The 72,089-nt window shown below is 33.1% G+C and overlaps 3 pseudogenes; all 3 read right to left on the minus strand.

Annotated features, from left to right (window-relative positions):
• Positions 1–26,110: 26,110 nt before the first annotated feature.
• LOC127128507 (beta-glucosidase 13-like) lies at positions 26,111–31,414 on the minus strand (annotated as a pseudogene).
• Positions 31,415–42,082: 10,668 nt separating this feature from the next.
• On the minus strand, positions 42,083–53,558 carry LOC127128508 (beta-glucosidase 13-like; annotated as a pseudogene).
• A 10,668-nt stretch (positions 53,559–64,226) lies between these two features.
• Positions 64,227–72,089, minus strand: part of LOC127128509 (beta-glucosidase 13-like) — an 11,480-nt pseudogene continuing 3,617 nt past the window's right edge.

Here is a 72,089-nt window from a genome sequence, read left to right on the forward strand (position 1 = left end):
ATATTAATGGTATTAAGATCCAACGACTATAAATTTCTCTAGTGAGCAGTAACATTTTGAGTAATAAAAGATAATTATAAGAAATCATTTAAAATTTATGTTTGAAAATTGAAAAATATTATATAATAATTGAATTATGTGTTATCATGATGTTATTTTTTCCCTAACTATCTAAATTATATAAATACAATATCTATATAATAAGATGATTGAATAACTACATCAAACCATTTTGTACTATTGATGCACAATTATTGATCTCTATTATAAAAAATTTGTTAATGTTTTTTATAGACAAAGACAATAAAATAAATAGACAATTCATACAAAAGCAATATTAGATCATATATAAATAAAACATACATAAATATTTAATATCTAAAACAAATATATCCAATTTTTAAAAAAAGTCAATTGTATCATGATATTTATTTATTATCCATAACATTTTATAAATAAGGAGAGATGACTTACTCAATTGATGCCTTTGTAGCATTTAAATGTGCAGCAACGTAAGCTATTTTGTGTTCGTCCTTCAATGGATTTGGAATTTTAGAAGAAGCAATACCTACCTAAATAAGATTTCATAAAAAGTATATTGATTAATGTCTTTTGTAGTATAAGTTATAACTATTAATTATAATATTGTAAATATGAAAAAATACACCACTAACCATTTTGTGTGATGTAAATTTTTGGATTTTTGTACTTTTCTTTAATGTAGATTAAAAAATTATGTAATCCTTCGGGATAAACATTGTTCCAACCGTATTGATCCAATATATTATAACCATTTAACATTTAACAAGTAAAAATATAATAATTATGTTATTTTTCTAACAAACGTAATTATTTTAAATTCTTAGCATTATTTTCTTACCTTGTAACCAAGGTTTTTTCCTTCTATATTATAAGTTGTGATAATGAAACAATGACAAAAATAATGTAGTTAATATTTGATCATTATAATTTATGGCAATCTTATATATTATCTAAACAAAATTTGATTTGTAGAATTTATGGTGTCAACTTTAATGATCATTTATTAATGTGATTTCTTTATATATGTTTGTGGTGTTAAAGTAAAATTCATTTTAATAAAAAACTTATCTTCTGAAACTGCTAAGGCATCATAATTGTCATACATAATCTTGGTTCTATTTGATTCATGTCTAACAAAACGAGAAGTATAATAATTGATTTGGACAAAGTCAGTGCTTCCTTTTAACATGTATTTCTTCTTTTTAGTGAATCTTGGTAGCCTATTCCCCCACATACTCTTTCGTTATTGTTGGATAATCTCCATAGAACACTAGGTCTAAAATCCTACATATTGGAATATAATGTAGCTATATAATTTTTTTTTGCAAATGTATTAACAATTAAAAGAGGATATGAAAAATTAATGAAACATGACATTAATATAGTGATAAATCACTCAAGGTGTGTTGTTAGTAGGGTTAGTAAAATGCATTAACCAACATGTAGGGGAGAACCTATGATTAAAATATCATCTACATATATCAATGCATAGAGAGTGATACCTTGGTGAGAGTAAATGAAGAGGGAATTGTCAAATTTTCTATGAGTGAAGCCAAAATGAACAAGGTCTGAGTTAACATCTTCTACCAAGCCCTAAGAGCTTGTTTGAATCCATACAACACTTTATGTAGTTTACAAACAAGTGAAGAATGTTTCTTCTTAAAACCAGAGGGTTGAAAGATATACACTTCCTCATTTAAGGAACCATTTGTAGCGGGGTATTCGTTACCATTAGAGATATTGACTAAATCCAAGGTAAATCATAAAAATCGAGTCGCCACCGCACTTCTATTTATCCAAAGGAATGGTTAGAAAGCGAACAAAAACCTAATAGTTTTAACAAAAACTAGTAAAAGAAACAGAGATCTGATAAGGGGGTTGGTTATGCAATGGGAAGGTGTTAGGCACCCAAAACATCCTAGGTACTCCTAGGGAGCCCTTTTCATACTTGTTGTAAAGGTTGTTGTTTTGTGAAAATTTATTTGTGCAAACATGATTGAAGAGATGAGAAGAGAATATACAAGTTATTTACATTTTTGTGTTTGGATGGATAAACCCATTGCCTACGTACCATCTTATAAAAAGATTAGGATCAAAACCTCGTAGTTCGGGTAAAAATCTCAAAACAAGTTGGTGAATTGATTGGTCCAAAAGCCTTAAGGTCTTTTGTTATCAAAGGGAGAAAACTCAACCAAGCCACAAATCCACCATGTGAGGATGGCTTCAAGATGCTAGTGAGGGGTTAACCCTATGATAAGCATGGAAGACTCATTGTCCATCACTAAGGATATAGGTGAGTATTACATCTACCACAAAGATAACTCAAACCTAATAGCTAAAGGTTATAGAAAATTTGATTAAGAAGGTGGCCATTGGAACCACAAAAAAACATTTAAATGGGTTATATTTACCAATTAAAAGTATGTACAAAATGGTCAAAGTTGACTTAAGGATTCAATTCAAAATAAGTATTGTAAAAAAGAAAGTTTGAAAATCAAAAGCATAAGGCTTAGGTTTCTAATGTTTGAAAGCAATAGTTAAATGTTTGCACAAAGAGTTTTGGCTTGGGTTAGAGTGAGAGAAGAAGAAGAAGGGCTAAATCCTAAGCAAAACAAAGAGAGAAAGGATGAAGAATCAAAACCACAATGGAGTCCCTCACTTGAGATCATATTGATGATCCAAGTAGCTCCCATCCTTTGGAATAAGCAATCACAAAGCATAAGCAATCAAACAAGTCTCATAAGAGATCCTCAATGTGTCTTGTATCTTTCACTTTGGATGAACATGGCAATGGTCCTTCAATTAATCTCAAAGAATCACCTAGCACAAAAGCACACACATCAAAAGTTCCATGAAGTAAATCAAGAATGGACAAGAGTGAGTCTAGAGATTTGGTCCTTTTAATCCATCTTCTTCATTAAGGTCCATTTACTCCAACTTTTGCATAAGGAAGGTCCTAGAATCTAAGTCCAATTCTCCATTTCTTTGCATAGGGAAAGTCCTAGAAACTAAGTCCATTTCTTTGCATTTGGTCCACAACAATCAAAACAAAAACACAAGCATAATAATACATACACAATTATGTGCTCAAGTGAGCAAAAGGCAAATGGCATTAACATAAACATGTGCTCAAATGAGCAAAGAGAAAAGCAAATGGATAATATATGCAAGAATAGTAAATTGCATAAAAGTAAAATGCATAAAGTAAATGTTAATTGTCAATAGTTAGTGTTAGTAGTTAGTGTGCCATAAGGCAAATTTAGCGCTATGTTAAGCAATCGTAATTGGACTTATGTAGAAGTCACAACTATCTGAGGTCGGTCAATAATAATGTAGGCAACAAACACAAGTTAGGAGTCTTGATTAGTGAACCAAGTCCGAACAACTTGCCATGCCAAAAAGAAAATGAGAATTGATCTTGTATTGGTTTAAGCCTTTTGCATGATTTAGAAGACAACCTATCCTTAATGCAAAGCCATTCACTTGATCAATTGATCAAGATGAATTAGATTTGAATCAAGGAAGATTAAATCTCCCTAACCAATGCTAACTTATCAACCTTCAACTCATTGATCAAGAAGAAAAGAAGTAGAAGAAGAAGAAGGAGAAGATGGATAAGAGAAATGGAAATGGCAAAATTAAAGTGCATTAAATGAAATACAATGTACCAATCCTCATATGTTGACCAATAACATTGAAAGTCAAGGTCAAACAATCAAAAACAGAAGTGAGATGAAGATTGGGAGTCAAGAAATGAATAAACTATTTTTGGCATTTTTTAATATTTAAAATAAACTTGAATTAAAAATAAAAGGAAGGTCAAACTTCAAAATCACATCAAGTCAACCTTGAAAGGTCCAAGTGATTTATCCCAAGGTCAAACAAAGTTTGACAAAATTTCAGCATTTTTTAAAGTCAGAAACTAATTTTAATCAATTAAAAATGAATAAAAATAACCTAATTGAACTAAAATCTCAAATAAATATCAAATCAATTTAAAAATTGATGAGAATATTTTTCATAGATCTATCATCATTCAAAGAGGTTGAAAAAATATTTTTGTATTTTTTGAATATCAAAAACTATTTAAAATGAATTAAAAATAACCAGAAAAGAGAAAATTCACAAAAAATATCAAATGACAAAATAAAAAATATTAAAAATCAGAAATAGAAACTAGAAATTATTTGGAGACTAATGCAATTGGTCCCATAATTTTTGGATTAAAAATGAGAGAGTTATGATTTTTTGAAATAAAAGGAAATAAAGAAAATAAAATCAGAAAATGGAAAATGCAAAAAAAAGAGGAGCGTTAGATCTGAGCTCATTAATTGAGCTGGCAGATCACACACTCCAGAGATGCGCTCCCACCATGCGCCTTAGTCAACTGAACCACACGCAGCATTAAAACAAGTCATAACATGGGACGGTCCAGATTAGATCTGGAAACAGGATCGTGTGGCCAGGAATTGATCTGGCAATGATGAAGCCACCGGAGCCACCGTCTTCTCCGGTGAGCTTGGATTTTCCGGCCAAATTTGCAGAGATCCAAACCTCAATGAAAATACACGATCTATATACCAAAATGAAGCTGGGGTGATGTACATCACCCCTATAACCTTGAATCACACTCAAGATTCCTATAGTTTGAGAAATCTGAGGTGGAAGATTCTGGATGAAAAATTCAGATCAAGGAAAAACGAAATTGAAGCTACCACTAGCTTGCCTCTCAAGTGAGGACTTCAGAAAACATTTGATCCAAGCAAATAGGTCCATGGATGATGAGATTCGAAGAAAATACCAGTTGAAGTGTAAGCTTGACTTCTAGTAATTGAGCTTGAGTCCTTGCTTGCTTTACCAAAACAGAAGTTCAATGAGATGAATGATGAAGGTTTAGAAGCATTAGATCTAAGAATTCAACCAGATGAAGTTGAATTTTAGATCTAAAAAATTTGAGAAAAATGAAATTGCTTCTTTGGTGAGAGGTTGAGTTTTGATTTCTGCAGCAATTCAGGTTGAATCAGGTCCACGAAATGAATGGAATGAGGTCTCTATTTATAGAGGAAGTGGCAAGGAGAATGTGATCAATCTATGTGCATGGCATGTGGAGCTTCATTGCATGAGCATGCATGATCATGCACAAGGCCCAAAAACAATGCCAAATGAATTCTGAGCATCAGCCAAATGAAATTGGACGTGTGACCTGCAAGGCAATTGCTTATGTACCAAGATTTCAAGTGAATTCCTCATTTGTACCTAAACATTCACCTCTTCGAAAATATCATTTAGAAAATCCAAACATAGACATGTGGGTAATGGTTGGAAAGGTCTTTGTATAAGGAACCAATGTTATGTTGGACAAAAACTCATTTGAAGTGTGGAAATTTATGAAATTTGAGTTTAAAGTGTGATGTACAAAACATGTCAATGCAAGGTTTCTAAAATTGGCCAACTTTTAAGCCCTTCTGTTTTGATGATTCAAGCCTCAAATGAAAACATCTCCAACATCAAAGTTGTATATATTTTCAAGACAATCAAAATGGACTTGCAGTTTGCATCATTTGGAGTTTTGATGAAGAAGTTATGGGCACTTGAGGTTGGACTTTTTTGCCTTTTAATGCATTTGGTCAAAAAGGACCTATAATGTCTTGCATTATAACATGTATTTCCTTTGCGATTTTGAACTTTTGTTCAACATAACATTTGAATTAGACATCTTCAGCTTTCGAATTCATTTGATCCCACCTCAAAATCATAAAAAATGAATGAGTTATGTCCTTGGGAAGTTGACCCAAAATTAGGGTTTTAGTCAAAATGACCTATAATGTTTTGGAATGGATGATGACCTTCCAAGCTTCAAATCAAACTTTGATGAACATGAAAGTTGTTCATATTGTCCTTAAGAACACTTTTGCCTTTGGAATCATCTCCATTTGACTAACACATCAAAAGTTAGGTCTCAGTGCATTTCAAAATAGTCAGATGAATTAACTGATCAACTTCTCAAGTCCATGACTCATATCTTGATGAATTGATGATTGAGGACACTCAAATAAGTTCAAATATGCATGAAATTATGAATTAAAGAACTTCCCTTGGTTGTATTTGACCATGGGCTGAGGTTGCTTCAGGAGCAAGGCATTGTGGTGCACAGATGAATTAGGATTTTCTTGAAGAACAAGACCTCAAGCCTTTTGACTTGCTTTGATCAAAATGATGAATTGAGGTACTAGGGAGGCATATTTGATGGATGAGAGCTTTGGGAACCATTACCATGTTTGCTATCATCTCTTCTTGACCATGTCTTTGTACTAATGATCTCCTTGAAGCTTTGGACCTTGTGATTGCTCAAGCTACAAAACAAAAGGTGTTAGTGACAAATTTTTGTGCTTTTGGTTAGTAAACAAAATGAGAAAAGCAAATGATATACAATTCAAGCATGCTTGGTGATCTTAAACCACCTCACAGAAGGTCCCACCTAAAGGCAAAGGGAACCAAGATGCTAAAGATCCTTGAGGCAATGCCAAATGCAATGTTATGATGCCATGAGGGATCTTAAGGACAAAATTGGGGTCTTACAGATGCCCCTATTTAAGGTCATTCTAGCCGGAGAAGTGAAGGTTAAAGTCTTCGTCTCGACGGGGTAGAATGGGCTTAAATAATAACAAAGAGACGAATTTTGGTCCCTAAGAGACCTCATGATGCAGATGTATGCATGCAAATAGTACAAACTCTGTGGGGATATGTGTCCACAAAGAAGAAAAGAAAATCCGGAGAAATCAACAATCCATAGGAGTAATACACTCACTAGGGAGACAGAGACTCTGGGGGAGTAAAGGGTGAAAACGCGTGAGTAGGTCACGACTCAAAACTTGGGGAACAGAATTCCAAAGGGAAGTAAATCCAATGGAAAGACTCGAGCTGACTCAAAGGTGCATGTGTTGGGGAATATGCCAACACAACAACATTATCCACAATGGATACTTCGGATAAAAATCCGGACTCAGGTGAGGATAATCCACTAAGGGACCTCACTGGGGAAGCAACGGGATGAGGTATTACCGATTACTGGGTAATAAGCTCAAAGAGACGTGTGATCTGAACACCGGTATAAGGGTGAGAGAGCAACATGCTCAGGAAGAATGAATACCTAAGACCGGTATAAGGGTGAGAGATATCAATCAACCAAATCATCTGAGGAAGACCTAAAAGGGTATATTTCGACTCAGGAAAATCTGACTCCACATGGGACAAAAAGTCAAAATAGGGAGCAGAAGGAAGGAACACCAGGGATGCCGGTTATTGGGCATATAATAGGTGACCAACCAAAGCGTGAATTGGGGAATATTCCCAAAAAACTCATCATCCAAAAAGAGGGCAAAAAGCAAACTCGATTAAGGGATGGACATTCGATTCCAAAACAGGGATACGAATCTTACTCGACTGGGGAAGAACAAAAGCTTCGACCAAAGAGTGCATGAGATATATTATCTATTACCGTCAGAACATAGATAATACACTCGCATGGAAGATTATCCACAACCGGTTACTGGGTTAATAAAGGATAAATCGACCGACAAAGAGAAAGGCATCGGGATACCAAAACTAAGTATATAATGATGACCAATCAAGGGGAGCAACAAACATTACTGGCAACCGGTAAATGAAAGAGGGCTCGTTGAGGATAAATTGTCTAATCAGAGCAATTATCCAAGAGAAAGGAATATCATCACCGAATATTAGATAATGATAACCATCAAGGAGGGGATTACATCTACCGGATACTGAATAGAAAACCACGGAAAAGTAACCGTCATCGATTAGGATGAACGAGGAGGTTAACTCTGCAAAGGGGAGAAAACGGGGGATAACTACCGGTATAAGGGTAGAAAATCACAGACTCCGCCGGGGATAAGACGAATGATTACTGATTGCTGAGCAATTATTCATTTATACCACGGGGAAACACAGGAAACAGTTATAAGAGGCCAATTTAGGATCAAATCAAAGAGGCAAACTGAATCAAGACTCGTCCTAGTGAGGATATAACTCAATAGGGAAACCCATCCCAATATATGTGTTGGGAGGAAGCGAAAACAACCATTGTCCACGAGGATATAACTCAGTGGGGAATGCGGAAGGAAAGATAAACACTTTCTGCTTAAGGGGCTGACTCTACATTGAGGTATCAGACACCGACATCTGCTTGGAAATATATTACCAACTAGCAGAGGATAACAAACAAAAGATATATGGCAAGAAATGCAATATGAATATCCAAATGTTCGAAAATTATATGCACACATGCATGTGGTTAATGTATGATGAATGCTGACAAACAGACATTCCTAACACAAACAGGCTTCACAGGAATATAAACATCCGGTACTACATCTCAAGAGAGAAAGCTAGATCACCAGAGAGTATCCAATCTGCCGGGAATCAGAGATACCAGGGAGCAAAAGACCTCCGCAGGGAATGAATCATCAGTCACAGCTGGGGAAAAGAGTTTATCGCACAGGTAGAATCTGCCACATAAGAAACTCTACTGGGGAATCTATCCGAGGGATAAAGGGATTCTGGGGATCAACCACCTAGTACCGTACCCACCAAGGAGATCACATCTGCTGAGGAGGAAAGATCGCTATTCTGCTGAAATGAAGAGTGGTGAACATCTCAACAAGCATACCACTCAGGGCTCCGGAGGAAGAAAATACAGTCATTCCAGGAATATGAACAAATGTCTTACCCTGTTGGAGATCATACCATCCTTGGGAGAGCACTGAGGATCTCCTAAGTATCCTTTTCATCATTGTGAATGTTCACCTCGTTTAAAAAACAAGTTATGAAAAATTCATTTTTCAAAACAATGATATTTTCTCAATTAAAAGCATGCAAAACGTTTGTTGAATAGAAACAAATAAGAGTGCAAATAATTGGATAAAAGGCTCAAATTTATTTGATGGAATGGTAGTCTGCAAATGGCGGGACTCCATAGATCTTTACAAATTTGAAATTGGTGATATATATTGGAAAAGGGCTACATTGAACATAATGACCATTTCTCCACCAATTCTGAATTCGATGTATTTGAAGCTTCGGTTGATGACGAATGAGCAAGAATCTTTGACGGATGACAGTCGTAGAACAAAGTCTTGTCAGGAGGCAGTTACTTGCCAAATCCCTAATTTTTGCCTAGATTGCCCCAGGGTGGGGTACTCAATCTAGCGGGATACAAATATTCATTTTTTCAATGTCTCTAATTTTTGCCTGGATCGCCCTTTCGGGTTTTCAATCCACCGAGACGCTCATTTTTTCCTAAGCCGCCCTTTCGGGTTTTCAACTTAGCGAGCTATACTGTTTTTAGTTCTAGGCGAAGTATTTCTTGACTGCATCTGAATTCACAGGACGAGTGAAATCCTCCCCGTCCATAGTTGTAAGTGTCAAAGCACCGCCTGAAAAGGCTCTCTTAACAACATATGGACCTTCATAGTTTGGAGTCCACTTGCCCCTGGAATCGGGCGCGAAAGACAAGACTTTCTTCAGCACAAGGTCAACTTCTCGGAACACGCGAGGCTTGACCTTCTTATCAAAAGCTTTCTTCATTCTCTGCTGATATAACTGACCGTGGCACATGGAAGTCAATCTCTTCTCTTCTATCAAATTCAGTTGGTCATAACGACTCTGAACCCATTGAGCATCAGTCAACTTGGCCTCCATCAAGACTCTCATTGATGGGATTTCCACCTCTACTGGGAGTACAACCTCCATGCCATAAACAAGAGAGAAATGGGTTGCCCCTGTTGAAGTACGGACAGACGTACGATATCCGTGTAAAGCAAATGATAACATCTCATGCCAATCCTTATACGTGACAACCATCTTCTGGATAATCTTCTTGATATTCTTATTAGCAGCTTCAACAGCCCCATTCATCTTGGGTCTGTAAGGAGAAGAGTTATGATGCGCAATCTTGAACTCACTATGCAACTCTTTCATCATTTTTTTATTCAAGTTAGATCCATTATCAGTAATGATCTTATCTGGCATACCATAACAGCATATGAGTTGATTCTTGATAAACTTCACTACCACCTGCCTGGTCACATTTGCATATGACGCTGCTTCAACCCACTTGGTGAAGTAATCAATTGCTACGAGAATAAATCTGTGTCCATTAGGCGCTTTCGGTTCTATCATGCCAATCATGTCAATTCCCCACATGGAGAAAGGCCATGGTGACGAAATCACATTCAGAAGTGTCGGGGGAATATGAATCTTATCCGCATAAATCTGACACTTGTGGCATTTCTTCACGTATTTGCAGCAGTCAGACTCCATTGTCAGCCAATAGTAGCCTGCTCTCAACATCTTTCTAGCCATGGCATGTCCATTGGAATGAGTACCAAATGAACCCTTATGGACCTCAGTCATTAGCAGGTCTGCTTCGTGTATATCCACGCATCTGAGCAGAACCATGTCAAAATTTCTCTTATAAAGCACTTCGCCATTGAGGTAGAAACTGTCTGACAATCTCCTCAAAGTCTTCCTATCTTTCACAGATGCTCCAGGCGGGTAAACCTGGTTCTGAAGGAAACACTTGATATCATAATACCATGGCTTACCATCTTTCGCTTCTTCTACTGCAAATACATGAGCTGGTCTGTCCAAGCGCATCATAGTGATATTGGGGACTTCATTCCAAAGTTTTACCATAATCATTGAAGCAAGTGTAGCAAGAGCATCTGCCATCCGATTCTCGTCTCGAGGAATATGATGGAAGTCAACCTCAGTAAAGAACATTGAAATCCTCCTCGCATAATCTCTATATGGAATGAGACCAGGTGGATTTGTTTCCCATTCACCCTTAATCTGATTAACAACGAGGGCCGAATCTCCATATACATCAAGATGCTTGATCCTTATATCAATACACTCTTCTAAACCCATAATACAGGCCTCATACTCAGCCATATTATTCGTGCATTTGAAAGTTAGCCTTGCTGTAAAAGGAATATGTGTGCCCTGAGGAGTAATAATCACTGCCCCAATACCATTTCCATACTGATTTACAGCGCCATCAAACACCATACTCCATCTGGAACCAGGCTCTGGCCCTTCATTGAGTGTAGGCTCATCGCAGTCTTTCATTTTCAAATACAAAATCTCCTCATCTGGGAAGTCATACTGAACTGACTGATAATCTTCAATAAGCTGATGTGCCAAGTGGTCAGCCAAGATACTACCTTTAATAGCCTTCTGAGCTCGATACTCAATATCATACTCAGATAACAACATCTGCCAACGGGCAATCCTCCCAGTTAAAGCAGGCTTCTCGAAGATGTACTTGATTGGATCCATTCTGGATATCAACCAAGTCGTATGATTCAACATATACTGGCGTAAGCGCTTAGCAGCCTAAGCCAACGCACAACATGTCTTCTCAAGCATTGAGTATCGAGACTCACAATCAGTGAACTTCTTACTCAGGTAGTAAATAGCATATTCCTTCTTCCCTGATTCGTCTTGCTGACCAAGGACACAACCCATTGAGTCTTCAAGAACAGTCAGATACATGATCAAAGGTTTCCCTTCTATAGGCGGAGATAGAATTGGAGGTTCAGACAGATACTCTTTAATACTGTCAAAAGCTTTCTGGCAATCCTCGGTCCAATCATGAGTCTGATCTTTCCGGAGGAGCTTGAATATCGGCGCACATGTGGCAGTCATGTGGGATATGAATCTGGAAATATAATTCATGCGGCCCAGAAAACCTCGGACTTGCTTTTCAGTTTTGGGCGCAGGCATCTCTTGTATTGCTTTGACCTTTGCAGGATCAACCTCAGTACCTCTTTCACTAACAATAAAGCCCAATAACTTGCCGGAACGGACTCCAAATGTACACTTGTTGGGATTCAGACGAAGCTTGTACTTCCTCAAGCGTTGAAAAAGCTTCAATAAGTGCTCTACATGTTCAACTTCCGTTCTTGACTTAGCAATCATATCATCAACATATACCTCAATCTCCTTGTGCATCATATCATGAAACAAGGTGGTCATAGCTCGTTGATACGTGGCTCCGGCGTTCTTCAAACCGAAGGGCATCACTCGATAACAGAATGTTCCCCAAGGTGTGATGAATATTGTCTTCTCCATATCCTCGGGTGCCATCTTGATCTGGTTATATCCGGAAAATCCATCCATAAATGAGAAGACATTGAATTTAGCTGTATTATCTACCAACATGTCAATGTGTGGTAAAGGAAAATCATCTTTCGGACTAGCTTTATTCAAGTCTCTATAGTCCACACACATCCGGACTTTTCCATCTTTCTTAGGCACGGGCACAATATTGTCCACCCATTGAGGATATGTAGAAGTCACCAGAAACCCCGCATCAATTTGCTTTTGAACTTCTTCTTTGATCTTCAATGCCATATCAGGATGAGTTCTTCTGAGCTTTTGCTTCACAGGAACACACTCAGGCTTCAAAGGTAAGAAATGTTGCACAATATCTGTATCCAGACCAGGCATGTCTTCATATGACCATGCAAAGACATCAACGTATTCTCGTAGCAATTCAATCAACCCCTTCTTAACAGATCCTTCCAGGAGTGCCCCAATCTTTACCTCTCGCACACAATCCTCAGACCCCAAGTTGACTGTTTCCAGATTCTCGAGATGCGGCTGAATGATTTTTTCTTCATGCTCAAGTAGACGGGTAATCTCGTCAGGAATATCTTCAACATCATCTTCCTCTGCCTCAAATACAGGGAACTTAAAATTGGGAGATGGTGTTGGATCATTATGTTCAATGGGTTTGATCAACCTGCATAATGATTTTGGATATGAAAAGCTTTTAGAAATCAAACAAGGCAAATCATTATGCAGATGAAAAGATTGATTTTATTCTATTTTTTTAGGTTTTATGTGATCACCAATTTCATGTAAAAAGCAAAAAGGGAAAATAATTGGAAAAACAAACATTTAACATGCATTTATTGAATGAAAATATCATTGTATTAATGCGCCAACAATGTCATCACTCCTCCTTTTGGCATGGGAGAAGGGTTTTTTAAACAAAATGATCATTACGTTGACTTGTGGATAACTGTAGGAATATCCACAGCGACCCAATTGTTGCAGATCCCTCCAGGGATGATGAAATTGCCAGAATCCTCTGTATCTTCTTCCAAGACAGCAGCAGTTTCTTCATCCTGACCGGTATGGATAAAACCTCCACTCTTGAATAGCCCTTGCGCGTTGAACACCCCAGAGGAATAACCTATGCCAGCCTGAGACTTATTGTCTTCTAGCTCAATCATTTTTCCTAAACCAGCAGTTGCACCACACTCAATGGCCAATTTTGCATCTTTATAGGAGATAAATGAAGGAGTTCTCTTCTCAGTAGGCTCGGCAATAGATAAAGCTTGGAAAGGAGTTCCAACTTCATCCTCAGCATCTATATATGAGAAGGAAGACAAGTGGCTGACCAGGAGAGCCCTTTCTCCCCCTACTACCACCAGCTTCTTATTTTTCACAAATTTCAGTTTCTGGTGTAGGGTGGATGTCACGGCGCCCGCCTCGTGAATCCATGGTTTGCCTAAGAGACAGCTATACGATGGGTGGATATCCATAACCTGGAAGGTAATTTGGAAATCACTTGGTCCGATTTTGACTGGGAGATCGACTTCCCCAATCACCGTTTTGCGAGACCCATCGAAAGCCTTCACAACAACTCCACTCTGCCTCATAGGAGGTCCTTGATATGACAACTTTGAGAGAGTGGATTTCGGTAATACATTTAGTGATGACCCAGTGTCCACCAGCACATTGGACATGGCGTCGTCTTTGTAGTTCATAGATATGTGTAAAGCCAAGTTGTGTTCTCTTCCCTCCTCAGGGAGATCAGAGTCACAGAAACTCAAGTTGTTACAAGCAGTAATGTTTGCAACAATGCTATCGAACTGTTCTATTGTGACATCATGATCTACATATGCCACATCCAATACCTTTTGCAGTGCCTCTCTAGGTGGTTCTGAATTCAAGAGCAAAGATAACATCGATATCTTGGATGGTGTTTGTAGAAGCTGGTCTACAACATTGTACTCGCTTTTCTTGATGAGCCTCAGCATCTCATCACAGTCTTCTTTCACATTGCCGCTTGGGCCAACAGAAGCAGGAGTTATCAGTACAGAGGAGGGCTTAACAGCAAGTGCCGGATTCGGAGTGCTCACAGCATTCCCAATCGGGCGTTCAACAAAATCAGTATTAGCCTGAGGCTTGGGAGGTGCTGAAAACACACGACCGTTCCGGGTCAAACCACTAACACCCGTGATATTAACAACAGAGGAAGATGGTAAGGACACTTCTTTCCCATCTTCTACAGCAACAGTGTTGTAACGAAAAGGAATTGCTTTTTCGGAAGAGTACGGTACCGGACCGGCAGGCTTAATGATAAGAACAGGAGAAGCCTTCTGCTTGCTACCATCATACTTGATGACAACAGGCTCGGGCATCCGGAATACTGGGGAAATTACGTTAACCTCAGGCTCATCTTCGTCAACATTCCTATTCTGAAGAATCTCAATGACTCCTTCATCCAGCATTTCCTGAATATCCTTGCGCACCTGGTGACAACCCAATCGGTTAATAGAGCATACTCGATATCTATCATGGTCGTGCTCATAATGATTGTACTCACATAGCAAACGATGCATTTCGACAAGGGATTTCCAAATATGACTGACGTATTTGACTTTGTACTTGCCAGGGCAGCCCTGGACCATGTTAACAGATTTCCCATGCTCGGGCAATGGGTTCTTCTTCACATTAGGACCTACGTCCTCGAAACACAGAATGCCACACCTCACAAGGTCTTGAACCTTGGTCTTCAAAGGGTAACAATTCTCCACGTCGTGGCCGGGAGCACCAGAATGGTAGACACAATGTAACTCGGGCTTATACCACCACTGGGGGTTAGCAGGTATAGCCGGTGGGTCTCTCGGAGTAATCAACTTCCTCTCTATCAAAGAGGGATATAATTCTGCATACGTCATTGGAATAGGATCGAAAGTGACCCTTTTCCTCTCGTAACTCGTGCTGGTTTGATTATTATTTCGAGGCTGGTAGACTTGCTGCTGCGGACGGTGTTGCTGCTGTTGATATTGCGGATGTGGTTGCTGATTGTTATTGTGTTGCTGGTACTGTTGATTGTCTCTGAAGACAGGTGTTATATGAGCCACCTGGTGCGGGTTACTAACAGGACGCACAGTCTTCCTCCTCATAGAGGGTCTTCTTGGTTTCACATGGGAGGTCACAGCATGTGCCTCTCCATCCTTCTTCTTCGCAAACGCCCCATATCGTTTGGCAGAAGAGCCTTCTTCTCTGGTTAGACGTCCTTCTCTAACCCCTTCTTCTAGACGCATCCCCATATTCACCATCTCGGTGAAGTCAGAAGGAGCGCTAGCGATCATCCGCTCATAATAGAATAAACTCAAGGTCTTCAAAAAGATCTTAGTCATTTCCTTTTCTTCTAGCGGAGGCACGATCTGTGCTACCAACTCTCGCCACCTCTGGGAGTATTCTTTAAATGTTTCCTTGTCCTTCTGGGACATGGCCCTCAAATGATCCCTATCGGGAGCCATATCCACATTGTACTTGTACTGCTTGACGAAGGCCTCACCAAGATCGTTGAAGGATCAGATGTTCGCGCTGTCTAAACCCATATACCAACGCAGGGCGGCACCGGACAAGCTGTCCTGAAAGTAGTGGATGAGTAACTGATCATTGTCGGTCTGAGTTGACATCTTCCTGGCATACATGACCAGGTGGCTGAGAGGACAAGTATTTCCCTTGTACTTTTCAAAGTCAGGGACCTTGAATTTTACAGGGATCTTCACATTGGGAACCAAGCACAGTTCGGCAGCAGACTTGCCAAAAAGATCCTTCCCTCTGAGAGTTTTCAATTCCTTGCGGAGCTCAAGAAATTGATCATTCATAGCGTCCATCTTCTCATAGACATCTGGGCCTTCAGATGGCTCAGAATGATAGATGGTGTCATCTACTCTGGGTATAGTATGCACGACATGAGGAGGAACAGCAAGGACCGGGCTAGATGTCGGCATAGAAGCAAAAGTTGGAGCAGGACCCTCAGGCATAAAATTAGGAGGCATCCCCCACGGGAATCCGGATGGCATGGCCGCTGGAGCAAAATGTGCACTAGCTGCAGGCACAGTCGAGGAGACAATCTTAGAGATGACTGTCCTCTGGGGAGGAGTTGAAGGTGTCGGAGAAGACTGGCTCTGGGCAGCCAAGAATGATTCCATCAAAGCACTTAATCTGGCCACTTCCTCTTTCAGCTCGCGGTTCTCTTGTTCCAGGTGATCCATCAGTCGTGAAATGTTGGCTCTAGTGTAGTACCGGTGAGTCAGCTTGTCTTCAAAATAAATGAAGAACACAGAGTTAGACCACAGGATAAGAAGCCGGGAACAAAACCTGCTTATGCACATGATGCATGCAATGTTTGTGCATATGATTTGTTTTTTTATTTATTTCAAAGGAACTCTAGGGTTTTATTCGCAAATTTTGGAAATATTAAACATTTATCACATATGGAAATATTTCATCAAATAATATCAGCGGAAAGAAGTACAACATTGTCAATCATATACAAGAGAAAAGGAAAATAATCATCATATGGATCCCTAGAAACAATCATCTAAAGCTCGGGACACAGGAAGATAAGATGCACGAAGCCTCTTCACCTCCCTCTCGTAGGCTGCCTCCATATCCGCCTTCTCCTTGGCGAGTCGATCATACTTCCTCTTCCAAAACTTGGAAGACTGAGGAAGTAGAGAAGTCCATGCATCATCAGGATCATCAATAACCTGGTGTTCGAGGAACTCTATCAAAGCATCCTTCTCCTTGATCTGCTGAAGCAACTCTTCCCTTTCACGGATCCAAGCACGTGATCGGTCTCCGTCTCTCAACTCCTCTACTCCTTGGTTAGGGAGGGTTGAAGGCCCAACCATAACCAAAGGTGTAGGTCTCAGATACTCGTAAGGCATGAGATACTCAGAAGCTCTCTTCCTAACCCAAGCAGTGTAAGGCTCCATAGCAACACAATTCTTAGGACCCAACTCTTTCCTTCCTTTCCTATGAATCTTGCGCCAAGCGCGGACCATTCTGCCCTTCAAGTTTTGGGGATCTTTACCCTCCCGAAAGAACACACCCTCTAACAGAATGTTATTAGGTTTATCCTTTAGGGGGAACCCAAGCTGACGACGTGCTAAAACAGGGTTGTAGTTAATCCCACCATATGTACCAAGAAGAGGTACATTGGAGAATTCACCACAAGAGTCGATAATCTGCACACCATCATACACATGGTTATACCAAGAAATATCATCATTAGTGAGAGACATAAGTCTCGTAGACCACCGTAGACATCCCTTGTTCTCCTTGAAGGCGACCGTCTGTGGTAAGTGAGAAATAAACCACTTATACAACAGAGGCAAACAACACACAATGGCGCCACCACCCTTTGCATTCCTCATATGCAAAGAGAAATAGGTATCACCCAACAAAGTCGGAACAGGATTAAGAGTAGAAAAGATCCTAATAGCGTTCACATCCACAAACTTGTCGATGTTGGGGAACAATACCAATCCATAGATGAGAAGTACAAATATGGCTTCAAAGGCATCCTCACTCATGGCCTTCCCATAGATAGTAGCTTGAGCAATGAGGAACTCAGAAGGGAGACCTTGAATTCCACCCTTGGTAGTCATATTAGCACCAGCAAGTGATTCATCTATGTGCAACATGTCAGCTATCTCTTGAGAAGTAGGAATACTCTCCAAGCCACTGAACGGCAACTGGTCTAGAATAGGTATACCCACAAGATAGGCATACTCCTCAAGCGTAGGCAAGAGCTGGAAATCCGGAAACGTGAAGCAACGTTACAAAGGATCATAAAACTGCACCAATACACTCATCAACCCTTCATCCACCTGAATAGTCAGAAGAGGGAGAAGCTTCCCAAAACGAGCTTTGAAACCCAAAGGATCTAATACATAGGATGTCAGATTCCTTAACTCTTTCAAATCTGGCTGTCTGAAGTTGTACTTCTTTGTATTCCTTCTTTGTCTTTCCATGTCTGAAAATTTTGCAAATAAACCCCTTAAGTTCCTTGAAAATTTTCTTCATTATTGATGATATGGATGCAAATGAGTGCATGAATGCAACAATCACACTCAAGGATCAAGCAAAGCACACCAAACAAAGGTCATGGGATGGATCATGTTATCCTTAATATCAATCATCCATTTTGGTGGATTATGGCTTACACCTTATCAACACCCAAGTTCCATTGATATTAAGGATACATGAACGGATCAACCATGAATCGAGGGTTTGTTGCAAGTCACGAGCATGGAGTCTCGGTTAAGAACCACCCAAGGGGAGTGTACTAGGGGTTTAAACCTGCCAAACATGTTCTACAAGAGGTTCCCATAGTCATCATCCCATCTTTTGGATATTATCGGAGAAATGACTACTCGTATTCCAAAAATATTCTCAAGAGAGACTCTTATGAGTGTAGTATCGCGTAACAATCGTATCAAATCCTACATTTGAACGACTTTCGCACTACATCCTAAGAATAGGCCAAGATGGGCTTGGTAAACTAAGGTCCTTGGCTTCTAAGGTCTATATTGGAAAGAGTAATGTCTAACCACAACTTACTTGTGTGACATTATTGATCCCAACATGACCTCCACCAAGTGAATGGACTTGCAAGTCAACTTGCTAAGGAATAACTCCACACAAATCAACAAGACTACGCCATTCTCCTATCCTAAGTACACTCGAGTCGGGGTATAGAACTCATCTCACAAAGATCACCAAGCATACAAGGAATTAATATCAAGCAAATCAATCATTACATACAATACAGTAATCCCCAAATTGCACAAAAATATGTCACAAGACAACACAATACAACAAGCATGAAAAGTTGGCAAAACCCACTAGGCAAATTTCATCATCCCCAGTAGAGCCGCCACTTTTCTGTAGCGGGGTATTTGTTACCATTAGAGATATTGACTAAATCCAAGGTAAATCATACAAATCGAGTCGCCACCGCACTTCTATTTATCCAAAGGAATGGTTAGAAAGCGAACAAAAACCTAATAGTTTTAACAAAAACTAGTAAAAGAAACAGAGATCTGGGTAAGGGGGTTGGTTATGCAATGGGAAGGTGTTAGGCACCCAAAACATCCTAGGTACTCCTAGGGAGCCCTTTTCATACTTGTTGTAAAGGTTGTTGTTTTGTGAAAATTTGTTTGTGCAAACATGATTGAAGAGATGAGAAGAGAATATACAAGTTATTTACATTTTTGTGTTTGGATGGATAAACTCATTGCCTACGTACCATCTTATAAAAAGATTAGGATCAAAACCTCGTAGTTCGGGTAAAAATCTCAAAACAAGTTGGTGAATCGATTGGTCCAAAAGCCTTAAGGTCTTTTGTTATCAAAGGGAGAAAACTCAACCAAGCCACAAATCCACCATGTGAGGATGGCTTCAACATACTAGTGAGGGGTTAACCCTATAATAAGCATGGAAGACTCATTGTCCATCACTAAGGATATAGGTGAGTATTACATCTACCACAAAGATAACTCAAACCTAATAGCTAAAGGTTATGGAAATTTTGATTAAGAAGGTGGCCATTGGAACCACACAAAAAACATTTAAATGGGTTATATTTACCAATTAAAAGTATGTACAAAATGGTCAAAGTTGACTTAAGGATTCAATTCAAAATAAGTATTGTAAAAAAGAAAGTTTGAAAATCAAAAGCATAAGGCTTAGGTTTCTAATGTTTGAAAGAAATAGTTAAATGTTTGCACAAAGAGTTTTGGCTTGGGTTAGAGTGAGAGAAGAAGAAGAAGGGCTAAATCCTAAGCAAAACAAAGAGAGAAAGGATGAAGAATCAAAACCACAATGGAGTCCCTCTCTTGAGATCATATTGATGATCCAAGTAGCTCCCATCCTTTGGAATAAGCAATCACAAAGCATAAGCAATCAAACAAGTCTCATAAGAGATCCTCAATGTATCTTGTATCTTTCACTTTGGATGAACATGACAATGGTCCTTCAATTAAGCTCAAAGAATCACCTAGCACAAAAGCACACACATCAAAAGTTCCATGAAGTAAATCAAGAATGGACAAGAGTGAGTCTAGAGATTTGGTCCTTTTAATCCATCTTCTTCATTAAGGTCCATTTACTCCAACTTTTGCATAAGGAAGGTCCTAGAATCTAAGTCCAATTCTCCATTTTTTTGCATACGGAAAGTCCTAAAAACTAAGTCCATTTCTTTGCATTTGGTCTACAACAATCAAAACAAAAACACAAGCATAATAATACATACACAATTATGTGCTCAAGTGAGAAAAAGGCAAATGGCATTAACATAAACATGTGCTCAAATGAGCAAAGAGAAAAGCAAATGGATAATATGTGCAAGAATAGTAAATTACATAAAAGTAAATGTTAATTGTCAATAGTTAGTGTTAGTAGTTAGTGTGCCATAAGGCAAATTTAGCGCTATGTTAAGCAATCGTAATTGGACTTATGTAGAAGTCACAACTATCTGAGGTCGGTCAATAATAATGTAGGCAACAAACACAAGTTAGGAGTCTTGATTAGTGAACCAAGTCCCAACAACTTTCCATGCCAAAAAGAAAATGAGAATTGATCTTGTATTGGTTTAAGCCTTTTGCATGATTTAGAAGACAACCTATCCTTAATGCAAAGCCATTCACTTGATCAATTGATCAAGATGAATTAGATTTGAATCAAGGAAGATTAAATCTCCCTAACCAATGCTAACTTATCAACCTTTAACTCATTGATCAAGAAGAAAAGAAGTAGAAGAAGAAGAAGAAGGAGAAGATGGATAAGAGAAATGGAAATGGCAAAATTAAAGTGCATTAAATGAAATACAATGTACCAATCCTCATATGTTGATCAATAACATTGAAAGTCAAGGTCAAACAATCAAAAACAGAAGTGAGATGAAGATTGGGAGTCAAGAAATGAATAAACTATTTTTGGCATTTTTTAATATTTAAAATAAACTTGAATTAAAAATAAAAGGAAGGTCAAACTTCAAAATCACTTCAAGTCAACCTTGAAAGGTCCAAGTAATTTATCTCAAGTTCAACAAGGTCAAACAAAGTTTGACAAAAAATTTCAGCATTTTTTAAAGTCAGAAACTAATTTTAATCAATTAAAAATGAATAAAAATAACCTAATTGAACTAAAATCTCAAATAAATCTCAAATCAATTTAAAAATTGATGAGAATATTTTTCATAGATCTATCATCATTCAAAGAGGTTGAAAAAATATTTTTGTATTTTTTGAATATCAAAAACTATTTAAAATGAATTAAAAATAACCAGAAAAGAGAAAATTCACAAAAAATATTAAATGACAAAATAAAAAATATTAAAAATCAGAAATAGAAACTAGAAATTATTTGGAGACTAATGCAATTGGTCCCATAATTTTTGGATTAAAAATGAGAGAGTTATGATTTTTTGAAATAAAAGGAAATAAAGAAAATAAAATCAGAAAATGGAAAATGCAAAAAAAAAAAAGAGGAGCGTTAGATCTGAGCTCATTAATTGAGTTGGCAGATCACACGCTCCAGAGATGCGTTCCTACCATGCGCCTTAGTCAACTGAACCACACGCAGCATTAAAACAAGTCATAACATGGGACGGTCCAGATTAGATCTGGAAACAGGATCGTGTGGCCAGGAATTGATCTGGCAATGATGAAGCCACCAGAGCCACCGTCTTCTCCGGTGAGCTTGAATTTTCCGGCCAAATTTGCAGAGATCCAAACCTCAATGAAAATACACGATCTATATACCAAAATGAAGCTGGGGTGATGTACATCACCCCTATAACCTTGAATCACACTCAAGATTCCTATAGTTTGAGAAATCTGAGGTGGAAGATTCAGGTATGAAAAATGCAGATCAAGGAAAAACGAAATTGAAGCTACCACTAGCTTGCCTCTCAAGTGAGGACTTCAGAAAACATTTGATCCAAGCAAATAGGTCCATGGATGATGAGATTCGAAGAAAATACCAGTTGAAGTGTAAGCTTGAATTCTGGTAACTTGAGCTCGAGTCCTTGCTTGCTTTACCAAAACAGAAGTTCAATGAGATGAATGGTAAAGGTTTAGAAGCATTAGATCTAAGAATTCAACCAGATGAAGTTGAATTTTAGATCTGAAAAATTTGAGAAAAATGAAATTGCTTCTTTGGTGAGAGGTTGAGTTTTGATTTCTGCAGCAATTCAGGTTGAATCAGGTCCACGAAATGAATGGAATGAGGTGTCTATTTATAGAGGAAGTGGCAAGGAGAATGTGATCAATCCGTGTGCATGGCATGTGGAGCTTCATTGCATGGGCTTGCATGATCATGCACAAGGCCCAAAAACAATGCCAAATGAATTCTGAGCATCAGCCAAATGAAATTGTACGTGTGACCTGCAAGGCAATTGCTTATGTACTAAGATTTCAAGTGAATTCCTCATTTGTACCTAAACATTCACCTCTTCGAAAATATCATTTAGAAAATCCAAACATAGACATGTGGGTAATGGTTGGAAAGGTATTTGTATAAGGAACCAATGTTATGATGGACAAAAACTCATTTGAAGTGTGGAAATTTATGAAATTTGAGTTTAAAGTGTGATGTAGAAAACATGTCAATGCAAGGTTTCTAAAATTGGCCAACTTTCAAGCCCTTCTGTTTTGATGATGCAAGCCTTAAATGAAAACATCTCCAACATCAAAGTTGTAGATCTTTTCAAGAAGATCAAAATGGACTTAGATTTTGCATCATTTGGATTTTTGATGAATACGTTATGGGCACTTGAGGTTGGACTTTTTTGCCTTTTAATGCATTTGGTCAAAAAGGACCTATAATGTCTTGCATTATCACATGTATTTCCTTTGAGCTTTTGAAAATTTGTTCAACATAACATTTGAATTAGACATCTTAAGCTTTCCAATGAATTTGATCCCACCTAAAAATCATAAACAATGGATGAGTTATGTCCTTGGGAAGTTGACCCAAAATTAGGGTTTCAGTCAAAATGACCTATAATGTTTTGGAATTGATGATGACCTTCCAAGCTTCAAATCAAATTTTTATGAACATTAAAGTTGTTCATATTGTCCTTAAGAACACTTTTGCTTTTGGAATCATCTCCATTTGACCAACACATCAAAAGTTATGTCTCAGTGCATTTCAAAATAGTCAGATGAATTAACTGATCAACTTCTCAAGTCCATGACTCATATCTTGATGAATTGATGATTGAGGACACTCAAATAAGTTCAAATATGCATGAAATTATGAATTAAAGAACTTCCCTTGATTTTATTTGACCATGGGCTGAAGTTGCTTCAGGAGCAAGGCATTGTGGTGCACAGATGAATTAGGATTTTCTTGAAGAACAAGACCTCAAGCCCTTTGACTTGCTTTGATCAAAATGATGAATTGAGGTACTAGGGAGGCATATTTGATGGATGAGAGCTTTGGGAACCATTACCATGCTTGCTATCATCTCTTCTTGACCATGTCTTTGTACTAATGATCTCCTTGAAGATTTGGACCTTGTGATTGCTCAAGCTACAAAACAAAAGGTGTTAGTGACATATTTTTGTGCTTTTGGTTAGTAAACAAAATGAGAAAAGCAAATGATATACAACTCAAGCATGCTTGGTGATCTCAAACCACCTCACAGAAGGTCCCACCTAAAGGCAAAGGGAACCAAGATGCTAAAGATCCTTGAGGCAATGCCAAATGCAATGTTATGATGCCATAAGGGATCTTAGGGACAAAATTGGGGTCTTACACCATTGAGAAACACATTATTGATGTCAGCTTGTTATAGCTCTCATTTGTCAGTGAGAGGCAAAGTAAAAAGCACACGAATGGTAGTTGATTTGACAACAGGTGATAATATCTTATTAAAATCAAATCCAAAATGTTGATGATAACCTTTAGTAACCATTCTCGCTTTGTATTTATTCACAGTTCCATCAAGATTTTATTTCACTTTAAAGACCCATTTACATCCCACAAGTTTTCTATGAGGTGGGAGAGTCGTCAACTTTCACGTGTGTTTATCCAAGAGTGCATCATATTTAAGTTGCATATTCTGAAGCCAAACTGGTTGGGAGAGAGAGAGAGAGAGAGAGAGAGAGAGAGAGAGAGAGAGAGAGAGAGAGAGAGAGAGAGAGAGAGAGAGAGAGAGAGAGCTTGTTTAATAAATGTTGGTTTTATATGTAGAAGGAAGGCCTTAGGTTTATAATGACTTGTTTTGGCTATAGTTAACATTGGATGTTCATTAGGTGACAATGTCTCAATAGAGTTTTTGAGTTCTTTAAAAATTAGGTTGGATGTTGAGTTGAAGGTTAGGCCTGACTAGAGTGTTTAAAGGTGGGGGACCTGGTTGAGTGGATTGAGACATGTGAGAAGTGTGTTGAGAAAAACTAGGTACAAGACTAGAATGAGACATAGGTGACTTAGGATTAGGTTGGTCATCAACAGTAGAACTGAAAGACAGATTGTCAGCAGTTGTCAAAGGATAAAAAACATTATCCATTGGACTAATGTTAGGTATATAAGGAATTTTAGTTTAGTTTAACTGTGGGAAAAAATGGACTAAGGTTCACTTACATCTTTACGAGAGGTATTATGATCGTAGGGGAATAATGAAGAGAAAGAAACTAGGTGTTCATGAAAAATTACATCCTCTGAGATGAATATCTCGCCATACTTTTTCAAGCATCTGTAACACCTATATTGTGAGAAATGACCCCTTATGTTTTTGAAAACCTTCGAGTAAATCTTCGTAATACACAAGGAGGGAATTTTTTATAGAACCGTCATAACTTAAGTTTAGCAAAACATATTTTTTTTCTTGTAATGATAACATAAGTTCTAAAAAAAAATTTAGAGACTAAGTGTATTCCCTGCACCGACTATAATCTCAAAGATAATACCTGCCAAAATATAAACAAGAAATTCTATATAATAATGATGATGATGATACCTACTTATTATAAGGAATTTATGTATGATTAGTTGTTGTCATAAATCCAACGTTGTTATAATTTTCGGGTAGCAATGTTGATAATAGAAAAATTGATCATTTATAAGGCGCGGATATGAAACCAAAATTTGAATAACTTATATAATGGACTTTACATCGTCTGTATTAAAATATAAGAACTTATTATTGAAGTTCAAAAATAGGAACCAATTCTATAAATATGTTATAGTAGATAATCGTTGATAAGTTGATTAAGTGACCTTAACCATCTTTTTTTTCTAGATTTGTTAATGTTAGAGTCATCATTATTAAGTGATAGTAAAAACAAAATTGATATGATATTATGAAAAATTATTGTTGCGTGGAAGTGACTCTTTGATATGATATATATTGATGTAGTATATTTATATATGTTGTTATTATTTATTTTCATATATGATTCGAATTAGAATTATCATTTATGCAAAATCTATAAATACTAATGGTTAATAGAGAAGTTTGTCATTATGTTCATGGTTCATTCAAACTTTATCCATGTGACTTAAGATTTTAAGATTTTTATTATTAAAATTTGAAAATAATCATGTGTTATCATATTTAACATTTAACATTATGGTATATTTATTGACAAGTGATCTAAATGAAAGTTTTCTTATTATTTTCAATTTCCTTTTGTTTGAAACAAATGATTTTCATAAATATAAAAAAAAACTATTTTTGGGGCATGGGTGTCACATGTATCTACACACATAAAGTCAAATCACAAATATAAACACATTTAAAATTATAATTAAAAATAAATTAAATAAGCAACATATTATATGCAATCATATTTGAAGTAAGATTCCTTTCTTTGTTCTCCATTTATATTGATCTTCTTTTTTTCCAAGTTGATTCCAACAAAATTAGTATATGTTAGTGTCTCAAATCACTTGTCAGGTATTTTGTGTACCATTTAGCTGCATCAGTTGGTATACGCTTGAGAGTATCATTAAAATCAATATGATAAAGACCCCAATTTCCAGAATATCCCGCTTGAAATTCAAATGTATCAAATGCTGCCCATAAAAAGTAACCTTGAACATTTACGCCATCACTATCAATTTAAACATAAAAAACTCTTGAAGATTAGTTTCTTGTAAGAACAAGTTATAGAAGCATTTTGTTTCATATTAAACTATTTTCCATACTGATAGTTTTATTATAACTTATCTCTTCAAACTTAGTTTTTTTTCTTCATATTAATGAAATTAAGAACCAACGATTATAAATATTTATAGTGAACAATAAAATTTTGAGTTATAAAGAATAATTAATAGAAGTAGTTTAAAATTTATGTTTGAAAAATAGAAAAATATTACATAATTGTTGAATTATGCATTATCATGTTAGTTTTTTTCCTCACTTCCTAAGTTATATAAATACAATATCTATATAGTAAGATGATTGAATAACTACTTCAAATTATTTTGTACTATTGATGCATAATTATTGATCTCTATTGTAAAAATATTGTTAATGGTTTTTATAGAGAAAGACAATAAAATAAATAAACAATCCTTACAAAAGCAACATAAGGTCATTCATAAATAAAACGTACACAAATATTTAATATCTAAATGCAATATATTCAATTTTAAAAAATAGTTAATTGTATCATGATATTTATTTATCATCCATAAAATTTTATGGATAAGGAAAGATGACTTACTCAATTGCTGCCTTCGTAGCATTTAAATGTGCAGCAACATAAACAATTCGATGCTCATCCTTCAATGGATTTGAAATTTTAGAAGAAGCAATACCTACGTAAATAGGATTTGACAAAAAAGATATTGATAATTTTTTTTTGTATTATAAACTATAACTATTAATTATAATATTGTAATGAAAAAATGCACTACTAACCATTTTCTGTGATGTAAATTTTTGGATTTTTATACTTTTCTTTAATGTAGACTAAAAAATTATATAATCCTTCAGGATAGACATTGTTCCAACCGTATTGATCCTATATATTATCAATATTTAACAAGTAAAAATATAATAATTATGTTATTCCACTAACAAATGTAATTCTTTTAAATTCTTATCATTATTCTCTTACCTTATAACCAAGGATTTTTCCGTCTATATTAGAAGCTGCAATAAGGAAATAATGACAAAAAAACACTTAAAAATAAATTATTATAATTTATTGTAAGATTTAGTTTAACAAAAAAACTTACCTTCTGAAACTGCTAAGGTGTCATAATTGTCATACATAATCTTGGTTCTATTTGATTCATGTCTAGCAAAACGAGAAGTATAATAATTGATTCCGACAAAGTCAGTGCTTCCTTTTAACATATATTTCTCCTTTTTAGTGAATTTTGGTAGTCTATTCCCCACATACTCTTTCATTATTGTTGGATAATCACCATAGAACACTGGGTCTAAAATCCTATACATTGGAATAAAATGTAGCTATATAAATTTTTTGATAAGAAAATGTATTAACAACTAAAATATGATATGAAAATTTAACAAAACATAACATAAATATAATAAGAAACAAGGTATGTCGTTGGTAGGGTTAGTAAAATGCACTAACCATCCCCAGTAGAAATCCATCAATCTCTGAGTAGCAGCAACATCCTCTGATTTTGAACTATAAGGAACATATCTTCCGGATGAAAGAGCAAATCCAATTTCCCCCCCTTGTTGTGCCTATATTAAACATTCATTCAAAAATAACATATAATTATTAAAGATAATTATCAACCTCACTATTTTAATCTAATAAATTAATCATAACTATTATTAGTATAATTTCTAATTTCTAATTTTGTCATAGGTTTGTATTCCATTCACTCGCGTTGTTGTAAATCTCAAATGTTAATCTGCATATATTTTGAGCTAACGTTGATGATATATTATATGTAACATGCAATTTCTAAAATATGACTTACTTGGAATTTTGTTTTGTATAACTTTGATGATGTAGCATGGGAAAGAAGGAAGTTATGAAGTAGAGTATATGTTTGTGTACATATTTTAGTATTTTTGCATGCCTCATCAGTAGATACATTATCAATATTGAGCATGAATTGAAATATAGCAGTGACTTCTGCCTCATTGATTGTAGTCCAATGTTTTACTCGATCTCCATATGTTTTGAATAAGAGCTCACTATAATCCTTATAATATTTTCTGAAATTTGATTTTTACATAAATAATATAAACATGGATGTTGAAGTTCCATAATCTTTGTGCAAACTAACTTTAAAGTTAAACCAATTTTTTAAAAATAAAATAATTTGATGAGATGATGTTAAGAAAAAATTACACAATAGATCGATTTAAGAAGCCACTGTGCTTTTGTTTAAGGGCTAATGGATAGTCAAAGTGCATGATACCCACAAAAGGTTCAATACCTACAAATTTAAATGAAAAATGGATATTATGTGAAGCAAAAAAACAGATTATTATAGACAAAGTTCTTATTGAAATAAAGATTGCAATGAATATTATATTTTTCAATTCATACCATTTTCGAGTAATTCATCAATCAAGTTGTTGTAGAAGTTGATACCTTCTTGATTTATACCTCCTTTTAAGGTTCCATCTATATAAATGACCATTGAAATTAAAGAGAAATATAAGTGTTTAGTATTAGTAAGGAAGAAATATATTATAATATTATTGATTGTTCATGTGGATGTGATTATTAATCGATTGATAAGTTTATCCGTGAACAAAAAGATGTTACTAGGTGTTCACTTTTGTTGTTCATATATTTTACCTACAAAGTTTATTTTTCTTGGTCGATAAAGTATTATGATTACGATTAAGTAAAGTCGCACTCTTTTTTAAAGATGTTATGAACTACAATATAAATCAGAGTCTAACTAAGACACGTTATTTAATATCTAAATTCAAATGTTGTGTAATATTTTCGTCACTTTACAAATTAATAAAAGTTATGATGCAAATCAAATATAAAGAAAAAATCAAAATAATCAAATATTCAAAAATATTAAATAGGTGATAAACATAAAAAATACAAATTAATAAGATGCTAATTACACAAAATACATATCAAATATTTGAAATTGTCTAACACCGAATATGTTAATAAAATATAACTAAGTATTAATAAAAATTATGGTGCAAATCAAATATTTGAAATTGTCTTACTTACACCTCCTTATATATTCGTCACTTTACAAATTAATAAAAATTATGATGCAAATCAAATACAAAGAAAAAACCAAAATAATCAAATATTTAAAAATATTAAATAGATAGTAAACATAAAAGATATAAATTAATAAGATGCTAATTACACAAATACATATTAAATATTTAAAATTGTCTAACTCACACCTACTTATATTTTAGAGTGAGTATGTTAGTAAGCTATAACTAAGAATGTACCTTTTTAACATTCTCTTTAAAAAAATATTTGAGCATGTATTGATCAATTATAATAGAATATTTTAACTTAAATTTTTTACCTGGCATCACTCTACTCCAAGAGATAGACATTCTGTAAGAATTTATTCCAAGTTTCTTTAAATGTTGAACATCCTCCTATAACACCACAAAATAAATTTAAAACAATAATTAAATTCAAGGTGTATATTTTTCTCATTATTTGTGACTTTCAATTTATTATATCTACCAAGTAATATATAATTTAGAAAACCAGAAGGTTTGTGTTGTTTCTAACCAGAAGGAAGATGATTGAACCCTCACTCTCATCAAAATACAAACTATGATGTTTAATATCTGTCTATAAACAAAAATAAGTATATTCATATTTAATGAACTCACCTTATATCACTTGTAATGTTCTATTTTTGATGGAAATTTGTCAACATCTAAAAATACACCTGTTTGTTAAAAAAAATTGGGATTAACCACTAAACTCGCATATTATATTCTAAAAGAAGTAGAAATAAATGAATGACAATAATACATAAAACGAATTTCAAATTAAAAAGAAATAGTTGTAAAATGATCATGCCGTCATTACTAATATAAATTTTTGAAAAAAATTGTTTGTCACTACACATATAATTTTTTTTTGATGATTAAAATTTTGGAGTATTTTAGTATCTTAGAATTTTGTTGGATTTCAATATCATAAATACAGTTAATTTAAAATTTAAATTTATTTTGAAGTAATTAAATATTAAAATTGAAATAATATTAAATGATGAAAATTGGGTACCTATCAAAGTAATCATTTATGTTTTCCTATTATAATTATATATTATCCTAACCTTTATTTTGTTCAACTATATCATCCCATATACCAAGTCCTCTTCCTCCTTCATGACATCCTCCTTCAATCTAATGTTATCAAAAAGTTGTCAATAATAAATTAAATTTGATAATTTTAAACTATTATATATTTTAGTATTTTAACAAGTGTTATTATTATATATTGAAATACATATTATTTTTAAGCATGCACCTGTAGGGCCGAAGATCCGGTACCAAATAAAAATCCATTTGGAAATGATTTTCGATTTGGAAATCTTGAAGAATTTAGAAATTTTAACATAGAGTCGTATGGATTAGTTGTAGTTGCTTCTCCAATCTATATGAGTTCAACAATATTAACATGTTTATTAATTACTATATATACTCAAATAAAATAATTATGACTCAATTAATATTATTTTGTCTCAAGATAATTAATTAACTTAATCAAAATTACCTGTAAAGTAGATATGTTATATTGAGCCGACTTCAGCTTAGGAAGAAGATCTGTAATATAATATTATAGGGACAATCATGGCAATGAAAAATGTTAGCTAATGCATGTTGAAAAATGAATATTTTTGAGTAACTGTGATTATAAAGAGTTATGTTGCATTTAAAACAATTGTATTCTCCTCATTTTTATTTATACAAATTTTGACATTTTTCGTGATTGTTTGAAAAAGTTAATTTGTTGTATAATTATAATGTTGGACAAATAAATACTTAAAATGACCGGACTTCTATAAATGAGACAAAAGATTTAATTGTATTTTTTTCATGGTTTTATCAATGTTTAATTATATTTTTCGTGTAATTTTAAACTATAAATTATGAAAGTTATTAACTAAAAGAACAAAAAGAATACATACACCCTTGTGCTTGAGAGGGAATATTGGAAAGCAAAACAAAAGATAATATTGCAAGAATAGTTTTAGAAATTGCAAAAGATGATAGAATCTCCATTTTCTACAAAGACGAGAATGTGTGAATTTGATATACAATTTACAATTTTGCTTTATTTATAATGGAGAAAAAACAAATATGGATTTCTTCCCCTAAAACATGTATAAGATGACTTCCTATTTTTATAAAATCCAGACTAACTTTTTAAATATTCCACCAGAAATTTGTTATTGTGTTGTTTTAAACTTCTTTGACTTATTTTGACAATAACTTTCTTTGATCTTTATGAAGATTAATCTTGCTATATATAGACTTTCCATCAAAATAGTAGTTTTAGTTAGATTTTTTTATATAAAATAGAGTTGGTTTGTTACTAATATACACGGTTATTTTAAAAATACAATTGCATTTATAACTTTTTCTTAAGCAAATATATAAAAACTAATTGATTAATTAATAAATATTTTTGTTGTAAGTCAGGATTTTCATAGCATCGTGCGTAGCATTTTCACCGAGGTGAAATATTACGCCATTAAAAATTAAAAATATACCTACATAGCATAAGTCAGGATTCGCGACCAATCATGAGAGTCCAGGTCAATTCTCAGTCAAGTCAGTAGTATTTCTCTGAGTGAATTCCTACCCTACACATTTTTTTGTTGGATGTTCCCCAACAAATATTTCCCTTTAGCTTTTTGTTGAGGATGATATTCCTTAACTAATCTTTTCCTTCAGCCTTTTGTTGACGAGGATGATATTCCTCAGTGAATATTTTCCTTTAACCTTTTGTTGATGACGATGGTATTCCCCAACAAGTCTCACCCATTAATCTTTTGTCAATTACAATACTCTTTGAAAGTTTGTTCTATTAACCTTTTATTGTAAATCTTATTCCCCAACGTGTCTTTCCTACCATCCTTTTGTTGATGGCGATATTTGCAGTTTGATCTTACCATCATCCTTTCGTGGATGGCAATCTATGCAAATTATGATCTTACTGTCATTCTTTCGTTGATGGTGGTGATCTTTGCAGCATTGATCTTACCATCGTCCTTTTGTTGATGGCAATCTTTGCAAGTTGTGATCTTACCTCCGTCCTTTCGTCGATAGAGATCTTTACAGTTATTATATTACCTTTTTTCCTTTCGTCGATGGCGATCTTCGCAATTATGATCTTACCTTCGTCCTTTCATTGATGATGATCTTTGCAGTTATTATATTACCTTTTTTCCTTTCGTCGATGGCGATCTTCGCAATTATGATCTTACCTTCGTCCTTTCATTGATGATGATCTTTGCAGTTATGACCTTACCATCATTCTTTCATTGATGGCGATCTTTGCAAGTTGTGATCTTACCTTCGTCCTTTCGTCGAAGGAGATCTTTGCAGTTATTATATTACCTTTTTTTCCTTTCGTTGATGGCGATCTTTGTAATTATGATCTTACCTCCGTCCTTTCATTGATGATGATCTTTGCAGTTATGATCTTACCATCATTCTTTCGTTGATGGTGATCTTTGCAGTTATGATCTTACCATCATCCATTCGTCGATGGCGATATTTGTAGTTGAGATCTTACCACCATCATTCTATTTATGGCGATCTATGCAATTTATGATCTTGCCATCGTCCTTTTTTTGATGGAGATCTTTGCAGTTTTGGTCTTACCATCATTCTTTCGGTGATGGTGATCTTTAAAGTTTTGATCTTACCTTCATCCTATCATCGATGGTGATCTTTGGAGTTATGATCTTACCATTATCCTTTCATTTATGGAGATCTTTGCAGTTGTGATCTTACCGTCATCCTTTCGTTGATTTCGATGGTTACAGTTGCGATCTTACCATCAATTTTTCGTGGATAAAGATCTTTTGTCGTCCTTTTCGGTCGTCCTTTTGTCGATGGTTATCTTTAAAGTTTTGATCTTACCGTCATCCTTTCGGTGATGTAAATCTTTGAAGTTTTGATCTTACCATCGCCCTTTCATCGATGAAGATCTTTACAAGTTATGATCTTACCTTCATCCTTTTATCGACGGTGATCTTTGTAGTTATAATCTTACCTTCGTCCTTTCGTCGATGGAGATCTTTTTATTTATGATCTTAACTTCGTCCTTTTCGTCGATGGTGATCTTTGCAGTTATGATCTTACCATCATCCTTTCATTGATGGAGATCTTTGCAGTTATGATCTTACCATCGTTCTTTTATCGATGGAGATCTTTGCAGTTGCAATCTTACCATCGTCCTTTCTTCGAATGCGATATTTGCAGTTGTGATCTTACCATCGTCCTTTTTTGATGGAAATATTTACAGTTATGATCTTACCATCATCCTTTCATTGATGGTGATTTGTACAGTTTGATGTTACCATCATCCTTTCGCTAATGAAAATTTATGCAAGTTATGATCTTACTATCGTCCTTTTGTCAATGGCGATCTTTGAAGTTGTGATCTTACCACTATCCTTTTTGCGAAGAACTACGTAGCTTTGAATTCCTCATCGCACCTAGGGATATGTAAGAGAAAGACCTGCAATCTTGTCAAGCACCCTAACAAAAAACCTTTTTGCGACCTCTTTTATTTTCCTCTTCAACAATTTCATCACCGAAGAAAAAAAATAGCATACGCTAACATTATATTTGCAAATCTAACTAAATGGTTCCCGTAGAGTACAACAGATATGGCGGGTACTAATACCTTCCCCTTGCATTATCTACTCCTGAACCCGAATTTGGTTGCGACGACCATATTCTCTTCTTTTAAAGGTTTTATCGATATTTTCCCTTTTCATTTGGATTAAATAAAGTTATACGGGGACTATGTTATCACCCTGAGCGTGTGAGCGCTCTAGGTTATTTTTCACGCCACGACAGGAAGGAATCTGAAAAACACGCTAATGATTTCAGAAGTTGTGGATCATGTTGTGTTGGACAGGGAATCTGTCTCCACTAGAAGGTTAGAGATTGATGATTTCCCCATATTCACTAAGTTGGACCCCCCCCCCCCTAAAGTTCAGTGGAAATAAATGAAAAGATTCTTGAAAGCAGGTATTGATCCAATGGTGGACATTCATAATTTTCCAAAAGCCCCTCAAGATGCAACTCTCAAAAGAAAAAGAAGGTCTAAGAAGGGTGGTGAAAGAACTTCCAATCGTCTTCCTCTTTCTCCATCCAAACAACCAAAAAAGTATGAGACCTCCATAAGGACTCTAAGGTATGCAGCTGTTAAGGCTGTTGAAGCTGCTGAAATTGTTAAAGCTGTTGAAGTTGTTAAGGCTGTTGAAGCTGCTGAAATCGTTAAAGCTATTAAAGTCGTTGAGGCTGCTGAAGAATTAGGACATGTGAATAAGGAAGCTGAGAGAGAATCTATTGAAGTCTCTACGTACCAGAATCCTTATAAGTCTTCTAATGTTGATACTTATACTAATTATGACTCTATAAATGTTAATTCTTCATCTATTCTTTTTCCAAACACAACTATTCCAAACCAACCTTTTGGTACCAACACCAAACCAACAAATGAACCTGAAGAATTAGTTATGTAATTGAATTAATTTAGGGTAGTTAGAGAGCGGAAGGATTCAACCATGACAACTCAAGGAAGAAGAAACAGTTACGTAACTGAATTAAGGTAGGGTAGTTGGAGAGTGGAAAGGATCAACTAGGTGAGTGATATTATGATTAAGATGTAGTTTTGAACATCATTTTATATTGCATTCGTTAATATATTGCAGTGTCATGGCTCTTATATTTATAGAGTGTCATGTATGGTTTCTCACATATGCTATTCATTTACATACATGATTATAGATATTCATTTATGAGTTTCATGTACATGATACTAGCGTGAAATACCTTATTCCTTGTGTCCAAAGCTTCTCTTCAAATAAGAAAATACTAACAAATTGTTAATCAAGCTAGCATGATAAATCACAACAAATAATCAATACTAACATGGACACACAAATATGACATTACTCTATTCTACTTCTAATTACTAACAATTATGAAACTTGTAGATTACATTCAAAAGTATTTTGTATCTACAAAATAAATATTTGAACACCCATACAAATCATAAACTCAATAATTAACCACTGAAAAACATCATTGTGTTGTTATACTCTTACACTTAGAAATAAATAAATAAATGTAAATGTATTTAGGTTAAATTATAGTTTTGGTCCCTCCATTTAATTTTATTTACGAAATTGATTCCCCTATTTTATTTTTATACAGTTTTGATCCCCCAAACTTTTTTCTACTTGGAAAAAGGTTGACATGTCATATTTTTAATAGCTGACACTATAAATTTGCCATGTACATTTCCAACTTGGTATTTTCTTTTCCATGTCATTTAAATTTGTTTAACTAATCTAAAATTATTTATAAAAAATCTGATTAATAAATGATATATCTTATTTAATTATTTTACTCATAATTATATTAAAAGTTTACTAATATAGAGATTTAAAATTATTTGTTAAATATAACGCTCCCAACTTTTCATCGTCTTCCTCAATAGTCCATTCCACATTTTTCATGCATATTATTTTTCCTCAGATTTTATGTGTTCTTGCATTTTTTAAGCTCTTGTTTCATCCTTTCCATCACTCTTATCTAATAGATCCATCTCATCATGTTCATAAAATCTCAAATTTTGAAAAAAATCCTAAAATGAATAGGCTGAAGAAATAGATATAGAAGTAACTAAAGCTTAATCAATCACAAGGAGAGAGAAAATAATGAGTCAATGAAATATCTGTATTATGTATTTCTTCTTTGTTTTTTTTGTTAGACTGTTTTACATGGACTCTTCTTCTTATTGTTTTTTGTGGAAAGAGATTTTTTCGCAAACAAAAAATTGAAGAAAAAGACAAACACTCTTCAATTCTTTTCAGATATGAAAAAATATATATTTTCCTCATCTTTCTCTTCAACTCTCTTTGAGAAAGAAGATAGGGTTCTCTAAAATATTGTAGATCTAGAATAAAAAACATCTTCAACGTTCTTCGAGAAAGAAGGCAAGGGTTCTCTAATTCTCTATAGATCCCAAAAAAACATTTTCTCTTCAACATTCTTCACTCATTCTTCTTTTGATTTCTTCTTCATATTTGACTTTCTGTTGGAAAACAACCATGAATCTCGTATGGTTAAAGTACAACAACACAAAATGGTTTTTGCTGCAATTTTGGCCGATTTAACCAATATGTGTTGTGGTGTATGCGAGTCATAGCATTGCAGTGATTTATGGTTACTATGTTGTAGAAATTTTGGCGAAGTGGATACGAGGTCTGAGATTTTGATGGTGTTGGTGATGGAAGTGTTGTTGTTATCTTGGTAGGACTTGAGAATGAATGGGGTATTTCGGTTTTGATTTGGAATTGATACTTAAGAAATGAAGATATTGAATTTTGTGAGGAGCAAAGAGATTGATGTGATTTTTGTTTTGATGGTGAGAATAAATGACAGCAAGATGTTATGCTCTTTAATTTTCTTGTGAACATTATTAGGATCTCTTAATTTTCATATTTGTTTTTATAACCTTAAGTTTTATATGGATTAAAGAAATTTAATGACTATCTTCTCATGTGATACTTTATAATTTCTGATGTTTCCGATGAGGGAGGGATTTGGCATATTGTTGAATCTTTTCTTATGACCTTAAGAGAGATTAAAATTATTATAGATGACAAACAATAAAATATAATAATTTTGGTGAAAAATTGAAATAATTAGAGATTATAATTAAAAGATATTGTGATATTATGCTCATATGTATAACATGTGATTTTAATTTGATATAATTATTTAAGTTTTGTGTGAAATTGAATATATTTTTTTAATAAATATATTTAAATGACATGGGAAATATAATTAATGAATTTGAATTAAATAAATATTTAAATGATATAAAATATAAGATTAATTAACTGAAAATAAGTCTGTCATATCAATATTGCCACCTATTTAAAAAAAAATTATACATCGTCATTTTTTAAAACAAAATTGATAAAGGAAACCAAAATTAATTAAAAGTAAAATAGGGGGATTGATTTCACGAATTGGACCAAACCTGTAATTTAGCCATTTACTTAAAAATGAAATGAGTGAATATGTTTATGATTAACCAAACAAGAAAAATAGTTGATGCAATTACCACCATGTTGCTTTTCTATATTGCCATAGGTTCATTCAGTCATCATACAAGTTTCTCTAAGGAATCACTTCATACCATACATATCACAAAGAACCTGCACAATTCAACATAGATGAAAAAAAGAGTAAGAAACACCATAATAATAAAATTGTAATTGAAACTACATTAGTCACATTTTATCATAATTATTTATAATATAAGGATTGAAACACATTCACCATCATCAACTACAAAAGTCATAATGTAAGTTGTCCTTATCTATTGCCTAGGAACTCAAATTCTATCTCATCAAAGGCCAAACTCACAAATATACCACATTACAACTAAAAATTAAAAAGTATAATCATTGTTTTAATTTGTATATCATATAAAACTGAAAGTTCATTTAAATAACTAAGTTGCACAAGATCATCCACTCCATCAAGAATATTAAGATTTGTCGGAACCAAATTGTCTTGTTTCACTTTTAAAACCTATAATAAATCTTAGAAAAGGTGAGACTGTGCAATTAACAACTAAAATTGAAGAACATCACTATATAGAAATATCATAACTTTTTTATCTGACCTTCCCATCAGACAATGAAATAAAATTATTAATTCATAAAATATCATTTGTAATATTTGAGCAGAAAGAAGTTCAAAGATTTAAAAAATTCTCTTGTGAATCTTATTTGAAAAAAAAATTAATAAGATTTTTCACTTGTATTGGGATCATTTAATGTCTCCTTTGGGAGATTTATTTTGTAAACATTCAAGTACATTTTTATTTCAAAGTTTTAAGTCCTCAAAAAATACAAAGAACCTATTTAATTCAAAACATTTGTAATAATAATAATAATATAGTGTGCTATTAGTTGGACAAAGATAATTCTATAAATGCAAAGGGGTTGGAAGTAACTACCTAGTTAGATGATGTAGAAAGATGGATATTTTGTCATTTCTTGTTCTTATCTCGTTACTTTCAATTTTCTTTTTCATTATTTTTTTCATTTTAACGAGGTTTTTGAAGAAAAAGATTTAGGTTACACATAATCTACACTCCTTTGTTGTGTGTTACTTACCTTCAAATGGATTTATATTTGGTTTTTAAAATTACTATGCTTTTATCGATGATGATTAAGATATACATATGAATGAGAAATCGATGGGGTTGTGCCCTAATTATTAGTATTTAATACCATGTGATGATTTATATTAAAATAATAGATGATGACATGTTAAGTTGATACTATATTTTTATTTGACGAAGTTATACTAATGAGGATGATACCTATTTATTATAAGGAATTTATGAATGATTAGCCGTTGTCTTAAATCCAACATTGTTATTAATTTTTGGGTATTAATGTTGACGATAGAAAAACTGACCATTTATAAAGTGTGAGTATGGAATCATATTTTGAATTACCTATATAAAGGAATTTACATTGTTAGTTCTAAATTATGAGAACTTATTATTGAAGTTCGAGAATAGAAACAAAATGAATAAATAAATTATAGATAATTAATAATAAGTTGATTAAGTAACCTTGACCATCTTTTTGTCTTGATTTATTAATGTTAGAGCCATCATTAATTGGTATGATATTATTAACAATTTTTGTGAACCTTTGATATGATATATGATTGATGTCATATATTTATATCTATTGTTATTATTTATTTTCTTATATGTTTTGTATTAGAATTCTATCTTATGCAAAATCTTCGAGTATTAATAGTTAATACATAAATTTATCATTATGGTCATGGTTCATTCAAATTTTATGATCATTTATTAATGTGATTTCTTTATATATGTTTGTGGTGTTAAAGTAAAATTCATTTTAATAAAAAACTTATCTTCTGAAACTGCTAAGGCATCATAATTGTCATAAATAATCTTGGTTCTATTTGATTCATGTCTAACAAAACGAGAAGTATAATAATTGATTTCGACAAAGTCAGTGCTTCCTTTTAACATGTATTTCTTCTTTTTAGTGAATCTTGGTAGCCTATTCCCCACATACTCTTTCGTTATTGTTGAATAATCTCCATAGAACACTAGGTCTAAAATCCTACATATTGGAATATAATGTCGCTATATAATTTTTTTTTGCAAATGTATTAACAATTAAAAGAGGATATGAAAAATTACTGAAACATGACATTAATATAGTGATAAATCACTCAAGGTGTGTTGTTAGTAGGGTTAGTAAAATGCATTAACCAACATGTAGGGGAGAACCAATGATTAAAATATCATCTACATATATCAATGCATAGAGAGTGATACCTTGTTGAGAGTAAATGAAGAGGGAATTGTCAAATTTTCTATGAGTGAAGCCAAAATGAACAAGGTCTGACTTAACATCTTCTACCAAGCCCTAAGAGCTTGGTTGAATCCATACAACACTTTATGTAGTTTACAACAAGTGAAGAATGTTTCTTCTTAAAACTAGAGGGTTGAAAGATATACACTTCCTCATTTAAGGAACCATTGAGAAACACATTATTAATGTCAGCTTGTTATAGCTCCCATTTGTCAATGAGAGGCAAAGTAAAAAGCACACGAATGGTAGTTGATTTGACAACAGGTGATAATATCTCATTAAAATCAAATCCAAAATGTTGATGATAACCTTTGGTAACCATTCTCGTTTTGTATTTATTCACAGTTCCATCAAGATTTTATTTCACTTTAAAGACCCATTTACATCCCACTTTTCTATGAGGTGGGAGAGTCGTCAATTTTCACGTGTGTTTATCCAAGAGTGCATCATATTTAAGTTGCATATTCTGAAGCCAAACTGGTTGAGAGAGAGAGAGAGAGAGAGAGAGCTTGTTTAACAAATGTTGGTTTTATATGTAGAAGGAAGGCCTTAGGTTTATAATGACTTGTTTTGGCTATAGTTAACATTGGATGTTCATTTAACTGGTGAACTTGAGGAAGAGAAACATTCTTGATAGTAGGTGACAATGTCTCAATAGAGTTTTTGAGTTCTTTAAAAATTAGGTTGGATGTTGAGTTGAAGGTTAGGCCTGACTAGAGTGTTTAAAGGTGGGGGACCTGGTTGAGTGGATTGAGACATGTGAGAAGTGTGTTGAGAAAAACTAGGTACAAGACTAGAATGAGACATAGGTGACTTAGGATTAGGTTGGTCATCAACAGTAGAACTGAAAGACAGATTGTCAGCAGTTGTCAAAGGATAAAAAACATTATCCATTGGACTAATGCTAGGTATATAAGGCATTTTAGTTTAGTTTAATTGTGGGAAAAAATGGACAAAGGTTCACTTACATCTTTACGAGAGGTATTATGATCGTAGGGGAATAATGAAGAGAAAGAAACTAAGTGTTCATGAAAAATTACATCCTCTGAGATGAATATCTCGCCATACTTTTTCAAGCATCTGTAACACCTATATTGTGAGAAATGACCCCTATGTTTTTGAAAACCTTCGAGTAAATCTTCGTAATACACAAGGAGGGAATTTTTTATAAAACCGTCATAACTTAAGTGTAGCAAAACATATTTTTTTCTTGTAATGATAACATAAGTTCTACACAAAATTTTAGAGACTAAGTGTATTCCCTGCACCGACTATAATCTCAAAGATATTACCTGTCAAAATATAAACAAGAAATTCTATATAATGATGATGATGATACCTACTTATTAAAAGGAATTTATGTATGATTAGTTGTTGTCATAAATCCAACGTTGTTATAATTTTCGGGTATCAATGTTGATAATAGAAAAATTGATCATTTATAAGGCGCGGATATGAAACCAAAATTTGAATAACTTATATAATGGACTTTACATCGTCTGTATTAAAATATAAGAACTTACTATTGAAGTTCAAAAATAGGAACCAATTCTATAAATATGTTATAGTAGATAATCGTTGATAAGTTGATTAAGTGACCTTAACCATCTTTTTTTCTAGATTTGTTAATGTTAGAGTCATCATTATTAAGTGATAGTAAAAACAAAATTGATATGATATTATGAAAAATTGTTGTTGCGTGGAAGTGACTCTTTGCTATGATATATATTGATGTAGTATATTTATATATGTTGTTATTATTTATTTTCATATATGATTCGAATTAGAATTATCATTTATGCAAAATCTATAAATACTAATGGTTAATAGAGAAGTTTGTCATTATGTTCATGGTTCATTCAAACTTTATCCATGTGACTTAAGATTTTAAGATTTTTATTATTAAAATTTGAAAATAATCATGTGTTATCATATTTAACATTTAACATTATGGTATATTTATTGACAAGTGATCTAAATGAAAGTTTTCTTATTATTTTCAATTTCCTTTTGTTTGAAACAAATGATTTTCATAAATATAAAAAAAAAACTATTTTTGGGGCATGGGTGTCACATGTATCTACACGCATAAAGTCAAATCACAAATATAAACACATTTAAAATTATAATTAAAAATAAATTAAATAAGCAACATATTATATGCAATCATATTTGAAGTAAGATTCCTTTCTTTGTTCTCCATTTATATTGATCTTCTTTTTTTTCAAGTTGATTCCAACAAAATTAGTATATGTTAGTGTCTCAAATCACTTGTCAGGTATTTTGTGTACCATTTAGCTGCATCAGTTGGTATACGCTTGAGAGTATCATTAAAATCAATATGATAAAGACCCCAATTTCCAGAATATCCCGCTTGAAATTCAAATGTATCAAATGCTGTCCATAAAAAGTAACCTTGAACATTTACGCCATCACTATCAATTTAAACATAAAAAACTCTTGAAGATTAGTTTCTTGTAAGAACAAGTTATAGAAGCATTTTGTTTCATATTAAACTATTTTCCATACTGATAGTTTTATTATAACTTATCTCTTCAAACTTAGTTTTTTTTCTTCATATTAATGAAATTAAGAACCAACGATTATAAATATTTATAGTGAACAATAAAATTTTGAGTTATAAAGAATAATTAATAGAAGTAGTTTAAAATTTATGTTTGAAAAATAGAAAAATATTACATAATTGTTGAATTATGCATTATCATGTTAGTTTTTTTACTCACTTCCTAAGTTATATAAATACAATATCTATATAGTAAGATGATTGAATAACTACTTCAAATTATTTTGTACTATTGATGCATAATTATTGATCTCTATTGTAAAAATATTGTTAATGGTTTTTATAGAGAAAGACAATAAAATAAATAAACAATCCTTACAAAAGCAACATAAGGTCATTCATAAATAAAACGTACACAAATATTTAATATCTAAATGCAATATATTCAATTTTAAAAAATAGTTAATTGTATCATGATATTTATTTATCATCCATAAAATTTTATGGATAAGGAAAGATGACTTACTCAATTGCTGCCTTCGTAGCATTTAAATGTGCAGCAACATAAGCAATTCGATGCTCATCCTTCAATGGATTTGAAATTTTAGAAGAAGCAATACCTACGTAAATAGGATTTGACAAAAAAGATATTGATAATTTTTTTTTGTATTATAAACTATAACTATTAATTATAATATTGTAATGAAAAAATGCACTACTAACCATTTTCTGTGATGTAAATTTTTGGATTTTTATACTTTTCTTTAATGTAGACTAAAAAATTATATAATCCTTCAGGATAGACATTGTTCCAACCGTATTGATCCTATATATTATCAATATTTAACAAGTAAAAATATAATAATTATGTTATTCCACTAACAAATGTAATTCTTTTAAATTCTTATCATTATTCTCTTACCTTATAACCAAGGATTTTTCCGTCTATATTAGAAGCTGCAATAAGGAAATAATGACAAAAAAGCACTTAAAAATAAATTATTATAATTTATTGTAAGGTTTAGTTTAACAAAAAAACTTACCTTCTGAAACTGCTAAGGCGTCATAATTGTCATACAATTGTCATACATAATCTTGGTTCTATTTGATTCATGTCTAGCAAAACGAGAAGTATAATAATTGATTCCGACAAAGTCAGTGCTTCCTTTTAACATATATTTCTCCTTTTTAGTGAATTTTGGTAGTCTATTCCCCACATACTCTTTCATTATTGTTGGATAATCACCATAGAACACTGGGTCTAAAATCCTATACATTGGAATAAAATGTAGCTATATAAATTTTTGATAAGAAAATGTATTAACAACTAAAATATGATATGAAAATTTAACAAAACATAACATAAATATAATAAGAAACAAGGTATGTCGTTGGTAGGGTTAGTAAAATGCACTAACCATCCCCAGTAGAAATCCATCAATCTCTGAGTAGCAGCAACATCCTCTGATTTTGAACTATAAGGAACATATCTTCCGGATGAAAGAGCAAATCCAATTTCCCCCCCTTGTTGTGCCTATATTAAACATTCATTCAAAAATAACATATAATTATTAAAGATAATTATCAACCTCACTATTTTAATCTAATAAATTAATCATAACTATTATTAGTATAATTTCTAATTTCTAATTTTGTCATAGGTTTGTATTCCATTCACTCGCGTTGTTGTAAATCTCAAATGTTAATCTGCATATATTTTGAGCTAACGTTGATGATATATTATATGTAACATGCAATTTCTAAAATATGACTTACTTGGAATTTTGTTTTGTATAACTTTGATGATGTAGCATGGGAAAGAAGGAAGTTATGAAGTAGAGTATATGTTTGTGTACATATTTTAGTATTTTTGCATGCCTCATCAGTAGATACATTATCAATATTGAGCATGAATTGAAATATAGCAGTGACTTCTGCCTCATTGATTGTAGTCCAATGTTTTACTCGATCTCCATATGTTTTGAATAAGAGCTCACTATAATCCTTATAATATTTTCTGAAATTTGATTTTTACATAAATAATATAAACATGGATGTTGAAGTTCCATAATCTTTGTGCAAACTAACTTTAAAGTTAAACCAATTTTTTAAAAATAAAATAATTTGATGAGATGATGTTAAGAAAAAATTACACAATAGATCGATTTAAGAAGCCACCGTGCTTTTGTTTAAGGGCTAATGGATAGTCAAAGTGCATGATACCCACAAAAGGTTCAATACCTACAAATTTAAATGAAAAATGGATATTATGTGAAGCAAAAAAACAGATTATTATAGACAAAGTTCTTATTGAAATAAAGATTGCAATGAATATTATATTTTTCAATTCATACCATTTTCGAGTAATTCATCAATCAAGTTGTTGTAGAAGTTGATACCTTCTTGATTTATACCTCCTTTTAAGGTTCCATCTATATAAATGACCATTGAAATTAAAGAGAAATATAAGTGTTTAGTATTAGTAAGGAAGAAATATATTATAATATTATTGATTGTTCATGTGGATGTGATTATTAATCGATTGATAAGTTTATCCGTGAACAAAAAGATGTTACTAGGTGTTCACTTTTGTTGTTCATATATTTTCACTACGCCAAATAAGGGAAAAGATGGCGCTTATTTTGGCCTATAACAGCGCTTTTAAGCGCCCTCTAATCTGGCGCTGGCATAGGTAAAGACAGCGCTTTGTTCTCCTGGAGAAAGCGTTGTCTAAAGTGGCCACATTATAGTGCGCTTTAAGAAAAAAGCGCCCTCTGGAGTGGTCCATAAAGGGACACCTTAGAGGGCGCTTTCTGGATAAAGCGCCCTCTAAAGTTGTCAGTGTAAAGTGTTTAGAGGGCGCTTTCTGGAAAAAGCGCCCTCTAAAGTTGTCAATGTAAAGTGTTTAGAGGGCGCTTTCAGGAAGAAGCGCCCTCTAAAGTTGTCATTGTAAAGTGTTTAGAGGGCGCTTTCAGGAAAAAGCGCCCTCTAAAGTTGTCAATGTAAAGTGTTTAGAGGGCGCTTTCAGGAAAAAGCGCCCTCTAAAGTTGTCAATGTAAAGTGTTTAGAGGGCGCTTTCTGGACAAAGCGCCCTCTAAAGTGTTAGTTATTTTAAAAAAATTTGTTTGAAAAACAGTGGATATTTAATTGGTAACCTGTTCGCATGCTGCAAAAGTGTAAAATTCATATTGATTTCATCCTTTAATCCAATGTTATACACCATTAATCCATTGATATATACAACATGAATCCATTTATATACAACATTAATCCTCCATATATACAACATTAATATATGATTCTTTGATCAACAATATACAACAACATATTCTCAAAGTACTACAATTAAGAGAATAAAACATAGCAACCAACACCCAGTGACCACTGTATCCAAAAGCTGTCTAGTAGTTCTAACCAATACTAAACAAAAACGCCCATCCACCCATGGTGGCAAACATGTTCTGTATATCCAAAAGCTGTCTAGTAGTTCTATCGCACATCCATACAAAATAAGGCTCAACCAAAACAACAGATGGCAGCATAAGTAGTCCCCTGCAAAAAGAACACGTCCAAATGCAAATAACACAGAACTGTCAAAAGGCGATTGAGCAACAAATAGTAAACAATGGCATAAAGTTAAATGACATAGCTAATATTACCTGAATTCCTGCATGGTTGTTAAGGTAAAAATCAAATTCCCTAGGGTGACAAATGCTGGTGTCTACCACGGTTCCTTTGACAATTTAGAACAACAAAATCAGCAAAAAGTGATAAATTCAAATGATAATATATACCAGCTGCGTTGAGAAATATATTGAAAAAACCTGGCATAATATTTCCACTTCTATCGGTCTCTTTGGGGTTGACAGGAAAGAGACGGGTGTGATGTCTCTTTTGGACCACTACAAAAGTAACTTTAGGTAGATACCCATCCTCTATTGAGACACAAGCCTGATGAAAAAAAATTAAAAATTAAACGCAGAGAATTTAGTGGTGTATTTTATGAACGACAAAGTAACAAGAAATCAACTTTGAGAAGTCCTAAATTCTGCCTACAATACAGGGCTGCAAAGTTGATGCAACAAAAAACATATAACAATATATGGTAAGTACCTGTATCTCCGACCATATTTTTTCTTTGCCAACCTTCAAGTCCGGACTTCTCCAATTATCACATGTAATCGGAATATGTTGTCGAACAAGGAAACCAATGTAACTTGCCAACATTGAACCCTTATCTTTTGAAGATAGAATTGATATATGTTTAGATGGACATGTTCCATTGTCGTAGAGGGATACTTTCAAATATCCAGCATCATCATCTACGCGAATGAGGCTTGACGACAATAGAGCATCTCCATCTAAACAAATATCCAGCATCATCATTTTACCTGTAAAAAAGAAAACAATTAAAATCAGATGACAAATGTAAAAACAATTAAAATCATAAAAGTCATTTTACCTGTAATAAAGAAAACAATTAAAATCATTTGACCTGTACCTTTTTCACTAAGTTCTCTTTCTTTTCTTGGTTGGAATATGTTCTACATGTCTCTTAACAACACGGACGGTTGGATTGATCCAAATACCCTCATTATGATCATTTCTAATATATGAATCATTTGATATAATATTCTCATCTTGATCATTTCTGGTAAACGATTCAATCTCAACATCAATATCACCTTGATCTCCAGTGTTTTCATCAATTACTTTGTTGGAAAAAAGAACTATAGACCATTTCGTACTTTTCGGATCATTGACATAGAACACTTGTCTAGCTTGAGAGGCTAGAATAAAAGACTCATCTTTGTATCCCACCCTATTAAGATCCACTTGCAAAAATCTTGACTTATCCATTCGAATGCCGTTATTATTTTCAACCCACTTGCAACCAAATATAGGAATCTGAAACTTCTCATAATCAAACACCCAAATGCGCTCGATAACACCAAAATACGACAGATTTGCAAATTTGGGGTTTAAGTCCTTCACACTTGATATGTGCATTGCTTCAGCTACCACGGTGACACCACTATTCTGCATAGTACTTTTATCATCTTGTTCTTTGGTATAAAATGTGTATCCATTAATCGCGTATGCGCTATAAGAAAAAACATGGAAACTTGGACCATATGCTAAGCATCTCAACCTTTCTGTTATTGAAGCGGGATCTGAATAATACTTTGAATAAATATGATCCTTAAACCAAGGTATAAAACATCGATTGTGCTCTCGTACTATCCAATTTTCATTTCTATTGGGATTTAAACCTCGGAGAACATCCTTGTGAATTTCAACATACGGCTCAACCTCATTCTCATTGTGCAGAACATACAAATGCACTTGATCCCGTTCGACCCTTGATACTGCCACGATTTTATTTCCAATTAGATTTTTTCCTTCTTTCTTTTCGACAAGCTGAGACTTGGGGAGTCCGATTGACTGAACATTAGACAAATATTCAGTACAAAACTCAATCGCTTCTTCAACAATGTATCTTTCAACCATACAACCTTCTGGTCGACTTCGGTTCTTCACGTACCCTTTTAATATTTTCATATAACGTTCAACAGGGTACATCCATCTCATATAAGCTGGTCCACACAATTGTGTCTCTTTCACAAGATGAACAACTAGATGTACCATTATGTCAAAAAATGATGGAGGAAAAAACATTTCAAGCTCACACAAAGTAATAACGATTTCTTTTTGCAACATTGGTAAGATCGCAGGATTGATCACCTTACTGCAAATTGACTTGAAGAAAGAACACAACTTAGTTATAGAGCTTCTTACTTTTTCTGGAAGAATAGAACGTATACCTATTGGGAGAAAATGTTCCATTATAACATGGCAATCATGGGTCTTTAAACTCTTTAACTTGAGGTCTTTCATAGACACAAGTCTTCTAATATCTGAAGAGTACCCTTCTGGAACTTTAACTTCACTTAGAAACTTACACAATGTTTTTTTCTCCTTTCTAGATAGAGTATAAGCAGCAGGCGGTAGATATGTTCGTTTTCCTTTCTTCAAGGGTCCTAATTCAGTTCTTATTCCCATCGCTATCAAGTCCTTTCTTGCCTTAAGGCCATCCTTAGACTTTCCTTGTATATTGAGTAACGTGCCAATAACACTTTCAAATACATTTTTTTCAATATGCATAACATCAAGAAAATGTCTCACATACAAGGACTTCCAATACGGCAATTCAAAAAAAACTGACCTCTTCTTCCACCCACTTTTGACAAGTGTGTGGGCAAAAGGCTTGCCAAACTGAGTATCCAAATCTTTCACCTTTTCAAAAATTTGATCACCCGTCAATATAGGTGGAGCTCTGCCTTGTTCTGTCTCTCCATTGAACGCTTTTCTCCATCCACGGTAGTGATGATTTGAATTTAAGAATCTCCGATGACCGAGAAAGACATTCTTCTGACCAAACTCCAAGCGCTTCCAATCTGTTTTATCTTCACAAACAGGACACGCACATTGACCTTTTATGCTATACCCTGATAGATTTCCGTATGCTGGAAAATCATTAATTGTGCCAAACAACATCGCCCTCAAGTTGAAACTTTCTTTCCTATATCCATCATAAACCTCCACACCGGTCTCCCACAAAATCTTTAAATCTTCGATTAAGGGCTTCAAGTACACGTCTATGTCATTCCCTGGTTGTTTAGGTCCAGAAATCAACATAGACAACATCATGTACTTACGCTTCATACATAGCCATGGAGGTAGGTTATAAATCATAATAATCACAGGCCATGTACTGTGTGAGATACTCTGGATACCGTGTGGGTTCATTCCATCAGTAGATAATGCCAAGCGAAGGTTTCTTGATTCTTCTCCAAATTCAGGATAATCATTATCAATTTTCAACCACTGTGGTGAATCTGCCGGATGTCGATACTTTCCATCTATAATTCTTTCATCTGCATGCCAGGTCAAGTGTCTTGAATCGGTTTCACTACGAAACATGCGTCTAAATCTCGGAATAACAGGAAAATACCACAAGACCTTTGCTGGAGACAACTTGTTCTTATATCGCGAGACACCGCATTTAGGACACTCATTTAACGATGCATACTCATTTCGAAACAAAACGCAATCGTTTGGACATGCATGTATCTTATCATAGCTCATGCCAATAGAGCACAACATCTTTTTGGTCTCATATGTTCGATTGGGAAGAACATTATCCTCAGGAAGCATATCTTTCAAAAGGGCTAATAACTCTGTGAAACTTTTATCCGACCACCCATTGCCCGCCTTTAAGTTGTACAACTTTAATACCGCAGACAATCTTGTGAATTTAGTGCAACCATCATACAAAGGTTTCTCTGCATCACTTACCAACCTCTCAAACATTTCGGGACAATCCTTAAGATCTCCTTCAAGTGCTTCTGCAATCTCTTCAACTCGATCACAATCGTATGTATCTGCGCCACTATAGTTTGAGGCATAGGTCGTACTATCCCCCGGTTCAACATTCTCGTTACTTTTCTCACCATGCAAATTCCAACATGTATAACTTCGATCAATTCCATGCCTCATTAGATGCGATGTCAACTGAACTGCGTCAACCCGTTTCCCATAACAACAACCCAAGCAAGGACATATCATTCTACTGGGGTCTTCGGCGTGCGCAACGGCAAACTTAACGAATTCTGATACCCCATTCTCGTACTCTCTCGACAATCGATTGGAAGACATCCATGTATTATCCATTACTAATTAGAATAAATAAAAAACAATTTCAGAAGAGTTCAAACACATTCGGACCTAGGTTTCTAATGATACTGGTGTTGACACAAAATCAGATGTTCATAGGTCGTATAACCCATTGCATCCGCAATCATGGTCACTAAAAACCAACCGTCAATTTCCTAGTGCATCCGCTATCATGGTCGAAACAAACGTAGAAGGAGGAAACGCGCAGTAATAAGGTAAAATAGAAATTGGGCAAAGCTAAAACAAAGCAATAACATAAAACAGTAATTGGGAAAAGCGTGTACCTTTGATTGGTAGAAGGAGGAAACGCGCATGTAGATCTAACAGAGGTGGAAGGAAAACGCCTCAGAACCCTAACATGAAAAAGAACGCTAATAACAGATAGTGAAATAACAAAACGCGCAGTATGTTATAATTTTAATGTTTACTAAAGGGGACATTAGAGGGCGCTTGTGGAAAAAAAGCGCCCTCTAAAGGGGGCCTAAGAGGGCGCTTATGAAAGCGCTCTCTAAGGCTTTCCAGAAGCGCTTTATAAACTGGAAATGTACATGGACTTAGAGAGCGCTTTTTCAAAAGCGCCCTCTAAGGGTAACCTTAGAGGGCGCTTTCACAAAAGCGCCCTCTATTGTTGTCCCTCCATTTTTTTTTGGCTTCACTTTAGAGGGCGCTTTGTTACAAAAGCGCCCTCTAAAGGGGGCCTAAGAGGGCGCTTCTAAAAGCGCTCTCTAAGGCTTTCCAAAAGCGCTTTATAAACTGGAAATGCACATGGACTTATAGAGCGCTTTTTTAAAAGCGCCCGCTAAGGGTAACCTTAGAGGGCGCTTTCTAAAAAGCGCCCTGTATTGTTGTCCCTCTATCTCCTCCTTATTTTTTCGCTTCACCTTAGAGGGCGCTTTATTACAAAAGCGCCCTCTAAAGTGCGCTGTCTATTCCAGTTGTTCGCTCCTTATTTTTTCTCTTCACTTTAGAGTGCGCTTTTGTAATAAAGCGCCCTCTAAGGGGCGCTGTCTATTCCAGTTTTTCGCGTAGTGTTTACCTACAAAGTTTATTTTTCTTGGTCGATAAAGTATTATGATTACGATTAAGTAAAGTCGCACTCTTTTTTAAAGATGTTATGAACTACAATATAAATCAGAGTCTAACTAAGACACGTTATTTAATATCTAAATTCAAATGTTGTGTAATATTTTCGTCACTTTACAAATTAATAAAAGTTATGATGCAAATCAAATATAAAGAAAAAATCAAAATAATCAAATATTCAAAAATATTAAATAGGTGATAAACATAAAAAATACAAATTAATAAGATGCTAATTACACAAAATACATATCAAATATTTGAAATTGTCTAACACCGAATATGTTAATAAAATATAACTAAGTATTAATAAAAATTATGGTGCAAATCAAATATTTGAAATTGTCTTACTTACACCTCCTTATATATTCGTCACTTTACAAATTAATAAAAATTATGATGCAAATCAAATACAAAGAAAAAACCAAAATAATCAAATATTTAAAAATATTAAATAGATAGTAAACATAAAAGATATAAATTAATAAGATGCTAATTACACAAATACATATTAAATATTTAAAATTGTCTAACTCACACCTACTTATATTTTAGAGTGAGTATGTTAGTAAGCTATAACTAAGAATGTACCTTTTTAACATTCTCTTTAAAAAAATATTTGAGCATGTATTGATCAATTATAATAGAATATTTTAACTTAAATTTTTTACCTGGCATCACTCTACTCCAAGAGATAGACATTCTGTAAGAATTTATTCCAAGTTTCTTTAAATGTTGAACATCCTCCTATAACACCACAAAATAAATTTAAAACAATAATTAAATTCAAGGTGTATATTTTTCTCATTATTTGTGACTTTCAATTTATTATATCTACCAAGTAATATATAATTTAGAAAACCAGAAGGTTTGTGTTGTTTCTAACCAGAAGGAAGATGATTGAACCCTCACTCTCATCAAAATACAAACTATGATGTTTAATATCTGTCTATAAACAAAAATAAGTATATTCATATTTAATGAACTCACCTTATATCTCTTGTAATGTTCTATTTTTGATGGAAATTTGTCAACATCTAAAAATACACCTGTTTGTTAAAAAAATTTGGGATTAACCACTAAACTCGCATATTATATTCTAAAAGAAATAGAGATAAATGAATGACAATAATACATAAAATGAATTTCAAATTAAAAAGAAATAGTTGTAAAATGATCATGCCGTCATTACTAATATAAATTTTTGAAAAAAATTGTTTGTCACTACACATATACTTTTTTTTTTATGATTAAAATTTTGGAGTATTTTAGTATCTTAGAATTTTGTTGGATTTCAATATCATAAATACAGTTAATTTAAAATTCAAATTTATTTTGAACTAATTAAATATTAAAATTGAAATAATATTAAATGATGAAAATTAGGTACCTATCAAAGTAATCATTTATGTTTTCCTATTATAATTATATATATTCCTAACCTTTATTTTGTTCAACTATATCATCCCATATACCAAGTCCTCTTCCTCCTTCATGACATCCTCCTTCAATCTAATGTTATCAAAAAGTTGTCAATAATAAATTAAATTTGATAATTTTAAACTATTATATATTTTAGTATTTTAACAAGTGTTATTATTATATATTGAAATACATATTATTTTTAAGCATGCACCTGTAGGGCCGAAGATCCGGTACCAAATAAAAATCCATTTGGAAATGATTTTTGATTTGGAAATCTTGAAGAATTTAGAAATTTTAATATAGTCGTATGGATTAGTTGTAGTTGCTTCTCCAATCTACATGAGTTCAACAATATTAACATGTTTATTAATTACTATATATACACAAATAAAATAATTATGACTCAATTAATATTATTTTGTCTCAAGATAATTAATTAACTTAATCAAAATTACCTGTAAAGAAGATATGTTATATTGAGCCGACTTCTGCTTAGGAAGAAGATCTGTAATATAATATTATAGGGTCAATCATGGCAATGAAAAATGTTAGCTAATGCATGTTGAAAAATGAATAGTTTTGAGTAACTGTGATTATAAAGAGTTATGTTGCATTTAAAACAATTGTATTCTCCTCATTTTTATTTATACAAATTTTGACATTTTTCGTGATTGTTTGAAAAAGTTAATTTGTTGTATAATTATAATGTTGGACAAATAAATACTTAAAATGACCGGACTTCTATAAATGAGACAAAAGATTTAATTGTATTTTTTTCATGGTTTTATCAATGTTTAATTATATTTTTCGTGTAATTTTAAACTATAAATTATGAAAGTTATTAACTAAAAGAACAAAAAGAATACATACACCCTTGTGCTTGAGAGGGAATATTGGAAAGCAAAACAAAAGATAATATTGCAAGAATAGTTTTAGAAATTGCAAAAGATGATAGAATCTCCATTTTCTACAAAGACGAGAATGTGTGAATTTGATATACAATTTACAATTTTGCTTTATTTATAATGGAGAAAAAACAAATATGGATTTCTTCCCCTAAAACATGTATAAGATGACTTCCTATTTTTATAAAATCCAGACTAACTTTTTAAAATATTCCACCAGAAATTTGTTATTGTGTTGTTTTAAACTTCTTTGACTTATTTTGACAATAACTTTCTTTGATCTTTATGAAGATTAATCTTGCTATATATAGACTTTCCATCAAAATAGTAGTTTTAGTTAGATTTTTTTATATAAAATAGAGTTGGTTTGTTACTAATATACACGGTTATTTTAAAAATACAATTGCATTTATAACTTTTTCTTAAGTAGATATATAAAAACTAATTGATTAATTAATAAATATTTTTGTTGTAAGTCAGGATTTTCATAGCATCGTGCGTAGCATTTTCACCGAGGTGAAATATTACGCCATTAAAAATTAAAAATATACTTACATAGCATAAGTCAGGATTCGCGACCAATCATGAGAGTCCAGGTCAATTCTCAGTCAAGTCAGTAGTATTTCTCTGAGTGAATTCCTATCCTACACATTTTTTTGTTGGATGTTCCCCAACAAATATTTCCCTTTAGCTTTTTGTTGAGGATGATATTCCTTAACTAATCTTTTCCTTCAGCCTTTTGTTGACGAGGATGATATTCCTCAGTGAATATTTTCCTTTAACCTTTTGTTGATGACGATGGTATTCCCCAACAAGTCTCACCCATTAATCTTTTGTCAATTACAATACTCTTTGAAAGTTTGTTCTATTAACCTTTTATTGTAAATCTTATTCCCCAACGTGTCTTTCCTACCATCCTTTTGTTGATGGCGATATTTGCAGTTTGATCTTACCATCATCCTTTCGTGGATGGCAATCTATGCAAATTATGATCTTACTGTCATTCTTTCGTTGATGGTGGTGATCTTTGCAACATTGATCTTACCATCGTCCTTTTGTTGATGGCAATCTTTGCAAGTTGTGATCTTACCTCCGTCCTTTCGTCGATAGAGATCTTTACAGTTATTATATTACCTTTTTTCCTTTCGTCGATGGCGATCTTCGCAATTATGATCTTACCTTCGTCCTTTCATTGATGATGATATTTGCAGTTATTATATTACCTTTTTTCCTTTCGTCGATGGCGATCTTCGCAATTATGATCTTACCTTCGTCCTTTCATTGATGATGATCTTTGCAGTTATGACCTTACCATCATTCTTTCGTTGATGGCGATCTTTGCAAGTTGTGATCTTACCTTCGTCCTTTCGTCGAAGGAGATCTTTGCAGTTATTATATTACCTTTTTTTCCTTTCGTTGATGGCGATCTTTGTAATTATGATCTTACCTCCGTCCTTTCATTGATGATGATCTTTGCAGTTATGATCTTACCATCATTCTTTCGTTGATGGTGATCTTTGCAGTTATGATCTTACCATCATCCATTCGTCGATGGCGATATTTGTAGTTGAGATCTTACCACCATCATTCTATTTATGGCGATCTATGCAATTTATGATCTTGCCATCGTCCTTTTTTTGATGGAGATCTTTGCAGTTTTGGTCTTACCATCATTCTTTCGGTGATGGTGATCTTTAAAGTTTTGATCTTACCTTCATCCTATCATCGATGGTGATCTTTGGAGTTATGATCTTACCATTATCCTTTCATTTATGGAGATCTTTGCAGTTGTGATCTTACCGTCATCCTTTCGTTGATTTCGATGGTTACAGTTGCGATCTTACCATCAATTTTTCGTGGATAAAGATCTTTTGTCGTCCTTTTCGGTCGTCCTTTTGTCGATGGTTATCTTTAAAGTTTTGATCTTACCGTCATCCTTTCGGTGATGTAAATCTTTGAAGTTTTGATCTTACCATCGCCCTTTCATCGATGAAGATCTTTACAAGTTATGATCTTACCTTCATCCTTTTATCGACGGTGATCTTTGTAGTTATAATCTTACCTTCGTCCTTTCGTCGATGGAGATCTTTTTATTTATGATCTTAACTTCGTCCTTTTCGTCGATGGTGATCTTTGCAGTTATGATCTTACCATCATCCTTTCATTGATGGAGATCTTTGCAGTTATGATCTTACCATCGTTCTTTTATCGATGGAGATCTTTGCAGTTGCAATCTTACCATCGTCCTTTCTTCGAATGCGATATTTGCAGTTGTGATCTTACCATCGTCCTTTTTTGATGGAAATATTTACAGTTATGATCTTACCATCATCCTTTCATTGATGGTGATTTGTACAGTTTGATGTTACCATCATCCTTTCGCTAATGAAAATTTATGCAAGTTGTGATCTTACTATCGTCCTTTTGTCAATGGCGATCTTTGAAGTTGTGATCTTACCACTATCCTTTTTGCGAAGAACTACGTAGCTTTGAATTCCTCATCGCACCTAGGGATATGTAAGAGAAAGACCTGCAATCTTGTCAAGCACCCTAACAAAAAACCTTTTTGCGACCTCTTTTATTTTCCTCTTCAACAATTTCATCACCGAAGAAAAAAAATAGCATACGCTAACATTATATTTGCAAATCTAACTAAATGGTTCCCGTAGAGTACAACAGATATGGCGGGTACTAATACCTTCCCCTTGCATTATCTACTCCTGAACCCGAATTTGGTTGCGACGACCATATTCTCTTCTTTTAAAGGTTTTATCGATATTTTCCCTTTTCATTTGGATTAAATAAAGTTATACGGGGACTATGTTATCACCCTGAGCGTGTGAGCGCTCTAGGTTATTTTTCACGCCACGACAGGAAGGAATCTGAAAAACACGCTAATGATTTCAGAAGTTGTGGATCATGTTGTGTTGGACAGGGAATCTGTCTCCACTAGAAGGTTAGAGATTGATGATTTCCCCATATTCACTAAGTTGGACCCCCCCCCCCTAAAGTTCAGTGGAAATAAATGAAAAGATTCTTGAAAGCAGGTATTGATCCAATGGTGGACATTCATAATTTTCCAAAAGCCCCTCAAGATGCAACTCTCAAAAGAAAAAGAAGGTCTAAGAAGGGTGGTGAAAGAACTTCCAATCGTCTTCCTCTTTCTCCATCCAAACAACCAAAAAAGTATGAGACCTCCATAAGGACTCTAAGGTATGCAGCTGTTAAGGCTGTTGAAGCTGCTGAAATTGTTAAAGCTGTTGAAGTTGTTAAGGCTGTTGAAGCTGCTGAAATCGTTAAAGCTATTAAAGTCGTTGAGGCTGCTGAAGAATTAGGACATGTGAATAAGGAAGCTGAGAGAGAATCTATTGAAGTCTCTACGTACCAGAATCCTTATAAGTCTTCTAATGTTGATACTTATACTAATTATGACTCTATAAATGTTAATTCTTCATCTATTCTTTTTCCAAACACAACTATTCCAAACCAACCTTTTGGTACCAACACCAAACCAACAAATGAACCTGAAGAATTAGTTATGTAATTGAATTAATTTAGGGTAGTTAGAGAGCGGAAGGATTCAACCATGACAACTCAAGGAAGAAGAAACAGTTACGTAACTGAATTAAGGTAGGGTAGTTGGAGAGTGGAAAGGATCAACTAGGTGAGTGATATTATGATTAAGATGTAGTTTTGAACATCATTTTATATTGCATTCGTTAATATATTGCAGTGTCATGGCTCTTATATTTATAGAGTGTCATGTATGGTTTCTCACATATGCTATTCATTTACATACATGATTATAGATATTCATTTATGAGTTTCATGTACATGATACTATCGTGAAATACCTTATTCCTTGTGTCCAAAGCTTCTCTTCAAATAAGAAAATACTAACAAATTGTTAATCAAGCTAGCATGATAAATCACAACAAATAATCAATACTAACATGGACACACAAATATGACATTACTCTATTCTACTTCTAATTACTAACAATTATGAAACTTGTAGATTACATTCAAAAGTATTTTGTATCTACAAAATAAATATTTGAACACCCATACAAATCATAAACTCAATAATTAACCACTGAAAAACATCATTGTGTTGTTATACTCTTACACTTAGAAATAAATAAATAAATGTAAATGTATTTAGGTTAAATTATAGTTTTGGTCCCTCCATTTAATTTTATTTACGAAATTGATTCCCCTATTTTATTTTTATACAGTTTTGATCCCCCAAACTTTTTTCTACTTGGAAAAAGGTTGACATGTCATATTTTTAATAGCTGACACTATAAATTTGCCATGTACATTTCCAACTTGGTATTTTCTTTTCCATGTCATTTAAATTTGTTTAACTAATCTAAAATTATTTATAAAAAATCTGATTAATAAATGATATATCTTATTTAATTATTTTACTCATAATTATATTAAAAGTTTACTAATATAGAGATTTAAAATTATTTGTTAAATATAACGCTCCCAACTTTTCATCGTCTTCCTCAATAGTCCATTCCACATTTTTCATGCATATTATTTTTCCTCAGATTTTATGTGTTCTTGCATTTTTTAAGCTCTTGTTTCATCCTTTCCATCACTCTTATCTAATAGATCCATCTCATCATGTTCATAAAATCTCAAATTTTGAAAAAAATCCTAAAATGAATAGGCTGAAGAAATAGATATAGAAGTAACTAAAGCTTAATCAATCACAAGGAGAGAGAAAATAATGAGTCAATGAAATATCTGTATTATGTATTTCTTCTTTGTTTTTTTTGTTAGACTGTTTTACATGGACTCTTCTTCTTATTGTTTTTTGTGGAAAGAGATTTTTTCGCAAACAAAAATTGAAGAAAAAGACAAACACTCTTCAATTCTTTTCAGATATGAAAAAATATATATTTTCCTCATCTTTCTCTTCAACTCTCTTTGAGAAAGAAGATAGGGTTCTCTAAAATATTGTAGATCTAGAATAAAAAACATCTTCAACGTTCTTCGAGAAAGAAGGCAAGGGTTCTCTAATTCTCTATAGATCCCAAAAAAACATTTTCTCTTCAACATTCTTCACTCATTCTTCTTTTGATTTCTTCTTCATATTTGACTTTCTGTTGGAAAACAACCATGAATCTCGTATGGTTAAAGTACAACAACACAAAATGGTTTTTGCTGCAATTTTGGCCGATTTAACCAATATGTGTTGTGGTGTATGCGAGTCATAGCATTGCAGTGATTTATGGTTACTATGTTGTAGAAATTTTGGCGAAGTGGATACGAGGTCTGAGATTTTGATGGTGTTGGTGATGGAGGTGTTGTTGTTATCTTGGTAGGACTTGAGAATGAATGGGGTATTTCGGTTTTGATTTGGAATTGATACTTAAGAAATGAAGATATTGAATTTTGTGAGGAGCAAAGAGATTGATGTGATTTTTGTTTTGATGGTGAGAATAAATGACAGCAAGATGTTATGCTCTTTAATTTTCTTGTGAACATTATTAGGATCTCTTAATTTTCATATTTGTTTTTATAACCTTAAGTTTTATATGGATTAAAGAAATTTAATGACTATCTTCTCATGTGATACTTTATAATTTCTGATGTTTCCGATGAGGGAGGGATTTGGCATATTGTTGAATCTTTTCTTATGACCTTAAGAGAGATTAAAATTATTATAGATGACAAACAATAAAATATAATAATTTTGGTGAAAAATTGAAATAATTAGAGATTATAATTAAAAGATATTGTGATATTATGCTCATATGTATAACATGTGATTTTAATTTGATATAATTATTTAAGTTTTGTGTGAAATTGAATATATTTTTTTAATAAATATATTTAAATGACATGGGAAATATAATTAATGAATTTGAATTAAATAAATATTTAAATGATATAAAATATAAGATTAATTAACTGAAAATAAGTCTGTCATATCAATATTGCCACCTATTTAAAAAAAAATTATACATCGTCATTTTTTAAAACAAAATTGATAAAGGAAACCAAAATTAATTAAAAGTAAAATAGGGGGATTGATTTCACGAATTGGACCAAACCTGTAATTTAGCCATTTACTTAAAAATGAAATGAGTGAATATGTTTATGATTAACCAAACAAGAAAAATAGTTGATGCAATTACCACCATGTTGCTTTTCTATATTGCCATAGGTTCATTCAGTCATCATACAAGTTTCTCTAAGGAATCACTTCATACCATACATATCACAAAGAACCTGCACAATTCAACATAGATGAAAAAAAGAGTAAGAAACACCATAATAATAAAATTGTAATTGAAACTACATTAGTCACATTTTATCATAATTATTTATAATATAAGGATTGAAACACATTCACCATCATCAACTACAAAAGTCATAATGTAAGTTGTCCTTATCTATTGCCTAGGAACTCAAATTCTATCTCATCAAAGGCCAAACTCACAAATATACCACATTACAACTAAAAATTAAAAAGTATAATCATTGTTTTAATTTGTATATCATATAAAACTGAAAGTTCATTTAAATAACTAAGTTGCACAAGATCATCCACTCCATCAAGAATATTAAGATTTGTCGGAACCAAATTGTCTTGTTTCACTTTTAAAACCTATAATAAATCTTAGAAAAGGTGAGACTGTGCAATTAACAACTAAAATTGAAGAACATCACTATATAGAAATATCATAACTTTTTTATCTGACCTTCCCATCAGACAATGAAATAAAATTATTAATTCATAAAATATCATTTGTAATATTTGAGCAGAAAGAAGTTCAAAGATTTAAAAAATTCTCTTGTGAATCTTATTTGAAAAAAAAATTAATAAGATTTTTCACTTGTATTGGGATCATTTAATGTCTCCTTTGGGAGATTTATTTTGTAAACATTCAAGTACATTTTTATTTCAAAGTTTTAAGTCCTCAAAAAATACAAAGAACCTATTTAATTCAAAACATTTGTAATAATAATAATAATATAGTGTGCTATTAGTTGGACAAAGATAATTCTATAAATGCAAAGGGGTTGGAAGTAACTACCTAGTTAGATGATGTAGAAAGATGGATATTTTGTCATTTCTTGTTCTTATCTCGTTACTTTCAATTTTCTTTTTCATTATTTTTTTCATTTTAACGAGGTTTTTGAAGAAAAAGATTTAGGTTACACATAATCTACACTCCTTTGTTGTGTGTTACTTACCTTCAAATGGATTTATATTTGGTTTTTAAAATTACTATGCTTTTATCGATGATGATTAAGATATACATATGAATGAGAAATCGATGGGGTTGTGCCCTAATTATTAGTATTTAATACCATGTGATGATTTATATTAAAATAATAGATGATGACATGTTAAGTTGATACTATATTTTTATTTGACGAAGTTATACTAATGAGGATGATACCTATTTATTATAAGGAATTTATGAATGATTAGCCGTTGTCTTAAATCCAACATTGTTATTAATTTTTGGGTATTAATGTTGACGATAGAAAAACTGACCATTTATAAAGTGTGAGTATGGAATCATATTTTGAATTACCTATATAAAGGAATTTACATTGTTAGTTCTAAATTATGAGAACTTATTATTGAAGTTCGAGAATAGAAACAAAATGAATAAATAAATTATAGATAATTAATAATAAGTTGATTAAGTAACCTTGACCATCTTTTTGTCTTGATTTATTAATGTTAGAGCCATCATTAATTGGTATGATATTATTAACAATTTTTGTGAACCTTTGATATGATATATGATTGATGTCATATATTTATATCTATTGTTATTATTTATTTTCTTATATGTTTTGTATTAGAATTCTATCTTATGCAAAATCTTCGAGTATTAATAGTTAATACATAAATTTATCATTATGGTCATGGTTCATTCAAATTTTATGATCATTTATTAATGTGATTTCTTTATATATGTTTGTGGTGTTAAAGTAAAATTCATTTTAATAAAAAACTTATCTTCTGAAACTGCTAAGGCATCATAATTGTCATAAATAATCTTGGTTCTATTTGATTCATGTCTAACAAAACGAGAAGTATAATAATTGATTTCGACAAAGTCAGTGCTTCCTTTTAACATGTATTTCTTCTTTTTAGTGAATCTTGGTAGCCTATTCCCCACATACTCTTTCGTTATTGTTGAATAATCTCCATAGAACACTAGGTCTAAAATCCTACATATTGGAATATAATGTCGCTATATAATTTTTTTTTGCAAATGTATTAACAATTAAAAGAGGATATGAAAAATTAATGAAACATGACATTAATATAGTGATAAATCACTCAAGGTGTGTTGTTAGTAGGGTTAGTAAAATGCATTAACCAACATGTAGGGGAGAACCAATGATTAAAATATCATCTACATATATCAATGCATAGAGAGTGATACCTTGTTGAGAGTAAATGAAGAGGGAATTGTCAAATTTTCTATGAGTGAAGCCAAAATGAACAAGGTCTGACTTAACATCTTCTACCAAGCCCTAAGAGCTTGGTTGAATCCATACAACACTTTATGTAGTTTACAACAAGTGAAGAATGTTTCTTCTTAAAACTAGAGGGTTGAAAGATATACACTTCCTCATTTAAGGAACCATTGAGAAACACATTATTAATGTCAGCTTGTTATAGCTCCCATTTGTCAATGAGAGGCAAAGTAAAAAGCACACGAATGGTAGTTGATTTGACAACAGGTGATAATATCTCATTAAAATCAAATCCAAAATGTTGATGATAACCTTTGGTAACCATTCTCGTTTTGTATTTATTCACAGTTCCATCAAGATTTTATTTCACTTTAAAGACCCATTTACATCCCACTTTTCTATGAGGTGGGAGAGTCGTCAATTTTCACGTGTGTTTATCCAAGAGTGCATCATATTTAAGTTGCATATTCTGAAGCCAAACTGGTTGAGAGAGAGAGAGAGAGAGAGAGAGCTTGTTTAACAAATGTTGGTTTTATATGTAGAAGGAAGGCCTTAGGTTTATAATGACTTGTTTTGGCTATAGTTAACATTGGATGTTCATTTAACTGGTGAACTTGAGGAAGAGAAACATTCTTGATAGTAGGTGACAATGTCTCAATAGAGTTTTTGAGTTCTTTAAAAATTAGGTTGGATGTTGAGTTGAAGGTTAGGCCTGACTAGAGTGTTTAAAGGTGGGGGACCTGGTTGAGTGGATTGAGACATGTGAGAAGTGTGTTGAGAAAAACTAGGTACAAGACTAGAATGAGACATAGGTGACTTAGGATTAGGTTGGTCATCAACAGTAGAACTGAAAGACAGATTGTCAGCAGTTGTCAAAGGATAAAAAACATTATCCATTGGACTAATGCTAGGTATATAAGGCATTTTAGTTTAGTTTAATTGTGGGAAAAAATGGACAAAGGTTCACTTACATCTTTACGAGAGGTATTATGATCGTAGGGGAATAATGAAGAGAAAGAAACTAAGTGTTCATGAAAAATTACATCCTCTGAGATGAATATCTCGCCATACTTTTTCAAGCATCTGTAACACCTATATTGTGAGAAATGACCCCTATGTTTTTGAAAACCTTCGAGTAAATCTTCGTAATACACAAGGAGGGAATTTTTTATAAAACCGTCATAACTTAAGTGTAGCAAAACATATTTTTTTCTTGTAATGATAACATAAGTTCTACACAAAATTTTAGAGACTAAGTGTATTCCCTGCACCGACTATAATCTCAAAGATATTACCTGTCAAAATATAAACAAGAAATTCTATATAATGATGATGATGATACCTACTTATTAAAAGGAATTTATGTATGATTAGTTGTTGTCATAAATCCAACGTTGTTATAATTTTCGGGTATCAATGTTGATAATAGAAAAATTGATCATTTATAAGGCGCGGATATGAAACCAAAATTTGAATAACTTATATAATGGACTTTACATCGTCTGTATTAAAATATAAGAACTTACTATTGAAGTTCAAAAATAGGAACCAATTCTATAAATATGTTATAGTAGATAATCGTTGATAAGTTGATTAAGTGACCTTAACCATCTTTTTTTTCTAGATTTGTTAATGTTAGAGTCATCATTATTAAGTGATAGTAAAAACAAAATTGATATGATATTATGAAAAATTGTTGTTGCGTGGAAGTGACTCTTTGCTATGATATATATTGATGTAGTATATTTATATATGTTGTTATTATTTATTTTCATATATGATTCGAATTAGAATTATCATTTATGCAAAATCTATAAATACTAATGGTTAATAGAGAAGTTTGTCATTATGTTCATGGTTCATTCAAACTTTATCCATGTGACTTAAGATTTTAAGATTTTTATTATTAAAATTTGAAAATAATCATGTGTTATCATATTTAACATTTAACATTATGGTATATTTATTGACAAGTGATCTAAATGAAAGTTTTCTTATTATTTTCAATTTCCTTTTGTTTGAAACAAATGATTTTCATAAATATAAAAAAAAAACTATTTTTGGGGCATGGGTGTCACATGTATCTACACGCATAAAGTCAAATCACAAATATAAACACATTTAAAATTATAATTAAAAATAAATTAAATAAGCAACATATTATATGCAATCATATTTGAAGTAAGATTCCTTTCTTTGTTCTCCATTTATATTGATCTTCTTTTTTTTCAAGTTGATTCCAACAAAATTAGTATATGTTAGTGTCTCAAATCACTTGTCAGGTATTTTGTGTACCATTTAGCTGCATCAGTTGGTATACGCTTGAGAGTATCATTAAAATCAATATGATAAAGACCCCAATTTCCAGAATATCCCGCTTGAAATTCAAATGTATCAAATGCTGCCCATAAAAAGTAACCTTGAACATTTACGCCATCACTATCAATTTAAACATAAAAAACTCTTGAAGATTAGTTTCTTGTAAGAACAAGTTATAGAAGCATTTTGTTTCATATTAAACTATTTTCCATACTGATAGTTTTATTATAACTTATCTCTTCAAACTTAGTTTTTTTTCTTCATATTAATGAAATTAAGAACCAACGATTATAAATATTTATAGTGAACAATAAAATTTTGAGTTATAAAGAATAATTAATAGAAGTAGTTTAAAATTTATGTTTGAAAAATAGAAAAATATTACATAATTGTTGAATTATGCATTATCATGTTAGTTTTTTTACTCACTTCCTAAGTTATATAAATACAATATCTATATAGTAAGATGATTGAATAACTACTTCAAATTATTTTGTACTATTGATGCATAATTATTGATCTCTATTGTAAAAATATTGTTAATGGTTTTTATAGAGAAAGACAATAAAATAAATAAACAATCCTTACAAAAGCAACATAAGGTCATTCATAAATAAAACGTACACAAATATTTAATATCTAAATGCAATATATTCAATTTTAAAAAATAGTTAATTGTATCATGATATTTATTTATCATCCATAAAATTTTATGGATAAGGAAAGATGACTTACTCAATTGCTGCCTTCGTAGCATTTAAATGTGCAGCAACATAAGCAATTCGATGCTCATCCTTCAATGGATTTGAAATTTTAGAAGAAGCAATACCTACGTAAATAGGATTTGACAAAAAAGATATTGATAATTTTTTTTTGTATTATAAACTATAACTATTAATTATAATATTGTAATGAAAAAATGCACTACTAACCATTTTCTGTGATGTAAATTTTTGGATTTTTATACTTTTCTTTAATGTAGACTAAAAAATTATATAATCCTTCAGGATAGACATTGTTCCAACCGTATTGATCCTATATATTATCAATATTTAACAAGTAAAAATATAATAATTATGTTATTCCACTAACAAATGTAATTCTTTTAAATTCTTATCATTATTCTCTTACCTTATAACCAAGGATTTTTCCGTCTATATTAGAAGCTGCAATAAGGAAATAATGACAAAAAAGCACTTAAAAATAAATTATTATAATTTATTGTAAGGTTTAGTTTAACAAAAAAACTTACCTTCTGAAACTGCTAAGGCGTCATAATTGTCATACAATTGTCATACATAATCTTGGTTCTATTTGATTCATGTCTAGCAAAACGAGAAGTATAATAATTGATTCCGACAAAGTCAGTGCTTCCTTTTAACATATATTTCTCCTTTTTAGTGAATTTTGGTAGTCTATTCCCCACATACTCTTTCATTATTGTTGGATAATCACCATAGAACACTGGGTCTAAAATCCTATACATTGGAATAAAATGTAGCTATATAAATTTTTTGATAAGAAAATGTATTAACAACTAAAATATGATATGAAAATTTAACAAAACATAACATAAATATAATAAGAAACAAGGTATGTCGTTGGTAGGGTTAGTAAAATGCACTAACCATCCCCAGTAGAAATCCATCAATCTCTGAGTAGCAGCAACATCCTCTGATTTTGAACTATAAGGAACATATCTTCCGGATGAAAGAGCAAATCCAATTTCCCCCCCTTGTTGTGCCTATATTAAACATTCATTCAAAAATAACATATAATTATTAAAGATAATTATCAACCTCACTATTTTAATCTAATAAATTAATCATAACTATTATTAGTATAATTTCTAATTTCTAATTTTGTCATAGGTTTGTATTCCATTCACTCGCGTTGTTGTAAATCTCAAATGTTAATCTGCATATATTTTGAGCTAACGTTGATGATATATTATATGTAACATGCAATTTCTAAAATATGACTTACTTGGAATTTTGTTTTGTATAACTTTGATGATGTAGCATGGGAAAGAAGGAAGTTATGAAGTAGAGTATATGTTTGTGTACATATTTTAGTATTTTTGCATGCCTCATCAGTAGATACATTATCAATATTGAGCATGAATTGAAATATAGCAGTGACTTCTGCCTCATTGATTGTAGTCCAATGTTTTACTCGATCTCCATATGTTTTGAATAAGAGCTCACTATAATCCTTATAATATTTTCTGAAATTTGATTTTTACATAAATAATATAAACATGGATGTTGAAGTTCCATAATCTTTGTGCAAACTAACTTTAAAGTTAAACCAATTTTTTAAAAATAAAATAATTTAATGAGATGATGTTAAGAAAAAATTACACAATAGATCGATTTAAGAAGCCACCGTGCTTTTGTTTAAGGGCTAATGGATAGTCAAAGTGCATGATACCCACAAAAGGTTCAATACCTACAAATTTAAATGAAAAATGGATATTATGTGAAGCAAAAAAACAGATTATTATAGACAAAGTTCTTATTGAAATAAAGATTGCAATGAATATTATATTTTTCAATTCATACCATTTTCGAGTAATTCATCAATCAAGTTGTTGTAGAAGTTGATACCTTCTTGATTTATACCTCCTTTTAAGGTTCCATCTATATAAATGACCATTGAAATTAAAGAGAAATATAAGTGTTTAGTATTAGTAAGGAAGAAATATATTATAATATTATTGATTGTTCATGTGGATGTGATTATTAATCGATTGATAAGTTTATCCGTGAACAAAAAGATGTTACTAGGTGTTCACTTTTGTTGTTCATATATTTTCACTACGCCAAATAAGGGAAAAGATGGCGCTTATTTTGGCCTATAACAGCGCTTTTAAGCGCCCTCTAATCTGGCGCTGGCATAGGTAAAGACAGCGCTTTGTTCTCCTGGAGAAAGCGTTGTCTAAAGTGGCCACATTATAGTGCGCTTTAAGAAAAAAGCGCCCTCTGGAGTGGTCCATAAAGGGACACCTTAGAGGGCGCTTTCTGGATAAAGCGCCCTCTAAAGTTGTCAGTGTAAAGTGTTTAGAGGGCGCTTTCTGGAAAAAGCGCCCTCTAAAGTTGTCAATGTAAAGTGTTTAGAGGGCGCTTTCAGGAAGAAGCGCCCTCTAAAGTTGTCATTGTAAAGTGTTTAGAGGGCGCTTTCAGGAAAAAGCGCCCTCTAAAGTTGTCAATGTAAAGTGTTTAGAGGGCGCTTTCAGGAAAAAGCGCCCTCTAAAGTTGTCAATGTAAAGTGTTTAGAGGGCGCTTTCTGGACAAAGCGCCCTCTAAAGTGTTAGTTATTTTAAAAAAATTTGTTTGAAAAACAGTGGATATTTAATTGGTAACCTGTTCGCATGCTGCAAAAGTGTAAAATTCATATTGATTTCATCCTTTAATCCAATGTTATACACCATTAATCCATTGATATATACAACATGAATCCATTTATATACAACATTAATCCTCCATATATACAACATTAATATATGATTCTTTGATCAACAATATACAACAACATATTCTCAAAGTACTACAATTAAGAGAATAAAACATAGCAACCAACACCCAGTGACCACTGTATCCAAAAGCTGTCTAGTAGTTCTAACCAATACTAAACAAAAACGCCCATCCACCCATGGTGGCAAACATGTTCTGTATATCCAAAAGCTGTCTAGTAGTTCTATCGCACATCCATACAAAATAAGGCTCAACCAAAACAACAGATGGCAGCATAAGTAGTCCCCTGCAAAAAGAACACGTCCAAATGCAAATAACACAGAACTGTCAAAAGGCGATTGAGCAACAAATAGTAAACAATGGCATAAAGTTAAATGACATAGCTAATATTACCTGAATTCCTGCATGGTTGTTAAGGTAAAAATCAAATTCCCTAGGGTGACAAATGCTGGTGTCTACCACGGTTCCTTTGACAATTTAGAACAACAAAATCAGCAAAAAGTGATAAATTCAAATGATAATATATACCAGCTGCGTTGAGAAATATATTGAAAAAACCTGGCATAATATTTCCACTTCTATCGGTCTCTTTGGGGTTGACAGGAAAGAGACGGGTGTGATGTCTCTTTTGGACCACTACAAAAGTAACTTTAGGTAGATACCCATCCTCTATTGAGACACAAGCCTGATGAAAAAAAATTAAAAATTAAACGCAGAGAATTTAGTGGTGTATTTTATGAACGACAAAGTAACAAGAAATCAACTTTGAGAAGTCCTAAATTCTGCCTACAATACAGGGCTGCAAAGTTGATGCAACAAAAAACATATAACAATATATGGTAAGTACCTGTATCTCCGACCATATTTTTTCTTTGCCAACCTTCAAGTCCGGACTTCTCCAATTATCACATGTAATCGGAATATGTTGTCGAACAAGGAAACCAATGTAACTTGCCAACATTGAACCCTTATCTTTTGAAGATAGAATTGATATATGTTTAGATGGACATGTTCCATTGTCGTAGAGGGATACTTTCAAATATCCAGCATCATCATCTACGCGAATGAGGCTTGACGACAATAGAGCATCTCCATCTAAACAAATATCCAGCATCATCATTTTACCTGTAAAAAAGAAAACAATTAAAATCAGATGACAAATGTAAAAACAATTAAAATCATAAAAGTCATTTTACCTGTAATAAAGAAAACAATTAAAATCATTTGACCTGTACCTTTTTCACTAAGTTCTCTTTCTTTTCTTGGTTGGAATATGTTCTACATGTCTCTTAACAACACGGACGGTTGGATTGATCCAAATACCCTCATTATGATCATTTCTAATATATGAATCATTTGATATAATATTCTCATCTTGATCATTTCTGGTAAACGATTCAATCTCAACATCAATATCACCTTGATCTCCAGTGTTTTCATCAATTACTTTGTTGGAAAAAAGAACTATAGACCATTTCGTACTTTTCGGATCATTGACATAGAACACTTGTCTAGCTTGAGAGGCTAGAATAAAAGACTCATCTTTGTATCCCACCCTATTAAGATCCACTTGCAAAAATCCTGACTTATCCATTCGAATGCCGTTATTATTTTCAACCCACTTGCAACCAAATATAGGAATCTGAAACTTCTCATAATCAAACACCCAAATGCGCTCGATAACACCAAAATACGACAGATTTGCAAATTTGGGGTTTAAGTCCTTCACACTTGATATGTGCATTGCTTCAGCTACCACGGTGACACCACTATTCTGCATAGTACTTTTATCATCTTGTTCTTTGGTATAAAATGTGTATCCATTAATCGCGTATGCGCTATAAGAAAAAACATGGAAACTTGGACCATATGCTAAGCATCTCAACCTTTCTGTTATTGAAGCGGGATCTGAATAATACTTTGAATAAATATGATCCTTAAACCAAGGTATAAAACATCGATTGTGCTCTCGTACTATCCAATTTTCATTTCTATTGGGATTTAAACCTCGGAGAACATCCTTGTGAATTTCAACATACGGCTCAACCTCATTCTCATTGTGCAGAACATACAAATGCACTTGATCCCGTTCGACCCTTGATACTGCCACGATTTTATTTCCAATTAGATTTTTTCCTTCTTTCTTTTCGACAAGCTGAGACTTGGGGAGTCCGATTGACTGAACATTAGACAAATATTCAGTACAAAACTCAATCGCTTCTTCAACAATGTATCTTTCAACCATACAACCTTCTGGTCGACTTCGGTTCTTCACGTACCCTTTTAATATTTTCATATAACGTTCAACAGGGTACATCCATCTCATATAAGCTGGTCCACACAATTGTGTCTCTTTCACAAGATGAACAACTAGATGTACCATTATGTCAAAAAATGATGGAGGAAAAAACATTTCAAGCTCACACAAAGTAATAACGATTTCTTTTTGCAACATTGGTAAGATCGCAGGATTGATCACCTTACTGCAAATTGACTTGAAGAAAGAACACAACTTAGTTATAGAGCTTCTTACTTTTTCTGGAAGAATAGAACGTATACCTATTGGGAGAAAATGTTCCATTATAACATGGCAATCATGGGTCTTTAAACTCTTTAACTTGAGGTCTTTCATAGACACAAGTCTTCTAATATCTGAAGAGTACCCTTCTGGAACTTTAACTTCACTTAGAAACTTACACAATGTTTTTTTCTCCTTTCTAGATAGAGTATAAGCAGCAGGCGGTAGATATGTTCGTTTTCCTTTCTTCAAGGGTCCTAATTCAGTTCTTATTCCCATCGCTATCAAGTCCTTTCTTGCCTTAAGGCCATCCTTAGACTTTCCTTGTATATTGAGTAACGTGCCAATAACACTTTCAAATACATTTTTTTCAATATGCATAACATCAAGAAAATGTCTCACATACAAGGACTTCCAATACGGCAATTCAAAAAAAACTGACCTCTTCTTCCACCCACTTTTGACAAGTGTGTGGGCAAAAGGCTTGCCAAACTGAGTATCCAAATCTTTCACCTTTTCAAAAATTTGATCACCCGTCAATATAGGTGGAGCTCTGCCTTGTTCTGTCTCTCCATTGAACGCTTTTCTCCATCCACGGTAGTGATGATTTGAATTTAAGAATCTCCGATGACCGAGAAAGACATTCTTCTGACCAAACTCCAAGCGCTTCCAATCTGTTTTATCTTCACAAACAGGACACGCACATTGACCTTTTATGCTATACCCTGATAGATTTCCGTATGCTGGAAAATCATTAATTGTGCCAAACAACATCGCCCTCAAGTTGAAACTTTCTTTCCTATATCCATCATAAACCTCCACACCGGTCTCCCACAAAATCTTTAAATCTTCGATTAAGGGCTTCAAGTACACGTCTATGTCATTCCCTGGTTGTTTAGGTCCAGAAATCAACATAGACAACATCATGTACTTACGCTTCATACATAGCCATGGAGGTAGGTTATAAATCATAATAATCACAGGCCATGTACTGTGTGAGATACTCTGGATACCGTGTGGGTTCATTCCATCAGTAGATAATGCCAAGCGAAGGTTTCTTGATTCTTCTCCAAATTCAGGATAATCATTATCAATTTTCAACCACTGTGGTGAATCTGCCGGATGTCGATACTTTCCATCTATAATTCTTTCATCTGCATGCCAGGTCAAGTGTCTTGAATCGGTTTCACTACGAAACATGCGTCTAAATCTCGGAATAACAGGAAAATACCACAAGACCTTTGCTGGAGACAACTTGTTCTTATATCGCGAGACACCGCATTTAGGACACTCATTTAACGATGCATACTCATTTCGAAACAAAACGCAATCGTTTGGACATGCATGTATCTTATCATAGCTCATGCCAATAGAGCACAACATCTTTTTGGTCTCATATGTTCGATTGGGAAGAACATTATCCTCAGGAAGCATATCTTTCAAAAGGGCTAATAACTCTGTGAAACTTTTATCCGACCACCCATTGCCCGCCTTTAAGTTGTACAACTTTAATACCGCAGACAATCTTGTGAATTTAGTGCAACCATCATACAAAGGTTTCTCTGCATCACTTACCAACCTCTCAAACATTTCGGGACAATCCTTAAGATCTCCTTCAAGTGCTTCTGCAATCTCTTCAACTCGATCACAGTCGTATGTATTTGCGCCACTATAGTTTGAGGCATAGGTCGTACTATCCCCCGGTTCAACATTCTCGTTACTTTTCTCACCATGCAAATTCCAACATGTATAACTTCGATCAATTCCATGCCTCATTAGATGCGATGTCAACTGAACTGCGTCAACCC

Source organism: Lathyrus oleraceus, chromosome 3 (genome assembly GCF_024323335.1).
Source record: "Lathyrus oleraceus cultivar Zhongwan6 chromosome 3, CAAS_Psat_ZW6_1.0, whole genome shotgun sequence".
NCBI lineage: Eukaryota > Viridiplantae > Streptophyta > Magnoliopsida > Fabales > Fabaceae > Lathyrus > Lathyrus oleraceus.